The sequence below is a fragment of the Tripterygium wilfordii genome, chromosome 21 (genome assembly GCF_013401445.1).
Source record: "Tripterygium wilfordii isolate XIE 37 chromosome 21, ASM1340144v1, whole genome shotgun sequence".
Lineage (NCBI taxonomy): Eukaryota > Viridiplantae > Streptophyta > Magnoliopsida > Celastrales > Celastraceae > Tripterygium > Tripterygium wilfordii.
Window position 1 is genome coordinate 8,210,382 of NC_052252.1, and position 66,401 is coordinate 8,276,782.

Below are 66,401 nucleotides of genomic sequence, written 5' to 3' on the forward strand. Positions count from 1 at the left end.
TATATATATATATATATATATATATATATATATATATATAGGAATTCTCCTATGTGGACCAAAAGTGTGGACCAAGTTTGTGGACCAAAATCCAATGGTTGTAATCAATCACAACATAAGTGGGGGCCACACATTTATTATGGGGCCCACCACATCTATGGTTGAAAAACAAGTCCACAAACTTGGTCCACACTTTTGGTCCACATAGGAGAATTTCTGTATATATATATATATATATATATATATATATATATGTCTGTGTTTGTGTGTGTGTATATATATGTTATGTGTGTATATGTTCTGCATGTATTAACACTATATTTAAAACAACCAAAAAAAAAAAATAGTCAAGGCCCGGGCCAGACCCTAAGGCCTAAGTTTTATGGACCTAGGTCACGCTTGGGTTGTATTTTCCCAATCAAGCTCGGTTCGAGCCTGGCCCAAAGCCCAATAATCAATACCGGGCTTGGGCCTGAAAAAGTTGGGCTAGCCCACCCGGCCGGCCCGATGTCGAGCCCTAACTGGAATTCATGATTACTCCATTCAGTTCTTTACATACCTGCCCAAAAGAAATTCGTCAAGTATATTGGCACCCACCTACCCTATCCTCGTACAATAACGACAACCAAACATTTCCTTCCAAATGAAAACTCTCAATTATCAATTTCCAAGAACTTTCAAACTGCTCTATACTCTAAAAATCAAAAACAGCATCACCCATAACATAAGATATACAACTGTAATCCTTTAAAGACCCTAACTTCTCAAAAACATTATTCAAAATATGCCACAAACACCACCTATGCCTAATGCCAGGGAAAACAATTTCAATTGCACTCTTCATGACCCTGTCTTGGTCCGTAACAATTCGTTTTGGAGCTACCTCATGCATGCAAGACAACCAAGTTATAAACAACCATATAAATGAATCGGTGTCTTCATTAGAAAGTATCCCGCATCCTAACAAAATCAATTGACCAGGGTGATTCACACCCACAAATGGAGCAAACGACATATCATACTTATTTGTCAAATACGTGGTATCAAAAGTAACAACGTCACCAAACCCACGACAAGTAGCTCGGCTACGTGGATCAGCCCAAAAAACACTTTTCAACCGTCATTCCTTATCCCAATCAATCAAGGAGTAAAAACCCTCATTCTTAGATTGCATCTTATCAAAATAACCCTGTATTGCCTTGGCATCACCTTCGCCCATGCGCAAACGCCTCACTTTCGCAATTAGGTTCCGTGTATCCCTTTTGCAAGAATGTCAAATTTTCATGACCTCCCTCTCCAATGACTTGTGCGCTGTGACTCTTGTTTGGCCTAATTCTGGCAATATCGTTAATCTCTAACTGTCTATGAACATGTGGGTTAATTTCGTGATTGCACATAAAATATCTTGACTGGTTGGGACTTAATACATGATTGTGCTTATCCTTGAATGAAGTAATCTCCCATTTACCTTCACAGGATAATCGAGCTCTTAAACGAGTCTTGCATCCATTCTTCTGGCTCGAACGATGATTTATAAGATTCTTGGCCCGACTAATTAACCAACCTGATCATCTACAAGTAAAAGTACAATGTTAGATAAATGAGATGCCTAAATAATAATTGAGATATTTCATTTATTTAAAACACACATGCTCAACCACAAGTAAAAGTCAAATATTTACACATGTCACATTTGTCCTTGTTTGATGTTCTACGCTTTATAGGAATCAAACATTTCCTCCTCACCTTCAAACAACATTCCACACGCAGGCATAATGACTTTAAAATCTTTTTCCAAACTACACCAATAAGTACCATCAACCTTAGGGCTCTGGAAGTTTATATCAATAACTTCCTTATCTCTGAACTAACTATCTTCCTTATTATCCAAATTATGGTGCCTGAAATAAATGAAATCCATTATTACCAATAAAATATTCAATGGAATAATCAATTCCATTGATATTAATCAATGGAATTGATGATTGAATTACTTAACCACCAGACAACCTGATTCATATGTTCGTGATCAAATATAATAGCAATGACATTCCATAACACAACAAAGTAGCTAACACATTCCATTATACCATTCATTCCGAGCTTTTTCCCTGAATTTATCGTCCTCAAACAAATCGGTTTTACAATAAATGAACAAACAATAACCACAATAAAATTGTAAAAACTATTCATCCATTCGAAAATTGAAAACAACATACGATAGATAAAAGCCATAACTCAACCTCTCCATTGTCCACGTCTAGTGCGAGACTGATTACCACGAAGTTGCCGGTGATCCTTTAAGCGATTAACAATAGAGATCTAGCCCCATTAATTCTCTCTGATCGTTCCTACTTGATGTGCGTAATACGCTTCGAATCGCAAGGTTTTGGAGAATACATAATATGAGAGCTCTCATATAATGGACTTTTCCTTTCTTTTAAATCAAGTCAGTTTCTTACCTTCGGCATTGTTAAGTTCAGGCTAAAACTTGTGCTCATGCAAGCATTGCCCGGTTGAGGAACCTTCATAGGAGAACTGTTGATGTTCTAGATCTAGGCTCTACTTCTACTACTCTTCACTCACAGAGACATTTATGAATATATGTAAGCTATTTCGTTCAAGATCTCGATGATTATTTATCCATTGTTTTGATTAACCTCCCCATTCAAATGAGTTCTTGAGCAATTTGCTTTAATTGGTTCGCCAGGTTTGAAATTTATCAAGAGAAGCATGTATTTGGTACAGTTCTTCACAGATTGGGGTAGCTCTTGGATCAACTAAGTTGCTGGTAAGCTGAAGGTGTTATTTTGAGGATTCTGAAGTGATGCGATTAGATTAAATTGAGTTGCGTAATGAGATTCTTTGGATATGTATTTAAAATATTTTGGTGCTATTGTCTTGTAGATTCCAACAATGTATTTTTAGAATGTTTGATTTTAATAAATGAGAGTTGAACAATGTTTTGGTGTTATATTTAATTTTAATATATTTTGTTTGCTTTTGAATTATTTTTTAGAACTTTATATCTGTAAAAATAATAATTGGATAAATATATGATATATTATAAAGCAAAAGAATAAACAAAACACAAAAAAAATCCAATAATAGTGGCTAGAAATGCATATTTTTATAGTTTAGGCATTATCAGCGGTCAAGATACTTTTACTCGTGCTTTTGGAACCGCGGGTAAAGCTATCAAAACAACTGCGGTTGCAAAAGAGTGGGTAAAGGTCTTGCGACGCTCACTTAAGCCGCGATTTTTCAACCGTGGGTAAAAGTTATAGCCGCGGTTTTTTGTACTTATATCTGCACTTTTAACCGCAGGTATAAGTGTTTTTTGTTGTAGTGGAGAGAAAAAGAGCTGAACTGAAAATTTGAAATAAGAAGTTGAAATAGGTCTTGCGCTTATTACAAAAACTGAAATAAAATTTTGAAATTTAAAAACTTTCCAGCTTGGCATGTGACATGGCAGTGTGACATAGATTTGGGCTCTTTGGGTCACCAAAAGTTTGGGCTCTATCAATTTCCAAAAATTAGTGTTGAGAATATGCAAAGTTATCTTAAAAGTTTAATTTCGCTCTTATTGGTAGCCCATTTATATATGTAGTGTTGAAAAAAAATATTCAAAATCATTTTACAAGTTTAAAATTAGTATTGAGAATATGCAATGTCATTTTAAAATTAATGTTGAGAATATGCAAAGTCATTTTAAAAGTTTAATTCTCTCTTGTTTTGAGATTTTGGATTACAAAACATCAAAGGTTTATTTCTTAAGTGACCTCATGATTCATAAATCACATTACAACTTAGGTAGCAAAATGGAACCATCATTGTATGATAATTTGCCCCTGTCAAGAGAGTATAACTACCATTGTAAATTATTCTCATTAGCGATTGTATCAGAGTTGCATATTACGATTTCAATAGTAACATATATGCAAATGTAGCATTTGTACACGAGAATATATTGTCAACAATATTATCATGTATTAAGTCTAATATATCAGTATTGGGGTAGATATCGTAGTTTCTTCTTCAATTTAAAAAATAGGGTCATTAGGAATCGAGTTTTTTTTTTTTAATTGGGGAAGGGGGATTCGAACCCTGATCATCAAGGTGATAGACACACCATCCTTACCACTCAACTAGTGGTTCAAGTGTATTAGGAATTGAGTTTAATAAGTGAGTAGTAAATATTTTAACATATAATAAGCACTAGAATTTCCAATATTTTTTTTGTTACTTTACAGTCATAAATGTAAAAAATAACAGAAGACTAATACTCTTATATCTCTTCATCAAAAGTGGAGATTTGAATCTTAGAATGTGCTAATGGTTGGGGACCCGCCCAAGCTTTCTCGATCAATAGAGTTGTCAAATTTACCCTCTCCCTGATCCATGTTGTCTTTCCAATCCCTTCAACCAAATATGCTAATAATCATCAAAATTATGATAAGTAATGATATTCAATTTTATAATTTGAATGAAAAATATTTTTAACATATGACAAGCACTTTAAGGATTGGTAATACTTTATTAAATTGTTCGTTATAATATTCATTTTTTATTCATACACTTGTTAAACTTTAGTTGAATAAATACATGAGAATATGTTATCAACAATAATATCATGTGTTTAGCGTATTATAATAGCATTGGTACTGATATATTATTCGATTCAATTAAGAATCATGGGTCATTAAGAATATAATATGACTAGTGAGTAGCTATGGTTATGGCAAAGTCTAATAAATCATTTTCATGGTTTGGTAGTCGCTGGGCTTCTTAAATCTCTTTATCCAAAGTATAGCTATATAGAGAGAAAATATGCTATAATGATCATACGTATGATATGGTATGATATTCAATTTCGTAATTTGAATAATAAATATTTTAAGATATGTATACTTATACTTTGTGTTAATTAATACACAAGAGTGTGTTGTCAACAATACTATTAAGTATTCAGCTTAATATAACAAGAACGGGTGTAAGCATCTTAACTGCTTTAATTTAAAATTAGTCTTCGTTTTTTCTTTCTTTTCGCCTTCTCCATCAGGTTTTTTTTTTTTTTTTTTTTTTTTTTTTTTTTCCTCTTCCTCCCCCCCTTTCCTCCTTTTTTTCCTGGTGTCTCCCCCTGTTGGTTTCTTCTTTCGGTGTCTTCCTATGTGCTCTTGTTGTTAGCACAGTTGGCCCTCTCTCTTTCGTTTAGGATCACAATAAGGTGGTACCAGTACATGCTATCATCAGATGGCAAGGTGGTTACAAGCACAATCGCATGGACGCATCATACATCAGATACATGGCAGAGTCCCAGAACTAGACCACTGGGGCTGAAAATGTAAATTGAAGATATCTTGAGTTCATGCTTTCTGCTCTAAACCTCATCTTTACTACTCTCAATTGAAGTTTCTTAAGACAAAGTGTTCCTGCTCCGCGTGTTTTCCAGCTTTCACAGCCAATACATATTTGAAATTCTACTCCTCCCTTAAAACGTTTATGGACATCAAGTGGATGCTTATCTATTTTGTAATTTTTTGTTTTGGCTCTTGCATATTCTCAGGCCATCTGTTTTCGATGCCCTGTTTTGTTTCTTGTACTGTTTTTGTTGTTTCAATATATTGTTGCTTTATCAAAAAAAAATGAATCAAGCTCGACAATTGAATAGTTAGGTTTGATGTAATGTCTGGTATACCATTCTCATGTTGCGTCAGTTGCTGGTTTCTTAGATCTTTTCTTCCAAATGAAAACCTTCCACACCAATACCCGCTCCATGAATAAACTTTTTGGTTAAGGTTATGGACAAAGTTACCCTACTAAATGAGTGAAGGCTCTATAATTTTTTTTGATAGTCTTTATTTTTTTATTTCATTCATTAATAAAATATGATTAGTAATGGCCAATTAATCCATTTATTATGAATCCAATCTTTATTTAGTTTCATAAATTTATTAAGGGGAATGGTTAATCCTTTATGTTCCTATCCCATATTCTCATTCCTATTAGAATTGTCAACTTTTTACTACCACACCCCTTTTATAAACATTGTTTTAAGATATTATTTTGTACATAATGGTCCAAATATTTTTTAAGAGTCTTAAAAATACAAACTAAATTTTATTTGATAAGTTATAATGTAATTAAAATATAATAATTTTAAATTCTAATAATATAATATATTATATAAATATTATAATATAATATACTATTTAACAGTAAAACATATATAATAATATGTTATTCAAATACATAGGCTATTTCAACCAATAAATACACTATTACTCATACAACATAATAAATACACTTTTACTTATACGTATCATTATAATAATCATTTCCGTTATCATTCTTATTCCCGACAACCAAACGTAACAGGAATTTAACCCACAACAGATGACGTATAAATCAAGTTAGAATCATACCCTGAACTTTGGGTCAGGTCAGGTCAATATAATGAATGTGTTTTTTTTTATAGGAGAATTTTCTTACTATTGTACCTACTTAAAAAGGCACCACATTTACGCAAATTCGAGTATAAAATTGCCTGTTTAAAGCATCTGTTACGTAATTGTTGTGCCGTCGGTGTGGATAAAATCTCAGTAAATCATGCTCCCTCTACAAGCTAAGGTAGCGTAGAAAAAAGAAGCTAAGCCTTACTGTTAACAAAAAGAAAGACCGGGGCAAACAGAGAAGTTCTTTCTAGTTACTACATAGCCAAGTTTACATTTGACAGGTGGTTGTAACATTTGTTTACTTTAGTTAAATCAGAACCCTGTACACCGGGCGCCTTGAATCATAAAAAAATTAGAATGCATATATTTCCTCATTTTTATCTGTCCATGCCTGCTACTTCAGGTAAGAATTCACCATCAAGGCAGGAGAGGCTGATGGAGAGAGGCTCATACTTGTGAGTTGCAACTGCCGATGGATGGCCTACAATGAAAACAATTAGCATTTCATAGCCTAATATCTTATGCATAAAAAGACACTATCAAAACACTATAAGAAGATAAACACGGGACATCTTGACCACATCCTACATAACACAGTTCAGCATGCATGTAACCAAGAAGAGGAGCCAAAAGTTAACAGTAAAAAAAAAAAAAAAACAGATTACTTTTCTCTTTACTTTTGTAGGCAAACCTCAAGTATAGTCTCCTCTTCCCCATGTAGAAAGTCTTAATTTATATTTCTTTTATCATACCAATTAGTCATTCAGCTTCAATCGCATCAAGAACAAGTACTCTCAGGCATGCAGGTGGAGCTTTAACTAACATACTCACAGGACTATAGAAGGCCAATAAACTAACCTCTAACTGACACCCCTACAAAACAATGTATATTTTCCAAGCCAAAATAATCACCTACCTCCTATTGTTGTAAGCCTTTTCCACCGTAAAAAATGAAGTGACGGTAAGAATCTGGGTGTTCATGTTGTTGGCCGTGTCATTGTAGATAGACCACGTCCCATAGGAGTAATTCCTTGGAGACCTCCATCCAGTTCTTCTTCTTCCAAGGAAGCTGGGAGCATAATAAGGGATATTGTCTAAGTACGCCAGAATAAATAAATGGATTTCAAACTACCAGGACAAAAGTAAACAAAAAAGCATATGTGAAGGCACAAATTTCAAAAAGATAAATAATAATAATTATAACTACTTATTAAATTTTGTCAAAATCATTGAGGTCTTGTATTTTATTAAGAACTCCAATTAGGGTCATTATTGACATTCAGGAACCATGGAAATTAAATTGACCCAAACAGTTCCAACTGCAGTTGTAGCAACTAAACTGACCCAAAGGTATAAGGAACGAGAAACGCCAGTGAAATTGAAGTGAATGCAACTCGGCAGCCTATATAAACATATGCCCTCACCAGTAGTTTCGTCACCAGCCTGAGCCCCAGCAATCCCAATGCAAGAATATAAGGAATTCTCATCTACTTTCAATTGTTCATATGCAAGGTATACATCCTCAACAGTGGCAGCTTCATAGAGCAAGACGAGATCTTTAATACATGAAATGTCCTGAAAACCATAGGCGCCAAAAGAAAAGGAAATATTAGTTCACTGAAAAGTCAAAAATTCAATTTCAATACATTTACATTAAGTAAGAACCATCTAGTTCCTGTCATAAAATTAGTGGTAAACTCAAGGATAGAAGTAAAACATCAATCTATCCATTTTACCTTCCTTGGCACAGAAGAAGCTTGCAAGTGAGCTAATAATCCAAGCCAATAGGCATTTGACTTAATCTCAGCTTCATGTCTCATCAAAAGAGTCCGCTTTGCCTGTGATTATAAAAGTTACGTCATATGCATTTCAAGAGACAGGATGTCCATTCTTCTCAATGTTAAATCTTATTCTACTAATGCAACATACAGGCAAAGCTTTTCAGAAAATCATACAGAAAGTAGAAAGTACCACTGGGTAGCTTAAATTTCTATATAAAAAATGAACATAAACAGATTCTTTATGAGTCACCAGGTATAATGGCAAACAGTTGGACCGCTTAAACTTCTTACATAAATTTGCATATATTAAGAGACAAATGTCTCACATGGTCTAGTTTGGGAGAATTATATGTGTATGTAAGTGGTACCTTATCCTCTCTAATGGGTCTTTTTAGGGAGTGTACAGGCCACTATAAGCAAAATTAAACATGATATCGGAGCGGGCCCCTATCGATGTATTCTTGAACGGCCTTATCTTAACTCGTTTCTTGGGTCCTGGTTTGCCCGTTTGTTGCACTTGTTGGGCCTTCGGATTGTCCAGCCACAAGTGAGGGGGAATGTTAAGAGACAAATTAGGTGAATTGTATGTGCACATATGTGGTACCCTCTCTTCTCTCTAATAGGTCCTTTTAGGGAAAGTGTATGAGCCACTATAAGCAAAATTTAACAGTACACTTAAATTTTTATGTCAAAAAATGAATATAAAACAGATTCTTTACGAGTCACCAAGTATAATGGCAAAGTATTGGACCGCTTAAACTTCTGAGAGATACATTTGTATCTCCTTGCATGATGCTGGGAGAAGCCAATCTAAGATTCCCCATTAATCATGTCAGCTGCACCAATGCACTATGGTTCTAGTGAAATTGTGGTAAATACAGCAATAAAAAAGGCTGCGTGACAGTAGTGTGCTAACCCTGTCCAGCTCCCTTTGTGCAATCTTGTTTCCAGGCAAACCTCTAAGAACACTCTTGCATGCATCAACAGCTTTATGCACCTGGATAATCAATAGACCAGAATTAGAGAGGAGGTCCAAAATGACGGGACAACATTAAATCAAATATGTGGATGTTAGCCCATACCTTGCTTGGAGTTGATGTCACAGATATCACATACCATCCAAGCTTAAGCCTATCAAATAGGTTTAATTCAAATGATACATCATACGTCAACCCAAGAGAATCTCTGACCATAGTGAAAAGCCTGTATGAAGGAATCGATGTCATGTTTTCAGTTCCATTAGTTTGAAAGCATTTAGAACAGACCTCAAGGAAAAGGAGAGGAATAAAAATTGTTGGCAAAAAGTACAGACTACAGACAACTAATAGAGACTACATAAGAGATCTCAAAGGGTCATCCACCAGCGTTGATGTTAGAACCCACGTGTTCAGAATAAAAGTATATCCTTCAAGCTACAGGGATACACATTTGAAAATAGGAAGTGATCAAATTGGTACAGGAATTCTCAATAATTTAATTAGATGGAACACATTCCTAAAAAAACATTAAAAAAAAGGTGAACAACTCCCGTGCACAAGTATCCTACAGAGGGCGAGGTCGGGGACATGCGTACATCCTGCATACCTTACCCCAACATAATTTGTGCAGAGGCTGTTTCAAGGAATTGACCTCTAGGTTGCACCCTTGTAAGAAAAACATAATAGAGATCCACAACAATAATAAATAATGAAATCTAACTCCATTCTTAAAAATACTGTTACGATAATTGTCTAACAGCACGTAATTGTATTAACAAAAATATGCTAGTGGATCAAAGTGAACGTCCCTGTATGTTCTGTTCAAAGCAATTGCAAAATAGCCACAGGAAGATCACTTTCACGAATCAATTGTACTCCCCCTGTTTGCTAACGTGTATGAAGAATTACCTCGAATTTATTATCTCGGCCAGAAGCCCCATTGTAATTCCAAAGAAAAGTGGATGATAGCGAAGTTCACGTTGTAATTTCTTGTCAACAATCTCACCCTCCATTAACTGTCCTTCAGATTTGTACAGTGTATCTGTAAAGCCCATTTCAAGCCACAATGTTAATACAAAAAAATTATCATTCCTCAAATTCTCAATGGAAGCCATGAGCAACAGCCAAATCAACATTCTCATAGAGTGCTTGAATCCTTATTCTAATTCATCTACTTGTGAAATTGTTATGTTCTTCCAGGAGCAGCATGAACCTTTTAAACTACCATGCAATAACAGACCAATGAACATATCTGTCATGAGAGCGAACAGATATTATACAGACAAAAAAAGAAAGTTTAAATCTACTATAAATGAATGAATTTCATCCATGGCTTAGAGTCATCCAAGGCTAAATATCCTGGTAACAGCCATGAGCCATGAGCAACAGCCAAAGCAACATTCTCATAAAGCGCTTGAATCCTTATTCTAATTCATCTACTTGTGAAATTGTTATGTTCTTCCAGGAGCAGCATGAACCTTTTAAACTACCATAAAATAACAGACCAATGATCCTCTGTCATTAGAGCAGACAGATATTATACAGAAAAAAAAAAAAAAAAAAGCTCGAATCTACTTCTAAATGAATGAATTTCATCCATGGCTTAGAGTTATCCAAGGTCAAATATCCTGGTAACTACAATCTTCTTTGTGTAATGATTTTTGAAGCTTGACATAAAATACAAGTATATGCAGGAAGAATGTGATGCAAACATGGAATTTTCAACAGGAGGTCCTTGAACGGCAGGATTCAAATTGAGCCATAGTATAAGGTTGAGACTTGAGAGCCATAGGATAAGGCTGACCACAGCAAATGAGCCTCTAAGAAAACCAACTATATTGCACAACAGTAAAATTTATCAATGTCTAGCCAAAGGTAGGGTGAAAGGTTAGAGGTGTACTTACGGACCAGTTGCTTATATCAATATGTAAATAGCTTGGGCCTTTTTTTTCTTCCCCTTCATGGAATTATAGGTGGGCAATTCCATACAGAGTGGACAAAGTAATAACAACCTCATGACATTTAGCTTAGATGTCCAAAGTATAATGTACATGGAAATACAGGTAAAATAATTGAAAATAAGATAGATAGCGAGCTTGATTTGCACCCAAAACACTGACCAAAGAAGCTTAACACCATAAGCACACCCCACAGATTGTAGCAGAAATCAGTTTTTAATTTGGTGGAAGTTGTGATATCATTAGAAAATGAAAGGGATTACACCTGAAGCACCAAAGTAATATACAGAAGCCGTACTATATGGAGTAACGATTTTATGCATAAATACAAACGAAGAATACGAGCATAAAATAGTACTTCAAAAGAAAAAGGTAAAACATCAAAATCTATTGAACAGTGTCCAATCCATAAATTGCATCCAAATAACAAGTAGATTTCCCTTTTAACTAGAAGATATTGGCAACAACCAAAATCTTTAGTCCACAGATCATAAAAGGAATAAAATGAACATCAAATCTAGCAAACAGAGTCCAAGGAATTGCAAAAAAAAAGAATTGCAGAAATCACGGATATAACAAATGGATAATGTAAGTACCCAAGAAAGTCACCAAAAGCCTAATCTCTGTCATTAAGTTCTCATGGCTCTGACATGTTTAAGATGTCTAATGGTACGAGAATTTAAAAAGGTAACAAACAAACATGATATCAACGTGTCAATACGAAGAAATTAACTCACCATCTACAGTTGATGTATTATGAATTGACTCAAAAAGGTCCTTTCCATCAACGTCAAAACCCCAACGGTTGGGTGCAGGTCCTGCAATATAGGCACACGCCCTTTCATCGGTGTCCTTCAAAAATACCTGCTTAAAATAAAATTAATAATCATAACATGATGAAGCATAAAGCTAAATGAAGTGTTCCTAAAAAAGCCAGGTAACAGTCAGATGCATTTTAAACATTCAGATACTCTAGTCAACAAATGCATATTATAGAATATATCGGTTCTTACTTGTTGAGAATGCACATCAGATGGAGATGGTCGAAACGTTATAGGACTAAACTCATGCTCTCTTTGAGGTTCTCTCGTTGCTCTCACTGTGCCCAAGTAATCTAGAATACAAGATTCAACTTCCTCTTCCGAGAAGTCTCCAACAATGCTTACCTGAAAAGTTTCAAGGCATGTAGTGTTTTAGACAAAAAAAGAAGAAGAATATAAAGTTTAATCAGCAGATATGACGGCAAATTTGACAGAGTGTCCGTGCTACATAAGTTGAATTGCATACCTCCATGTTATCACCTACAAATTGATTCATCACTGCATCTTTCACTGTTTTCAGCGTTAAATTTTGTAATGATTTTGGAGTTGGTTCAACGAAACGCTCATCTCCATTCAACATTCCTAACATGAGCTTGTGAGCAGTTGACCGTTCTAAGCTTTTGGGAATAGACCGGTAATAAGACAAATATAACTGTCTTGCCCTATCAAATGCATCCTCAAGCCAAACACTGTGCTGCAAGTCGCAAAATTAATACGAAAACAAAGGGTTGAAGGATGATCAGTACCTTACAGAACAAGGGCACCAAATCTATTGAACACAGTAATTCAAGATGACCAAACTGTGTGGGAGAAAAATAAAGAGAAAGGCCAATTATGTACACATAGAACATAGATTGTGGAAGATTACACTCTTACCTCAAGCACCATATGAAGCAACTGGAAAGCTGCCCGCATCCCATTGTCTCTCAGGGTAAAACGAAACTCCATGCAAATGAATTCCTCAGTGGACTCCAAGGAGCAATTAATTAAATGATTCACACAAAAGAGTTCTACCTGGAGGAAAATAAACATTGAACATATGTGAGATAATTAGCTTACGAAAGGATTCCGTATTGAAGGAAGACGTAAAAAATGGAACTGATGAACCGCATTGTAATTCACAACTCGAAGTAGTAAGCAAGAAGGAAGATGCTAATAAAATGTCTTTGCATTGCAATTAAATCAACTTTAATTTGAAAGTGAGATGGGTAATAAGAATATGCCAAATTGACAAACAGGGAAAGCAGTGCAGAAGCGTGTTGTCTCCCTTTCTGAATTTCAGAAGAAAAATCATGTAAGTGTCAAAGAATAAAGCTGTCGTCTATGGATAACTTTGTGATGAATTAGTCTCTTGGTTCTAATAGCAAAACTTCAATGTACATTGTACCCAGTTCTAGTAGAAGTTCCCACGAATCTGAGATCTGAGATGCAAAGGAGTTAAAGGCATGCAAGGCACGCATAACACAAAGTATTTCAGTATGTTATTAATAAATATTAAAAGCTATATGAATTTAGGAATTTAAATGGGAACAGTGCCTTTGTTCAATAAACTGGAAACAAAAGTATGATGCTTGGTCCTATTGTCATCATTAGAACCTGCTAGTGCAATAACATCATGTTGATTGGGGGATCACTAACACATGACAAAATAAACCTGGTGTGACTGACGCCTTAGTGAAAGACTGATATACCAGTTACTACCTAGTTAAGCACCACACGCTCAAATGATCAGACAAATGCCCTCGATTCCACCAAACTTTTAAAAAAAGTCATTATAGAAAAACTAAAAGTGAAATCCGTGTTGCCAACTTTATAATTTACATAATTCTAAAAGTTTATAGTCTTAAAGAAGAGATGAAGTTTAAGCTTTTAAACTTAAACATGAATCAGAAATAGAAAAAGAGACACTCAGGGGAATTAAGGGCCAGTAATCAGAAATATAGAAACCTGAAAAGAGGAGAAAGTATTATTTAAAAGTATTTTGATTTTTGACCTGTTCCCTTGAAAAGTTGCCAACACGGCCTCCCTCACTAAGAGTTCGAACACCAACAACAACAGCTCCTCTTGAATCAGCACTTTCGTCCGCTCGTCCCCCACCAACAATTAGCCGCATAACTCCTCCCTGGGCTTCACTTTTCGAAATCTATACACGAAAAGAATATTAATGCTGCGAAATATAAATCATTCTTAATGCATATATTCTCATGGATCAAAAACATCTAGTTGTAATGCATGATCACCACCGAAAACTTTGCATTCATCAAACCAAAAAGTCATCATACTCGGACATTCATCAATTAGCGAGAGAACAAAGAAATTCACGAGCTTGGTCAGAAGGGTTCCTCTTTAATGCAGACCACCCTCTTTCACTACTTTCTGGTGAGAAAAGGAGATGAGTTACAAAATGAGGACCTCTTTGGGCAAGGACAACAGCAGGTTATCATACAACATGTAGCATTCTAATTGAATCGATAATTCCACTCTTATATGCATTCACAAGCACATACATAAATACAATGTTACGAAATAAAGGCACAATCAAAAGCATAAAACATGGTGTAATCTTCGAAAAAATTGCCCGCAAGAAACTGAAGACAAATATACATGTCTAGACATACCCTGTAATTGATAGGGATTCCATTTGAAAGGCAACATTGAGTGATCCCTGTATCCATGTCAAGCACTTTCATGACATTTGCTACAGGACTTAAAGGAACAAAGGATGGCCTCTGCTGCAATTTTAATTCCTCTAACTGTGATGAAGAAATCAACTCTTTTGGCACTTCAAGCTGCATAAATAATTCACGAAAAAAAAAATCCGCAAAAAATTTACTTCAATAGATGATTTTTACATAAAAAGCCAAAGATTTGGTGTTCAAAGACATAAGCTGGGAAAGTTTCAAAAGAAACCTCTGGCTCAGCCTCAATGGGCTCCTCCAATCCTGATTTTACTGCAGTAGTAATCTCACTTGCGGATATCTTGAACTCAGTTTCACCAACTCCATCAACATGCATTTTCTTTGGGACGCATGCAACAATCGCTGCAGGAAGGGGTGCAGTAGGTTTTCCAAAGTCAGAAATAAATTCTAACACCTTTGCACCCGTGGAGTTTACCTACATAACAAAAAGTTGGCATATAGAGGAGTGAGAAAAACATCAACAACGAAAAAAGACAAATACGATAGAATGAATGAAAAAAAAAAAAAAAACAAAAAACAAAACTTGGAAAAATTTAATTATAATTCACTAATGGAATAATTCAAAGAAGCACTTCTCATGCACGAGCTTAGTCTTGATAATATTATCATCCAGCGATATGTCCAACCAGTTACATGTAGTAATTCTTTAAAAAAAAGCAAACAGTAGGGTATATGATTGTTTGTCACGGCATTTTGAGAAGGTAGTTTTCCAAGTCATGAATATTGATGAAACCATGAGCTTTCTCGTGGAAACTTTGATGAGCTCTTGATCTCCATACAAGACAGAATGCATACCTCAAGTGGTATAATGATGTCAAAGCATTCCCACCATAATTACAGGGTGCACATTATGATGGAATTCAACTTGATTTAAGACCCTTAATAAAGAGCCATTGAGAACCTCCAATTTTTGAAATGAATGAAGTACGCTTTTAGAAAGAATGCCAATGCCACGAAAGTATGAAATGTTTACTGGACTACAGGTTCTATGACCATGAGGTTGCACGTTCCTAGCATATGATACTTATATTGAAAGTTGTGCGTGAAAATTACTTCTTCAAGAGTAACCGTTCCAGCAATAGCAACCAAACTCTCATGGCCATGTATCTGATCCATTACAGAATGACCCAGTGCATCACTTTCCATGATAAATTCAAGATTGTCAACTGATGATACATTATCAATCATTGCTGCCAGATGCTCGCTATCCTTTAATAAAGCATCCATGTAGCGAGTTAATTCACCCTTGGTGACACCAAATTCTTTAAGTCGTCGGACCTGCACCAAGCAAAATATTTAAGACAAGGGAACTCAGGATTATATGTATCTAGTTTTTTAACACTGGGAAAACAAACAACAACGTCATATATACATTCAACAGCATTGTGATACTAAATCCAAATGGCAATATAACAATGCAGCTTAAGGAAATAAAAACTTCGAAGAGAACAGAATATCTATTGATTGAACTGTGGAAAACACGGAAAGTATAGGGTACAAACCTCATGAACAGCAACTCTGATTGCATTTTGCCAGTTCTTGGGCTCTGCTGTTACTGTAAGAGTTGTGACAGTGCACCCTTCCCTTCCAGAATCACTATGATCCAATTCAATTGAGGTGAATGGTGGATTTGAACTCTGAAAATAGCCGTGAATTAGCAAAGCTTCTGAATGGTTTGATAACATCAATGTAAAACTCAAAACAAATTGGGAACAAAGTTACAAACTCAAACACAAACGATTGCTTCAACTCACTAGTTCCTTGTACAAGAGAAATAAGCAAATACATAAATCATGAGAACGAACAATTTCCAATATCCTACAAAAGAATGCAGAGTCAAGTTGCTTGTTTGATTCATAATTCTAATAGTCACGCACCCTAAACCCTAAACTCACAGTAAGATTTCAAAAGTATATAGTTTGTTCATGGAGAGAGTTGAACAATTCTGAACCATCAAAGAGAACCGTTGTACCTTTTTTATTATTCTTAGATGTCTAACTTGCTAATTTAGGCTCTGTACAACGTTTCGTACCAAAATGATGAAAAAAATACCAAGTTTTGTTTAAATTAGACGAAAAAGTAAAAAGTTCGTCCCTGGAGAGAGTTTTTTTGTATACCAATACAAAAGGTTACATCACACATTTATTTCTTCCCAGAGGTCAACATATAAGCACTTACAGTAAGTCAACCCATTTTTTAGCTTTTATAAACCATTACATACTTGTCACTCGAGAGAACCTTGTACCGAAAAATTCAATCAAAAACATTGCAAAATGAAATAAAAAGGCAAGGCACTGCAATGAAATCAAAACCTACATTTAAAGAAAAATCAGCTACATAACTTCTTGATAAAAAAACCATAAACTTGAAATAAAAAAAAAAATTTCATGGAAATCAAATAGCTCACAATTATATCTAGTTATCTACCAACAATTATTGAAATAATAAATGAAACATCAGAACTGCACCTTATATCTAGTATTAATCCTGAAATGTAGGGCAGATAAAAATATTCTCTTCATCAGTACATTACGCAGATCACCATATGTTCGAACCTTGTTAACTGGAATCTGCACAAATTTGATACAGCATGAAAAATAATCCAATTAAACACACTGTCCAAACTTTGCACCAGTTAAGACAAAATATAAGAGGACTAGAGGAAAACAAAACTTAAAGGCTGCTATGATATATGTTCCAGAGAGTATAACAAAAATAACAAAATACATGATTAGTGAGGACCATTGACTCAGGATCATCAAGAACTTCAGGATTCTGGAATTAAAATAACATAAACAAATGGCATTCATATGTCAAGATAACTATAAGTACACGGAAATATTTGAGAAATTTCCTCTGCAGTACCAAAATGGGAGCAAGATCAAGAGCTCTAAGAGAGAGAGAGAGAGACTGTAGCAGTCTTTAGAGTCATCAGATGATATTAAGTTCAATGCAACTCCATTTTAAGAACCTAAAATGTTTTAAATGGATATACACAATAACTCACATTCTCAAATTTCTTCGCCCTTTTAGGTTGAAAAATAAGCTCATTTGTTTTTTTTGGGCGAACTTGTAATTCATTACTAAGAATGCAGGTGGCCATGCCAATCTAGATCCAAAATCTAACTCAATACACACATACACGACGAATGCAGCTCTAAAAAGTGCGGCCCATAGACCTAGATCTAAACCATTCAGATCAACTCTGGTCAGTCTGGTGGCTGGCACAAGAAAAACAAAATGCAAAACAAATGAAACCCTGTCAGATCTTACACTAGAGATTATTCCAAGAGTTGAATCCAAACAAAAGGATTGTGGCCATATCCACAAATACCATGCCTCAAACAACTTAAACATGGCTGGATCGGAAGACCATCGTTGGACCACCCCTCCAACCACAAGTGGCCGATCCAGGATTTGAACTCATTGGGGGCACAACTAAGTAGTGGGGGTTCAGGGGCAGTGCCCCCGGGAATTTTTTTTTTCTATTTGTAGACACAAAGATAATCACTAGTAATAGTTTCAAACATAAAAACATTACATCTACATTTATTACAATTTTATTTACAAATTTTGATATTTTGAAAACGACCTATTATAACACAATTAGTAATAGTTGCAAGCAATTCTTTTTCTATGAAACATACAAGACAATCATTTTAAAATTAGTCACTCATCCTATTGCACAAATCCGTCTTGACAATTTTTCTACACTTGCCGTTACTATAGAAAAAAGCAATGCTAATCAAGCAGAAGATAGATACATCTTTATTTGCACTGGCAATCTAGAAAGATCACCAAGCCCCTTCAACTAATTAAATCTTTAATCTCTTCATATATCTGCAATGTATGTCTCTAGTTGATACTCAAGAGTCAAAGATCAATCGTGTTGTCTACTGTGTGCGAGTTCCATTAGGTGGGGGTAGTAGAGACCAAGATTGGGAGCCTAAGCCACTAGGCTAGAATGGTTGAATGAATTAGAATGGAGAAGATTTTCATTGTTTCATATAGATTGGACTTGGGCATTGGGGGCCTCAAATTATAACCAATGGGGACGCATTTTCTTTTTTATATATAAGCCTAACTAAAGCCACAGTGATTTCCAAGTGGCTCTGCCACTGCCAACCACCCAAGATTGACCTCTATAGGAGGAAAAAAGACCACCTTGTGAAGAGACTGCAGGAAGAGCTCCATTGCAAGATTTATTGTGCAAGTTTGCAGCAAACTTGAATGAAAAAACTAAAAAAAGGGTACTAAAAACTAGTTCAGAAAGTATATCAGAGATGGAGGAGGAGGAGGGACAAATCTCCCCTCGTCTGCCCCAAGAAGGTGAAGAATTTCTTTAGTGAGATATGCTCTACAGCTAGAAAGAGAGTGACTTTTAAATGGGACTTTCTCATAACAAAATTTGCTAGGTGTCCTAAAAATCTACTATGGCCAGAAGGAGAAACTAGAAACCATGGATCACTGTATCACATTTAGAGAGAGAAAATGGAAAATATTTGCAATATCCGGAATAAACACAAGAAGATGCCTGAAGGACACTAACTATCCACCTTACAGAACATGTTGATTGCGAAGTTCTGAAGCAACTCATGTTGAAAAATCTGAGGTGGTTTGACATCTGTACTGATTCCAGGGAGAGACCAATCGTGCTTCACAGGAGGACGAACTGCATGTCTTTCCCTTTTAATGAATTTTGACTGATCGACAGAATTCGATGATCTTTCTTGAGGTAAACCTCCAGATAGTCCCACAGAGAATTTAGGAACAAGAAAATTAGCCATTGCACCAAATGCACTAGGACTAGGTGTAACAGCTGTCGCGTTTTCAAGACCATTTTGTCCAAAGACAGCCTGCATATGAACAAAAAATTGTTGTTGCATGGTCACAGGAATCAAAAGTTAATTAAATCATTAAATTCATTTATGGCATACTTCAATCTGGTGAACTGTCTTTGAAATGTTATCTATGTCTCCCACTATGTACAAAGTTGCATTTGCAGGGAAGTACCAACGCTCATGGAATTTCCTAATCTTATCCGCATCCCACTTCTTGATCTGCTCTTCCAATCCAATTGGGAACCTTTTGCTCAGCTTGTTCTCTGAATGTAAATGCTGTAACAACTGCGGCCAAAAGTAAAGAAATGGTATTCAAAACCACCAAGATAAACTGACTGAAAATAAAGTTAAAAGAAAAAAAAAATAGAAGAGCCCAAAGAAACTGACCGACTAGATTAAGCAACCAGATAAAAAAAATCCTCTTCATTACAATCAAAAGAAAATCCTCATTCATACCTGGCAATCAACACGATATTCAATTGTGTTCATCATCTGTAACTCTGAAAGTATGGCACGGCGTTCCTTTTCAACTCGAGAAGCAAGGAACTTAGGGTGAAAAGCTATCTGTGGGCAGCTAAGAGGCATATGAGTACAGACAAAAAAAAAAACTATTGCAGAATAAAAAAAAATGAATGGGGAAGAAGGAATGAAGAATTAAAAAGAAGCAAGTTCATACTGGTATCTAAAAACAATGACAGAAATTAAATTGGCTCGCTGATGCATTTAATATTATCATATAGAGAGTCTGGAAGCAAGACCAACCAGTTATTGTAATTTGTAAGAATACTAAATCAAAACTATTTAGCTTATAGTTATTGCAAACTCCTGTAAACCTATTGTAACAGAAACTTTCGAGTAAATCATCACATAACATTCATCATATTTGCTACGGTTATCATGACCATCATCACCAACTTCCCCATAGCTGCTATTGCTATTGCTCCTGGTACTGCTACTGCTATTGCTACTGGTATTGGAAAAATATAGTAACCACCCCTGAGGTGTCGGAAAAGACACTTACACCCTATAGTTTTAATAAAGGTACTTGCCTCTCCTGAGGTTCAATATAATGTAGAGAAAACCGCCGTCAATTAACTGACAGTCAGCTTAACAATTCACAATGTAAGAAATGAAATACCCCGTTAATTTACGCTACACTCAAAACTCCCTATATTCAAGATCTTCTTCGCTAATATTCTCATTCTCATCAGCCAGGACACTAGAATTCTTATAGTCCGGTGCACAAATTTCTTTCAACCGAAGCATGGCTCTGTAGTCTGACATACTGCAAGCTTAACAACAACCAAGGAATGGGCTATGAAGGGTCTAACTGTTTTGGTCATTAATCCTTTGGAAACCCCAGATTTCTGTTTGCATAAACTGATTTCAGGTCTAGGATTGCTCTGATATAGAAAATCTTTGCGACAACCTGTCAACCTCGTCTTGTGTAGAGATGGCCAGTTTGGAAAATTCAGGCGCATGCTCATGGAAGGTAGTTGCATCAAATGAGCCGATTTGTAAACTTCATCGTAGCTTTTTCCTTGTTTCTTCTAAATTTGTTATATTGTTTTCCTTTTCTTTGACACAAAGATTGATGGAAAACAAACTTCACGTCTGCAGATAAATCTTCTCTTACTAAGCAAAATAGTTTTTCTTCTGATGTTGATTGGCAATTCAAGGTATTGATGATGTTTTGGGTCGTATCCCACAGACTATGCAATGTAGGTTTCTGGGGTACAGAATATCCCAAAATAACATAATTTGAAAAGGTAAAAATGTCTTGGTGCTACTCCATACTACCCGATTGTTGGGGTGGAAGCAATGTACTAGCTGGATTCTGAAATATCGGAAGGATAATGGACAGGGGGGAGGTTTTCTATAAAAAAATAAAAATAAAAACTACTAGCCATTCTCATTGTTACCCTACCAGCAAGGTAAGTCATCTCTCCCTAATTAATAAAGGTGATATTTGATATTCAATGCTTGTATCTGAAAGCATATAGCAAAGAATCGTCAATACCTCATTCAAGGCATCCAACACAAGCGGAAGCAAGTCATCAGAGTCCTGCAAAACACATTCCACTGGTGTGTTAACAAATGTTGAATTTGAGGTCAAATGACAAAAAAACTTCTAAACACACGTAAAAGATAAAGAAAAACCATTAGAGATTCAACAATGACCATCAGAAACTTGACCTTAGGAATAATTTCAAACTTTATTTCAAGTAATTGAGTTCAGGCATAGAAGTTATATTTTACAAGGAATATAAAACATGCATTCTACTTGAATGTCCTTAATCTAGCCAACTTGAGTGCTGATATTTCCTGTGTACTCCAAATGCGCAAAACCTTTCAAGGATGTCAAATTCCAAATTAAGGCAAGGGACCCAAGGGGCATCGCCCACTACAAGAAACCTTATAAAAAAACAAGCTTTTAAAACATTTTAGCGCATTGCAAATTAAATTCAAATTTACATGGATCCAAAAGTAAAGAGAGGTTAACCACGTATCTTAACAACTCTTTTCTTTATCAGCAAACAAAAGAATTCTTTTGAAAAGGCTCTAAGGGGGTGCCAGCCAAATGCAATCCTAGGAACTTATCTACATGAGATTAACTGAATCACACCAAACGGAAGGTTTTCATCAACATTACAATATCTTAACAACTCTTATTGATGTTTCTTCTCACAGACAACTCACTTTCCTTTCTCTCCAAATGCCAACAAGTCATCAATGGGACTAGACTGTGATGCCCTTCAGGTCTATTGTCTTTGGCTTTTTGCTATTGAAGGTCCGACTTAAGCTCCATTTCCACGGATCCAACAACCACCCATGACATTTCATGAAACTGACAAACATTTCCAAAGCTTCCTCATTGATTTGCCGTGAAGTAGGATCTAACTTACCAAATCTTCGTCTTGCGTAACAAGCCTTTTTTTGTCATCAAAAGTTCTCTTTTGGAAGAATGGAGAAATAAGTCAATATCCTTTGCCATATTGCTTTTCCCGCACTAAAAAAGCTAAACTATTTTTTTTCCTTTAACCAATTGAGCATATCAAATGATTCTTACAAGGTTTGTGATGCACATTGAAAAAACTTTTGAGACATAAAATACAACTCTGTTTATGTATGTAAAAGATAAGAAATTATAGTAAAAAGTTCAAAAGGTTTATCATCTATTTCTTTTAAAGGCATAAATTGATAGAATCCTAGTACAAGGAAACATTTTTCCTAATACATTGTTTAGGGGAAAAACTTGATTGTTTCCGTACGACCGTACGTAAATTATATTAGTGAGATCTCACTAATTGGTGCTCTAATTTCAAAGCATAGTTCTATTAAAAAAAAAATTCAAAGCATAGTTGTATTTGCTACTCCATACCATATAGTAATCATTTCTTTGGTATCCAAGTTTTACGATATTGGATTAGTTCTCAATCAACAAATATCAATACGTTGATAATGATGAATATTTAACTTTTTAGGCTTTTCATTTTTTTCTAAGATCAATTCCATGAAAAATGCTGCTGTAAAGTTTCAGACCAAATCAAAAGAAATAGCATCACAGAGAATGAAAAGAGGTAAAAGAAATTATGTTTTAAAAATACGAAGGTGGCAAAACAAAAATTCAATTTAACATTCAATAACCATTAACAATCTCCACCAAAAGAAAAAAATAAAATCAAGGAACAATTTATAAGAAGAATAACTAACCTTTGTACTAGTTGGTGAATGAATGTGGAACACTGTGTGGTGGAAATCAGTGTAAGCATTAGACCGGGCACCTGTGCCAAGAAGTTTCTCACGCTTTTTACTTCCAAGGAATGCAACATGTTCAATCATATGAGCAATTCCTTGCTCGTCATCTTCTTCGTCAATTGATCCAGCATGAACTTCCATGTGTGCTTCAAACCTGAAAATCCAAAGAGTTGGTTTATGAACTACACACAAAGAGATAGATTTACAAAAAGCGCACACACACACATACATACATACATATAAGCACTCCTACGGTTTTATTCTAGCGACATTACACATTCCACAGGAACATATCTTGCATTTTTGTGACCGAATCATGGAATTTCTATTGGTAACACACAAACATACACACACAAAAGATGTGGAAAGGACTACCCGACCTTGCATTAGTAAGCAACTTGCTAACAAAACAGGAGAGTAATATATACAACTTCTGTAGGGGCAAGGTAACCACTATTCCCACAACAGCTTTGGAGTTTATATTTTCCTATGTATTAGAAACTACTATTCCGACAACAGCTTTGGAGTTTATCTTTTCCTACGTATCAGCATTGCTGGCCCTTTCAACTTGATAGCCAATGGCATCCACAACGGGTATCTATCAAAATATCCTCCTAAACACCAACGGAAGGTGCATTTTGGCCAAAAACCAAAGGATAGACGCATACAAAAATTAAAAATCGAAATGCCGTCAACCATGGCCTGGCGTAAGCAAGCTACCATTCCCATGAGAATTCTTTATTTTGTCTTTGCTGGGGCAAGGAGGGCGAATTAGAATTGATATGGCGTAGACAACCAGTGGCAAAGCATTCGCTTCTATTACCCAGTAGCACCACCTATCCCAATGTGAATGTAACACATTAAGAGTGCCCATGAACACCACCAAATTAAAATGCAAAACCCACGCAGTTGAAGAAACAATACCTGTTTGGTGGAACTTTATTTGGCAAAATAAGGTAACGCAACCCATTTTTCAATTGTCCTCGATACAACTTCGGATGAGACGGAAGTTCTGAATTTAAGAACCCAACTAATTCTTGTTGATTTAATTGGGGACACAATACATCCAAATCTTGCCTCTCAAGAATACCATCTGGGGAGGCTGTACTTGCTGCATGTGGTTCATTCGGCCCAACAGTGGCATGTGGAATGCGGGCCTGCTTCACATGGAAAAATATACATATTACAATAACTGTCTGGGGAGGAAGGAGAAACAAGATATAATGAACTGAAGTCACTCTAAACACCCTTCAACAAGATGGCAACATTATAAATTACATAAATGCTACAAAATTACACTAAATCTTCAAATGATATCAGAAACATGTAATTTAACATGACAAGAAGATTTCCTTTGAAAGTTTTCCAAATCATATTACCGCCATTCCAAATGCAATGACACCACAGAGTAACCATGCATAGTTTTATCTGGGGCACTCATGGGACATACAATTGAAGGCAAAACTTAAATTATACAGATAAAGTCATGAAAACTATGGAGTTACACCAGATATACTCCATCAGTCATGAGTGTGTTATATCTGACGGCAGCTTGAAATTACTGCATACAGTAGTGATATGTTCCCAATGGATTGAAGTTCAAGGTCTTCAATGAGTTCACGAAATTCAGTAGGCGTTTACTAGGCATCAAGTTAGTGTATTATCATTAGTTGACAGTTCTCAATGTGAAAGCCAAATAGAGTCCCTCGTAGTGCTGGAGGGGAATATCAGTACATAGCCAATGTAATTCAACAAAAGGCTATACTTTGTCATGATACGAACCAAAAGATCCCAGCATGATGTCCTGGATAGGAACAGAGGTTAGTGCGCACTCCTGATTTAAGTACGGTGATGTGAAGGTGGGGAGTTTCTGGGTGAAGGGATGATAATGTTGAATATTACCTTGAGTGGAAAAAAATATGTATGATAAATGTGAACCACAATTTGTGAAGCTAAACTTACAAGGTCTGCTGTTCAATGGAAGACGATAAAAATAGAGAAACAAGATCATCAATGCAAACAAAAAAAAATTAGTACATGGGATCATATGGCAATATATCATCTGAATTTCAGCCTGGATTTAACAGATTAGACAATAACCACAAAGTATAATAACAGCAATAATTATAAAAACTATACCAATAATACGTAAAGTTTCATAACCTTTTTTCTCACTATATAATAAATTAACATAATCAATTATACTACTTGTTATTATGTTATATTGAAAGGTTCCAATAATCTAATCCAGTAAAGCATAGCAGAGTGATCATTTTTTATAGCACTATATATTGAATATATGAACCCATTTTGAGCTCTCTCGCATGGAACTGAGGTCGAGAAAGGAAAATGTACACCGGCAAAATTCTTCCCAGTGCACTCGTTCTTCCAATGCCAAACACTTGCAGGAATCATTCTTATTGGCATTTCTAATGCAAACAAGAAAAATTCCATTCACATTCACGTTCTAATTCTTCCCCACTCCCCTCAGCTACCAAGTGTAGTGAGATAATAAATTCTATGCTACCAGAAAACGCACCTCGATATAAAATTTGATGTAAAGGTTGGTTATTTTACGACTTTATAAATATTTCTGGTTATATTCATGTTTTACTGTCATATGCAAGAAAAAATTTGAAAATTTTCTAATTCACAGGAGTGACCTTAATTTTGGTCTGTCAAATATTCAACTGGATAGTGGGTATTACTTGCCCACCAGGACTTACAAGTGGCCCTTTACTCAATTTTTGTCAGCCCCATTTTCTGAGTAAGTTTCTGAGTCAAGAGTTGTAATCCCGTTATAACAAGTGTGTTCTTGAGTCCATATAGATCACGTCTCGTCATTTCATAATAATTCTCAAAGTTATAACCAACCATAAAAACACCTCATTTTCTGAGTTAGTTTCTTAGTCAGAGTTGTAATCCTGCTATAACAAGAGTGTTCTAGAGTCCATATAAACCATGTCGCCTCACATCATACTTTTGAAAGTTATTATAGCCACCATAAAAACAACCAAATTACCATTCATGGGGTAACTGCAAAACAACCTGAGCAGATTAGGCAAGTTACTATCAGTTTATTTTCACCACATACCTGTTTGCGTACTTCTACTTTGAAGTCAGCCAAGTTCAAAAGAATAATTTATAACCGAATCAATAGTTAGTTAAAATGCCTAGCAGATGTATTAAAGGTACTTTTGGCACCTGAAGCAAGTTGACAAATTGGTTTAAAACATAGGAAATGCATGATGAGAATTGCAGAGTGAGGATTGGAGGCATTTGAAGTTTTTTTGTAGTTTCTTACACTTGAAGTGGAACATAGAGATAAAATTAAGCGTTAAACCAATTAAACAAGTGGAATAATTTAAGTTTTAAATGTAACCCTAGAGAAATTTCATCGCTATTCTTTAACTATATAACTATTACTTTTAAAGTTACTCTTTCAGAGATCTGAGGCTTCACAATAAAAATGTAAATTCCATTTCCACTAAAATTCAACCAAGGTCAGATTCATGATTCATGTTAATGAAACAAATGCAAACAAAGGAAACCAAAAGTCCTATATCAAAAATACAGGACAGGTGGCTATCAAAAGAAACCAGTCATGACAGCTTACTTACAGAAACAGCATCAAGCGAATGCCTTGATAAATGAAAAGAAGATTTGTCTGAAAAGGCTCTTGGTATAGACCTTTTAATGCTGGTTTGACTGCTACACCGGTTCAAAGAGCAAGAAATACAATTTCGTTGCTCTGGAAAAGGACCCTCAAGCACTCTTCCACCAAGCAAGGAACTATGCCGTTTAAGAGTAAGGCTCTTCTTTCTACAGGATCCTAATCCAACATTTCCAACTTCATATGGCCACCTTTAACATATAGAAATTCAAAAGAGCAAATAAATTAAAAAAAAAATATTCCACCAGCAACATCACCATCATCAAAGCCTTATTCCTACACTTTTTATTTTTTGGTAAGCCATGTGAATCATTGAGAAATACCATGCATAAATGATTACTAAAAAAATATAATAGACTATTATGAGAAACAAAAGAAGGGCTAAAATAACAAAAGAAAGGTCGGCAATGTATAGCTAAGCGTCCTCAAAATTTCATAAACACAATGCAGAAATTCTACGGAGTATAGAATAAATTTAAAAAAATGAAATTCACATCACTTATGAGACATAGAATATTCTAACTTTCAAAAGATCAGACAACCACAAATTCCATAAACACAACCTTCCAACGGCTTCTATTTCTGCTAAACCCGCTTAGCCCATCCCTAACTTGCCAACAACTATTCTACAAATCTCGACATCATCATAACAACACCATGAAAGAAGTAAATCCTAATTTCCAGCAACACAGTAAAAGGACGGACAGATATTCTTGCAAATTTAACACCAGCTACCCACATAACTTGCAGTAAAATTATCCACTAATCCATAAGATAACATCCTTACATAAGCAACAGAATTCTAATTGGGTACAGGTATTTTGCAAATATTTTTTCATTGAAATGGGAGTAAAATATCATCACATTAAATGCTAAGTGAGGCCACACGCTTATACTAACTAGTCAATATGATCTCGAAAGGTACATCTATTCAGGAACAAATATTCTTCATAAGTTAAATTTACATGAGAGAGCAAATTCACAATGGACACTGAATATAACAGTAGTCATCACAAAAGGGGCAAAAAATGGCATCACCAGCAACCACTATACCAATACTAAATGAAATTTCAATGTAAGTTCACCAGCTTTGAAATGGCTACAAATACAAAAACCTGCAATTATCAACTTTATTAGAAATGGCGAATAGAGTGAAAGAAAACATAGATAAACTAATCAGAGAGAAGAAGTTACCTTATTGAAGAGCTAATGGACCGGGGCATGACATGAAATGATGTCAAAGGTGTGCCACAGTTCCACAGACGACGTGAAGGTATTGGCTTCACCTGGCTTCTTGTTGAATAAGCGTCATCTCTTAGGCCCAAGGACCTGGGCAGATGAGGAACAATCATCGAATTCACAAGAGAGCTTGAGCCAGCCATAGCATTTGAGGCCATTAAAAACTGCACCAATTATGATCCAAGGCAAATATAAATCAGTTAAGTTTGCTAATTAGGCTAATTTATTCAAAGAAAATAATGCATGAAAGTTTTCCGAAGAGAAGTAATTCCAAAAGGATGGCAAAGGACATCCGACTCTAACCAAATAAACTAAACATATAGAGCATATAAAACTCTCCAAGCTCAATCAGAATTCATGGAAACTGATTCAATTTCGAACAGCAACAAACGAAAACCACGATGCTCGGAAAAAGTCAAATCCAACTCAATCAAATCCAACCTCTTCTTCTTACTTACTTGATACTTAATGTTCGCATAAACAACATTCGAGGTGAATAAAATTAGGGTTCCAAGAACTATGTGACTGAACAAATTCGATCGTTTACGTACCTTAATTCCGGTGACCAGGGTGTCCGCCGGAGAAGATGACGAGGATAAGAGATGAAGGACAACGGCGTAGGCTTGGTTTGCGTGTAAGAAATGAATAAAGCTGAATTAAACAGATTTTTTTGGTTGTCGATCACTCGTTTATCACCAAGACAATTTGGCGCCGACTCGCAAAATATCGTCAACCTGGACTGACGGTAGTCATGTTATCAGGCCGGGTGCAAGCCCACTACGGCCCAGTTCTTTTCACAAACGCTTTCTTGGCCCACTCAGTTATCTAGGCCCAAGTTTCATACAGTACTAAATATTTTCCTACTAGTTAAAATGTCGCCGTTTGGTGCCGATCGAGATTTGATAGAGAGATCCCGGACTTCCAGTATCGAACATATCGTCAAGACTCGGGCAGCTGAGCGGCTTCGATCGATCCATAACGAGAGAAGAAAAGGAGAGATGGGTTTGATGGATGTTATTCTGCGGAAGAATTATGTTATACCGTCGTTAGTTCTTGTGATACTTGTTGTATCTTCAACCGTGTCGTCAAGAGAGAAACTGAGCTCCAGAGAATGTGAGGATCTGGGGTTCACCGGTCTTGCTCTCTGCTCCGACTGCAACACTCTTTCCGAGTATGTTAAGGACCAAGGTATATTCACTATCTGGGTTTTCGCATAAAAATATGTATTGCTGCTTTGTTTTGACTTAAGATTTACATTTGTTATTGCTACTTCAATTTTCATGGATTTATTTTTCCTTCTATTGGGTTTGAAATTTATTATGTCACAGTTCCTTCATTGAGCAATAATTGGGATTTGACTGCTGGATATCGCAATTATTGGTTTGGCAGCAAGAAATTGATAATTTTTTTCCTTTTCCATTTCCCAGTTGTAGGTTTATCATTTAGGACTGTCAAGTGGGTTTGTGGATATGGATGGAAATCACAAAAGAATTAAGAATCTGTATGTAGTTAATTGACACCAATTACTCTTTGACCATATTTCTTTAAGCAAGTGTCTGAAATGACTCGGTTTGTTTTGACAGAAAACTCTTTTGGGGGAAAGTGTTTCTGCTGGGGCAAAGAAATTCTAGGGAATATTTGAGTAGTAAGCTAAAAGTATTTATTGATATAACAGAAGTTTGAGTCTAAAAAAACTGCTTTTGTTGTGTTGTTGCTTTATTTGAACTAGATGAGGAAGCAATGAAATATCCCATTGTCAAGTTTTCTTAACAGATGTTGTTATGCTGAAGCATGAGCATGAAGAGCACTTGATCATGCATGTACTGCTGATAGAAACCCGGTCCTTCTACTTGACTTTTGCTGCGAGGTTTATTCAGCCATCAAAATTAGTCCTTCACCAGGCTGTAGGCATGAGTAAAATATATAGAGAGAAGAACATATGATTATGGAAAAATTGATTGAAGTATGTCAGTCAACAGCTGTTGCATTGCATGACAGAAGCAGGAAACTCACTGTTAAGACATAATTGATTATGGCAAGAAACTTGTGATGGCTTTGCATTATGTAGAGGTGCATCTATCACTTGTATATCAGAGTAGAAGTCCAACAATGACACTAGTTTCTCGAAGATCTATAATTCAACTAGAGGCAGTATAATGGGATATTGTTTTGGTTACATATTCCTTTTTAGTTTATTTAACTTATCTTCTAGGTTGGAGCTTGCTTGCGGATTTGGTAGAATATTTCCATCATGGCTAAATATATTGAAAGTGCCATTTAAGAAAATATATTCTAAAATTAAAGTTTTGGCTGCAGAATTGGTATCTGACTGTTTGAAGTGTTGCACGGAGGATTCTGATGATTCCATGAGCAAGGTAGACACTCAAAACTATTCTTCAAACTTGAAAGTTGAAACTGCCTTAAGAAATTCATCTATTTGCCCGTTACTCTCACCTATATCTCCATTCTTGTTTGAAAAGTAAAATGAGCTATTATATAGGCTTTGGTAACTGTAAAGCACTGGTTAATAGTTAATACATGTACCTAGTACTTAAAATGCAGCCTCGCGTTTACTCTTTCTTCATTTTTCTTATTTTCAAGTAGAAATTGGCGAAGTTCATATTACCCACTCAGTTTTTGGTTTAAATACAACAGGTTAGACTTACTAAAGCAAAAACTAAGGAGAAAATGTTGTCGTCCTAATTAACATTACATAGCAACTTCTTGGAAATTGTTTTGGTTAGGTCTGCTCAAACCAATCGACTGGAAATAACTTTCATTGGTGATTGGACCATATATGACTACATAGCTTCAGAAATTTGGGGTTCTTCCATTTTTTTTTTTCATTTGCCTAAGGCAATTCTGGAAAAGGTCCTTAGATTGCTGGTGGGTTGGCAGGGGGCTTCTTGGGGATTGTGATTGAGAGAGAAGGTAGGTTGGAAAATCACCACTGTTATCATGCTTGTTTTAAAACATTTCAAATTTATGTTATCCAGTAGCAAGTGATTTCAAATTTGCTGTTTAATTCTGTATTACTTGCATATATCTCAACCATTAATTATACTGTTTCATTTTGCTGTCACGTATGTAAACAGAGTGAGAGTCACCAAATCACTCCTTTAATCTTTGCTTATGATGACAAAAAGAAGCAACGATGCTTCTGAATATCTTGCAATGCAGGTTACTTACACCGGTGCGGTACTGGAGGTTTGCATGAGGAAATTGGTTTTTTATCCTGAAATTGTTGCTTTTATTGAAGAGGAGAAGGATAAGTTTCCCACCGTCAAAGTTCAGTATCTTTTCAATTCACCTCCAAAGTTGATTATGTTGGATAATGATGGCCAACATAAGGAAACTATTAGGTGAGCTGCTTCTCTGGTACTTTGACTTCTGGTCTTGCACAGTTATGGTTTAGTGGCATACTGGCATCATGTGACTCATGATATTTACTTTGAGAACTTCAAGCTAGCAAATCTATTCTCATAGCTTTGCTGATTGATACCTTTTCATTGCTGCACCCCATAAAGTAGTGAAACATGCATTATGCCTGACTTGTCTCTTTGAAAGTATTATGTTGTTTTAGAGAGTGACATTAATGCGGTCTTTTCATGTGGTATGCCTTTGATTCAACCGATATCCAATAAGTCTAGCTGCCTTAGAATCATAATCAGTTGTTTAACAAATAGCCATCAATGTGTGAGGAAGGTGACATTGTGGTATGTACACTCTATGATCCAAAGGTAGAAATAAAATGTATGCACTTTGTCTTGGGGATTTTGGAGCTCCCGTTTCTGAGGTACAATATATTTTCTATTTACTGATTTTCCTTTGTTACTTTTCCACTTTGCAGAATTGACAATTGGAAACGCGAGCACATACTGCAGTTCATGCGGGAAAAGGTTAAACCTGCTTCAGCTATCTAACGTGGTGGTTGATTTGATCTTCTGAGATGCTGCAACCTTTTGTTTCTGAAGTATATCTCTGCTCGCGTTTCTTCTCCGATAAAAATGGGAAAAAGGTACTGGAAAAAACTCGAAACAGACATATTTCAGGACAATGACAGAGTATGCAGGGATAAGCTCGTCTGGCAATATGTGGCACAGAATATTGTGTTGAGAATCTTCAAACGCAACTCCAAGTGACTGAGTGCATCCATATTGTAATTTCCTTTCTGGTCGAATTGTGGATTTATTGCTTTGTGTTACATACTTACATCTCTAGACTTTTACTGGAACCTTTATTGCTGGATGAGCTAAAAATTCCGTCCGACTCCTAGAATGAAAATACATTTCACCTAGTTATTGCGGCACATTATCTTCCAGCGAGTAAGGTGGTTCTACCTCAAATGGAATGTTGCTTTTTTTTTTTAACGTGACTGCCATCTTAAGGGTTGTATGAAGCCCCCATAATTTTTTATCTACACTTACTGGATAAGCCTCTGCAGTAAATCTGTTTGTCATCTTTTCACCTTAAGCTTGAAAGCAAATTGACAATACAAATTGGGTGATGACTTCATAGTCTGTCACCTTAAATTATATTGCATGACTTTTGAAGATTTGACTATGCAAACCCTAATGTCTCTAGAGATAACTGGTCATTCCTACATCACAATCCTGTGTCAAATGATAAAGAGCATGAGAGAAGTGCAGAGTGACCTCCGTGAAGACAGATACTAACACAGATTTTGGCAGGTGACCCCCCAGTCTAACTTGTTTGTACTTTGTACACAAACAGGGCAGCAGCAGAATTGCACACTATAAATTCCAGAAACACGCACCTGGCTTTGGCGTTGCCGATAGAACTCGTGACATTATAGTAATCGATGTTATGAACACATGTAGAGTCAGAAATAAGAGTCATAAATTGAAGATCTCGAGCATTTACCATCACCGCAAGGAGCAGTAGCACTAGGCATTTTTAATTTATTTTTTTTTGCAGTTGACAATACAGGTTTAGCACAAGTTCAAACAAGAAAACAAACCACAATTTCCCTCTCCATGTATTAACTAAATAATTTGTTAGGATTGTCCGCAAATATACATGTTGCATAATCAGCATAGAAGTACATATTACATATATTATCGTACCAGACTGCATTTGATCCCGTCACCAGCATAAAATGAACGGGATTGCATCTAGCACATGTTATGACAAATACCCTCATCACGACAGATATGGTTCAATAGCTGCATCTGCCACACTAAATTCATTGTGTATTCATTTTTGCAACACAAGAAACCGAGTATGAATCATGTCACCGTGATCATGAGAAAGAGTTCCCAGACTTTGGAGACGTAGTCTTGATAGGAGCCCAGATATCTGCACCATTGCTGCGTGCAACTCCCATGGTATAAGCAACTGGGACAAGACACAAACCTCTATTTCTCAAACTGCATTGCTCAACTTCCTGCAGGACACAATCAAAAAGGCTTAAAAGTTATCCCCTAGCTCTCACTCAAATCATGCCGAGTCTCAACAGTGCCAGAAAAATGAAACCAGAAACCTCACCATGCACGTGTATACAATAGAAAAGTTGTTTAGCAAAAGCTCATGATTACCTGCATTTTAGCTGTTGGTGTACTTTGGAGAAAAGGAGCACTCAACACCTGGAACCGCACCAGAATAGGTATACCGTGAGCAAACATAACCAGATAAGGACACCAAAGAAACAGCTAAGAGCTGGTTGTGTGCAGCAGAAATATTTAAGGCCAGAACAGAAATCAAATTGTAGACATTAGTCTTGAAAACCAACAGGAGCTCAAACTTCAATCGCCCATGGCATAATATATTGAAAGGTTGTTTTTTGAAGCAAAAAAGTAAGAATTCAACAAAAAATATTGAAGTTAGACAAGACGAGGATAACAGGGCAGAAAGCACGGTTTGGCTAAAGTGCACAAATTACTGATAAAGAACCATGGTGAACTTCTCTGATTGATTGGGTATCGCATTATGATTGAAAGTGCTTTGCAATATCTACCAAGTAAACTATGAATGGAAGGTAGTTCTAATAGCCAAATTCATTCTAATAGTTATAAACTAAGGATATATGTTAATTAGTTGTGTTTGCTAGAAATTAGGGTTTTGTTATAATTAGTTGACTTTGTGCAGCTGTTGTCTAGTTATCATCACCACGTTATATCTCCTAATCCTAATCACCTATAAAAGAGATTCAGGGCAGAAGGTTTTTTTTTCATGACCTTACGCTTTACACAAATCTCAGTTTCCCATTTTGCTGTTCAAGTATGATCAAATCCAAACAAATAAGTTATCAGAAAATTTTGCAAACCTAGCAAGAAAAACACAAACCTTCACTTGTTCATGAAGGAAACGTATGTAATCCATTGCCTCCAGCAGGACAGATGCCGTATCCGTCTGCACAAAATTTCAAGCGTTGAAACCAGGACCGGGGAAAATCCAGTATGGGGCTTCGTAATCAAATTAAAGGCAATATTCGTGGCATGAGCCAATATTTCTTTTAAGCAGGGGAATGCACGAGAATACATGTGAATTCTCCAAGTTACAATTATTCAAATGCATTTACCTTTCCGTATGGTGAAACAAGCTGCTGTAGAGCCACTATTCGTTCACTAAGCTTCTCTTTCCTCTCCTGTAACCAAAAGGTAAATTAGAAACTACCACAAGGCACAAAAACCAGAGCGTGTAGGTCTCCAATACTTCACTGTGGGAGAGTTGTGCTTACCTTTTTTCTTTAATGAAAAATACACAAATCATATAGTACAGTGAGAAAAATCAGCACAATAACAAAAAACAGCAATCAGTACCACCTTCAAGTTTCGAATATCCAAATATGGTAAAGATGATGACCTACCAAAGCCGTTAACTTCTTTCCAAACTCAATTCGACTGTGAAAATTAACGAAGTCATGTAAATCTCATGTGCAGTGATAATTTACAGATTAAATAAGGTGTTTCATTACAGCCTAGGCATTAGTATCTTCAACCAAGGAAGCAGCCATGTAGGACTTGGCTTACTCAGACCTCACAAGCCACAGTGATAGGAGCCTTACGAATGAAACACGATAGCAATATCAACCAAAATGGTGGGAAATTCATTATATTATTAAGGAATGGCTTTACTAGCACCAATTGCCCCTCTTTTCCTACATTGATTTTTTCATCTTCCCCATTTCAGGTACTAAGGCAATTGCTTAAGATAGAACTGCTAAGTCAGATCACTACTACTTTAGTGACTTTCTTTGAGATGCTTTTTGCCTAACTATGTCTTGCCTTGTGTAAAGCAAAGTGATAGCCCCTGAACCAAAATGGTGGCAAAACACAAACTGCCAAGAAAGAAAGAGACCGCAGCATACCAAAACTTAGACAACAAACTGCAGTTAGTTCTGACTAAAGCTTAGCATGTTTAAGAACTCAAGAAGCAAGTGATAAAAGTAGCATATATTTCCAAGTGCGGGCATCAAAAGGAATGAGGAGACAGTACAACCAGTGAGGGAAACATAACAATGTTAAATACAAACCTTGGGCGAGATCGACACATCGCCTTTGTGTCGTTTGGATGAGAGCGAAGTAAAGCTGCCTTGATCAACAGAACAAGGACCCCCTTTATTTTCCATCATCTTCTCCTCCTTATTCTTCCTGGTAAAGCAATGCAACTAAAAATTAAAGGAGCATAACAGCATATATAAATAACAAAGGTAGGCCACATTTTACACCGAAAGGGAAGAAGAAAAAAATCATTACCCACCAAGAGCGTTGTACAAGTTACACAGTTCTAAGGCATTCTGCAACTAAAAGTTCCTTTGATAGGCCTTTTAGAGTTGCCACAACTGCCATGCACAAGGCACCCGCAATGGGTGGGGTCGGAGACAGACAGGATGTAGGGCAAACCTTACCCCTACATAATATGTGGAGATGCTATTTTCAGAAATTGAACTTGTGACCTCTAGGTTGCACCCCTACAACTCTACCATAGCATAACATGTTCGCCGGTAAAAGTAAACAAATCACATGAACAAGGCTCCCGTAGTGGGATGGGTTGGCAACAAATATGATGTATGCAGACCTTACTCACACATAATACATGGAGAGAGTGTTTTCAAGAATTGAATTTGTGACATCTAGGTTGCACTCCTACAACTCCACCACTGGGTCACAATTCCACTCTAAGCTATGACAATATGAACCTCAAAATTTTCTAATGGTTTTCAATATGATTCAAACCATTACTTAAAAGGTCAAATGAGAATATGCTCTTTCGAAGGATAAGAAACCAGGAAACACAAGTAACATAAAATGTGGAAAATTAGCAGAAAAATGTTCATATGAAGTGTAATACACTATGTTTCTATACTTTCTGGTCTTCAACTTGTAGACATTTTGAAAAAATTTCCCTACAAGGTTAAGCAAAAGACAAACAGAAATTCAGCAATATAGTATATATGTGCGTCATCAGTAGAGTTCTTCAATAAAATAATTCTGCAAAACATGTGAGATGCCAAGTTTATTAGGAAAGAAAGACGTACTAAATGAAGGTCCCCCCAAAAAATAAGAACATATGAGTAATGAGTTGGTGGAAAGTTATAAATTTTCTACACTATGATGGTTATCTTCTCTCATAAAGGGTAGGTCACTGGTCTAGGGTTCTACTCCCACAAAACATTATTGTGAAGCATCCGAGCAGCTACAATTCACAAGGCCGACCCTGCTGCGATAACAAAAGAAATTATAATGACTGACGAAGCATCGAGGATCTAACACAAACATTTTGTTCGCAGTTAGTCTAATTCTGTTTTATATGTTCCTTAAAACAATCTATTATTATATGAATCGCACACCACATATATAAGAATATAGTAGGCTAGTAGCAATATCGATGTGCACATGATAAACAAAACAAAGACATCCACTGTTTGGTCAGAAGTTAACCCTCCATTCAATGCTTGACTGGTATACTTAAACATATATACATATACAATACTATAACCAGAAGATTCACAATTATAAAATTAAAATAAGGCATCACCCTAATCACATAAAGGTTGCCCTACAAACAAACAACAGTTCCGTCAATCAATGAGAAGCATAGTCACCAACTCATCATTAAAAAATTAGTAAAATAAAAAGAATAAACAATGCACATGATTGACGAACACAATCTCTAGGCGAATCCTCACCCTCCATCAAAACATTTTTAAACAGGACAAGTTATTGTCAATTGATTAATAAACGGAAGCATGCATCAAAGTATCCATCATCAGTACCTATCAAAACCCCGGTATTTTGGGTCATAATGATCTTATGTGAGTCTGATAAAGAACATAATCTAAGAACGAAACAAATAAATATGATTACTCTTGTGGGTCCATATCAGAAATTAGAGAACCATACATGAACACAAGACTAAGCAACTACCCCATACCCATCCACCATTATTTTATATCAAAAGAACATCAATCAATTAAAAAAATCAACCTACACAAAACAATTATTATGCAGAAAAAAACGTCCATCATTTCATGCTGATCAAATAACGAAACCCACAATTGCAATGGACAAAAGAAAAAAAAGATATATGCTTTTGAAGCAAAACCTTGAGTACAGAGAACAGAACAGCAAGAGCGATTCGATTTTCAGTTAAACAACCGTGCAATTAAAGATACAAAAACACTGAATTAGAATATGTACATAGTGAGGAAGAGAAATTGCAGTAGTTCAAGAACTCACCAAGGAATCAAAGTCTGCATTGCCAAACAAGCTCACAACAAAAAAATCAACTTCCTCTAAACGCCCAAAACCCTCAAAGACCCACCTCGAAAATCCACCAAATTCAGTAAAATCTTGGGCAAAAAGCCGAAGAAAATGGCTTTACTTGCAATTTTTTGTCAACAAAAAACAAGAAACTCAAAAGTCCTCTCTCTCTCTTTAAAGATAGAAACTTTGAGCTATTTTTGTCAGTATTTCCGACTTAAAGATGAAAACTTTATTCAAACAACTAAGCTCTTTCCGGTGCTTCCGGGAATCAATCACCAAACGAAGGCTTTAGAACACGAAATTCGTGAAATTTCACCAAAACCAATGCAGTAGAGATTAAGATTTTGAGTGATGTATATAGATGTTGGAACGGGAAGGCAGAGAGAGAGAGAGTGAGGGTTTTTTTTGGGGACGAGGAGAGGAGCTGAGCAGGGGGGTTTTGGAGCTGAATATATAAAGTTTTGAAAATATGTTAATACTCATAATTTATTAATTTAGATAAAAACCCTTCTAAAAAAAATTTAGATAAAAACAGTTTTTTATATTATATTTTAATTAAGGTTTGTTTTTTAATTTGACAGCTAATATCCAACCAAGCAAAAAAGAGAGTGGTTGATTTAACTCTCAGAGATCAAGTCACTCTTTGCAACTGTTGATATGAAAATGACTTGTGAACCCATAAACTAGCAAAGAAAGAAGAAACTCTCCACTGGTCCGCCATGCTCTTGGCTCTTTTCTTTTAAACTTTTTAATTACCGTAATAGTCATACTATTATCTTCCAAGAAAAAACTGTCCAAAATGCCTTATTTTTACTTTTATATTTTGTATTGCCCAATTGATTTTATATTTACCAAAAATGAGTGTCACCATCCTTTCATTTCTCCAATGGGGGAGTACCGCCTGTTCAATTTTTCAACGGTCAGATTATAAGATATAAACGGTTGTTATTTTACTTGATAAAAAAAGATAAATGTTCTCTCTAAAAAATGAGCGTCAACATATTTTTTTCCCGAAAATGACATGTAATTCATATGTTTGGTAGTTCATGGGAGCCCAACAAGTTAATCCATTGATTTAATCAATGAAATAGTTTTATTCACACTCTTTTATCCCATAATTCATTGTCTAAAATTTATTGTTTTAATATAGATTCTATTATTTTTTAAAGCACAGTTTAGAATTCATTGTTTTAGTTCTGAATTCATTTGTTTTTAAATTTTCATTGAAAAAAACAATGGAATTAAGATTTACCCGATAAAACTCTTCAACAATGGATCTTGTTAGAAAGAGTTTTATGAGTTGATTCTGAATATGTAATTTTTTTAAAAATTTAACATGTATTTCGAGAGTTAAAACATTTTAAAATTTCGTTTAAGAGGCTTGGGCTCCCATGAGCTATCTAGCACTATTGTTTTTTTTATGAATATGCGAGAAATGAAAGAAATTTTAGTTAATTTACATCCCAAATATTTTGGTACTTGAATTGTTTGTGCGGATGCGTGTTTTGCATTCAAAATTATTCTTCATTGTAGGATACCTCTACGGGTATTCGTACCCTCCCCTCGCTATTTTACTTTAAAAATTATCATGTCTCTCGTATTCGAACCCATAAAACATCTTTAATTTAGGAGACAGAGTACCAAAGTAACCAAGTAGATTAGATGATACTTGGATATTCACTCTTCCAAAATAAAAAAAGATACTTGGTTGAGTGGGGAAGACGAGATCATTTATTGAAATAAAATCATGTGGGAAGGGTACGAATGCTCGTAGAAGTATCCCACAGTAGTGCGGATCCATGGTTTGAACTCATTGGGGGGTATAATCAAGCAATGGAGGTTTGGGGGCAGCACCTCCAGAATATATTTTTGGATTATTTATATGACACAAAAATAATCACTAATAATAATTTCAAGGAATAAAATTTTACATATTTATTTATCACCATTGTTATTTATGAGTTTTCATATTTGAAAAGGTCATATTTCAACATGATTAGTAGTAGTTGAACTCTTTTTCTATGGAATATGTAAAATAATCATTTAAAAATCGGTCACCTATTCGATTGCGCAATTTAGATTTGCACTAACAATTTAGAAAGATCACAAAATCCCCTCAAATGATTCAAATTTGTCAAATGTTCCTACATCTGCGATGTATATCTCTAATTGATACTCAATAGCCATGCATATTTATAAAATGATAAATATTATTGTACTACATTGTCATTGGACCGAGTAGTTCAAATTCAAAGGCCTAATTTTATTTGGAGTTCATTAGCAACTCTAAAGGTTTTTAATATAACGATGAAGTAAGATAATTAATATTCAATACTTTTGTATGCGTAGGTATTTTATTTTTACTATATAAAAAGGATTTATTGATTGCATCTATTCATAATTCACTATTGTTGGTGATCTTCTACGGTGTACAGGAGATCTTCCGATTTCGATTCTCAGAAGCAGGAGTGTTTAATCCTAGGATGTGATGATGTGTGCTGTGAGCGTGTCAGGACTTGTTGCTAGTTCAAAAAAAATTAATATGGGATTTGCACACTCAACAAGCTGTGTACAGTTTGAGAACACAAAATCGTTGGTTTTCAAGAGTTACCTTCCTGAAAATGACTTAAATTTACCTAGTGTCAAGTGAGAAAAAAAAGAGATAGAAAACTAATGTCCGAATGAGAGTACTTCTATTAAACAAAACGAAAACAACACATTACTGAAATGTATTAGGATTTTCATTGGGAATACATCCTAGAATGTATGGAATAATGTGCTTTACAAGCTAAGACAAACATCATATTCATGGAGGCTACAGTCACGGAGGTCAGAAAAAGGGAAAAACTTGAGCTAAATTAGTTGACCAGAGTCATGCTAATGTATAGGATAAAGTTTAGAGACGCGGAGTTTGTGTTTGACGCATGGTACTTGCAAATCTTGCTTATTCTTCTTTTATAGTCTTTTATGTTTTCTTTATGGTGGTCATTATCTCCTGTTTCCATGGCATGATCTTGGCACATCATGTCGTGGTAGATCATGAAAAACTGCATGCTTGATCTTTGCTTGAGTTATTGGACCAAATTCTCCTGTAACTGCCGCATCTTCAAGTTGTGTGGATCATGGGAATGAACTCCGATCATGATATCTCTTCATAGGGGTTGATGGAGCACTAGAACATGTAGCATGCTCCACTCTCCTAGAATGTACGTCTCATGCTTGCTATAAAGGGAAAAAAGCCGATGGCTAGCATTCTTAACCTGTTTTGTTTTATGAACATGGAAAGGTGGCTTAATTCTCAAAGTGCAGGAGAAAGTCAGGTTTGGATTCTATTTGTCGTAAAATTACTGGGAATGTGTCTGAGACAATTTAGTAATGCGTAGGCTGTAAACTTTGAAATCTCCTGAGCCTCTTCTAAGGTTATCCAACTAAAATCTAGGCCATTAGTTAATAAACTATTTTAAAATAGAATAAAATAGCTCTAACAATAAATTCCTAGATTCTACCATTTCGGACAAAACTCCTTCAGACCATTATGATTTTCAGCAACTCATTTATGAAATTCGGCAACTCATTTCGGAAATTCAGCTCAAATAAACTCAAATTACCTTACAAAATTAACAAACAATTAGTGTAAAATTTTCTTATCCTTGCCTTTTTTTCATGTTACTAGCTGGTTTGGAATTTATTCAAGTTTAGTATTAATATGACTAATATATATATATGTATATATATTATAAACGGACAATGCTAATGAGTACCGTATGACACTCGTATGGCAAGCCGCCAACTCATCATTGTAGCTTGAGCCTTGAGCCAAACTTAAACTTATGGGGCTAAGAGCATCCACAGCAGATTACCTAAACATGAGTCTGTCTGTAAAATAGGGAACAATTATAGAGAATTTGTCAAAAAACACCTCTGCATCAGATTCCCTAAACTTCCCCTATTATAAAGACTTGCTACAGTGGTTCCCTACATCTAGGGAACCACTGTAGCGTTATGTAAATATAAAATAATGACAAATAATAGATCTCTCTCTTCGTTCTGACATCCACTCTCACCTCTGTCCCACATCCTCTCTCGTTCATGTTCACGTGATCTTCAACACGACGCATATCTTCTCCGATGTCGCCTGCACATCCGACGTCATGTATGGGGCCGACGACGAAGCTCCACAGCCATGATTAGGAACCACCGATCAAAAACCAAAGACAATAACTCTACTCCTTGGAAACCCATAATCAGAACCACCCAATTTTTTCTCTCATTCTCTCTCTCATCGGCTTTCCCTTGTTCATCATTTTCTCCCTCATCAACGAGTCTCTCTATCAAACTCTCCCTTCTTCCTGCCCTACCAAGTACCCAAGATCTGTTACAGACCTGCAATCGACCTCGTCAAGAGCCTGCAGGACCTGATCCTGACTATTGATTTCTCCATCTTGGACTAGACATGGGGAAAAACCCAGGTGAGAATAGAAATAAAGACTGTATGCTGAGATTGGAGATTGAGTATTATTTGCCCAAAATAATTCATCTGCTGTCAAAGGTGGCATCATTGTTGTTGGAAATGGTTGTCATATTGACCAGGTTGTTGTTGATGATGGAAAGAAGGTAGGCGGCTGTGGTGTGGTGGTGCAGGGAAGGTGGAGACTGAGTTGAATTTATTATTATTTTAGATATTTTAAAATAAAATAAAATTATATCAATAAAATAATAAAATAAAGAGAAATAAATATTATTTTAATGAAGTAGAGAATATGATAAGTAATCTGATGTAGTGTTGATTGGATAGAGAATCTGTAAAATAAGGGAAAGTGACATTTTATCTGTATTTTAGGGAATCTGTTAACATACTCTGCTGCAGGTGCTCTAAGAGCACTTGCAAGATGTAGTAAGGATTTGTAATGGGGGGCATTGTGAGGGTTCGAAGGCAATGCCTCTGAATTTTTTTTTAATTATTTATATATTAATTAGTAACATAACTTGGTCTGTAATACTAGAGCTGTTATAATTGAATTATATACATTGTTTTATATTACTAGAAATTGACATATAATAAGTAAAATAAAAAATATTAGAGTAAGTAGCTATAATTTAACTGTAATTAGCCTTGTTTTCCCTGACTGAATGTATGCCTAATAACTTTTGAAACAGGAATAAAATACTAGGAATAGCTTAAATTGAATGAAATAAACAAAACGATTAAATTTATTTTTTAGATAAATAAATTGAATAGGAAACCACCTTTGTTAAGTATTGAATAAAGAACAACACAATTCTTAATACTTTAGAGGAATAGTTAATCTAAAGCTAAAAGGCTAAAATAGGCAAAATAAAATAAATGAAGAAACAAAAATAGCCAATAGGAACAACACCAATTATTGATGCCAAAATGATACGTGTCCATTTTGTATTAAATAGTCCCCACACTTCTCCTCATGCCACCATTTTGTATTAAATAGTCCCCACACTTCTCCTCATGCCACCTAGACAAAATATTAAACAAATAATAAATGCAATTAAAAAAAGCACAAAGTAAGTATGGGCATGTGGCCGATGAGGGTAGAACCGGGGCGGCTGGGTCTTGAACTCAACTAAAACGTTAATGGCCACCAGAGCAGTCACCAGTATGCCGTTAACTATGTAAACTTATATGTATATGTAGTAATTTGTTTGTCAAAATCCAGGGGCTGCACTTGCCCCATGGGTCCTCTGTGGCTCCGTCAGTGCTTGCAATGATGTCTCTAAAGTGTGCATATTAGATAAAATAGATAACCAAATATGGAGATGTAAATCGCGGTAAGCTCCTGACATTTATATATTTTTAGAATTATCCATCAAACCAAATTATTTAATTTTTAATAATAAGATAAACTTGAACTAAAACACAACTTTGAAGGACACATATGAGGAATTACATTAACACGTAACAATAAAACATTTAAAACAACAATATTTTTAAGCATTGTTATGAATGTTCCACAAGATCAGCTTAAAGTTGAGTATGTCTTTCTCTATCTTGGATGTGGATGTATTGATCAATAAAGTCTCGAAATATAGCAGTTGATAATATTTGCTTTTAGTTTTTTAATTTATTATTAATTATTTTTTACTAATATGTTTTTATTTTTAATTAATAATAATTATTTTGTCTAAAATTAATATACAAACTAGAATATATTTGATAAACATTTTAATTTTCACTTGAAATCATATTAATAATTTAATATACATAAAGAATACTAAAATAAGAAGAAACCAAATTAACTAATATTTTAATGCTGTAGAGATTTATAATAGAGATATTGATGCAGTGGTACTTAATAGAGAATCTATATAAACAGTCAAAAAGCGATGTTTTGTAGATAAAATAAAGAATCTGTTAAGAGATATCAATGTAAATGTTTAATATGGCTAAAACTAAAAGTTGAGTCCTTTCTTTTTTAAAGATTATTATATTTTTATTGAAAATTCAATTTTAGGAATGTTTTACTCTTTGGTTGTATTTTGGGGGGAATCCGTCTGAGAAGCAGTTTCTACATTCAGGTGGGCGGTTTCTGACGGTGGGCTCCAGCTGTCCCCTCAAAGATTCTTCTCTAATGTCTCTGTATATATCAAAACCACGCTCCAATACAAACATGTGATACATTCCTTACTGCATCGGCCGTTAAATATTTTCAATCGACAGATGTCGTGATCTACACCGTGAGAGTGAAGGATATGAGGATCTCGTGCGGGTGAAGTAAAGAGGATTGTTATGATGTTTGTTTTTTTGTGGGTCCCCGCCGCTGCCCCGTGCGCAAAAAGTCCACAGAAGAGGAAAGCAGATCAGAGTGGGACCCACACGGTTTTTGCACTTTGTCCGTTAATTCATGTTTCGTAGTACCAATATGTATATAAGGGGCCCACCTTACATGTCACTATAACAAACCCCATACATAACGCGTATATGTGTAGTATGTATGCAAATGTTTATTTGTTCAACTACAACCGGCTAAACCCGAGACTCTGGTTGGAGACTTTGAATAATACTTGTTGGAGTGATAAAGATTATGTGTATTACCTTGATGATCAGAGTTCAAATCCTCTCTCCTGTTTAAAAAAAAAACTACTACAAGCTAAATTATTGTTTTAAAAAAAACTACTATAAGTTTATAACGCGTTTACCAGTCTTACGAAAATTTCAAGACTTAATAATATATATTTTCTCACGATTCACCAAAATAGTCACTTCAAAGTTGGTTATATAGACGTGTATACATACAAACAAGTGTATATATATATATATATTTTTTTTTTTTGAAATACGCTTCTCATTACGTTTGATTCGAAAATCAGGTATATATTTTTTTAAATATGATTGAGAAATACATTTCTCATTAGAATCGAACCTTGAACATACATATGCTTAACCCAACTGATTGTCACCATGCCACCTCTCGTTGATATAAATAAAATATATTTACATGTATTTGTATTTATCCTAGTCATAACAAAGACTCGGTAGTTGGTCAGCAACATTTGAACAACCAGGAGGGGGTCTTAGCGTAAGAGTGAAGATTGAACGGAAATCATGGCATGAAACAAGGCTTAATTATTCCTTTGTTTTTCAATCAAGAATATTGGCATTGAAAAGGACGCGAAATCTTGATTTTTTGCATTGTAGATTCTTTGATAAAGAACCAACAAACGATTAAATAATATGGTAGAAAAGAAACAAAAAATAAATCTTTTAAATATATTGACGTGATTTTCAAGATGACGGATACATTAGTGAAAATGTAGTAAATAGGGATTGAAAACGGGTCGATGAAGTGGAGGACTGTATTCAGAATAAGGTTTAAATGAAAATCTATAGATCAGCTATACGATCCAGAATGATGTATGATTATATGAGTGTCGGGCTAGTAAGAGACAATATATTCAAAAAAATGCATGCAACACAAATGTGAATATTTTGTTGGATGTGTGACCACAAGAGAGAATAAATTAATGATAAGAAACTAAATTATTAGATCTAAGGGAAAATTAGTGCCAATTAAAGATAAGTTGCGGAAAAACCATTTAAGATAGTTTAAACATGTACAACTTAGAGATGACAGTGAGGTGGTGAGGAGATTCAATAAGAGTTGAAAAAAATATTAATTCTAGATAGAAATAAATGGTGGAAACGAAAACAGATAGTGGATTCCCTCATGATTCAGGTAGCGAACCCCCAAATTTTTGGAATTAAGACTTGGATGATGATTATGCTTATAGCATAATCGTCATCTATCCAAAATCTTACCCATAAAAATTGACGGTTGTCATAGCGGCTCTAACAATGTCTGCCCTTGCCCATCATATCATGATACTCGATCACGGACACTTAGTCGAGAGAGACGAAATCAGAGGCGTCAATTAGCGTGGTAGAAATCTCGAGAGCTTGAGATGTGTAGAACTTACGAGAATAGTAGAGATAGTGGAAGAGCCTCGTAGATGGGGGATAGGTTTTCTTTGTGGATTTCTTATGCTCGACCTGTATTTCAATGCCGTTATCATCTACAACAACAGAAAAACCAAAAATCGGGTTATGGTGATCTTGATCTTTCTTGAAGTTTAGCAACACTGATTCTATTTTAGGGATTTCAGTTTTGGTGCCAAAGTTAAATATTTATCTGTATTATCTGATATTTTAAATATTTATCTTCATTTTACATATTATTTGTATTTTATTTTGAATATTTATTTGTGTCGGTTGAAATTAAAATGCATAATACCTCTCCATGTAATTTTTCAAAGAATATTACACAGCATATATGATACTAACAAAAGTTGAACCAAACACTACAAACCATTCATACAACATATCTATTATCATTATTGTCCAACATATCTATTACCACCATATACACCACTGCCAAAATTGTCTGCCAAAATCACACATTATCTCTACATATTATGTATGCATACATCTTGCTTGTGAATATTCGATCACATTCATTGCAGGAGCCTTATGCAGGTGAGTTATTTACTTTCAACCTATAAAGCGATGAAATGCAAAGAAACTAATAAAGGATCTCAACACATTCTATTAGTGCTTATTGAGGAACAAGTAGACACAATTGCAGAACTAACAGGCTGAAATCAATCCGGTAATCTCCCTGGTGTCGGTGGTGTTGTTGATGATGGTGATTAGTATACTAATGGATCAAAACACATAGCATTAACCCCTGGATTTCATCGTCCAAGGCTCCGTTTATTTGGTGAAAAATCAACATTTAATGGAAAATATATTTAACGAAAAGCTTATCATATCATAGCAAAACAATTAATTTTTGGTGTTTGAACAAAAATGTAACTAATATTTTCCATTGTTTGTTTGACGAAAAACATAAATTTGAGATACAATATTTTTTTTTCCTAATGATAATATAATGTGTGTATACTATATTTATGAATGTGTCAATATATATATAGCCACAATAATTATAATATTTTTTACATATACATGTAATATTGCCAATTAATAAGAACCGAATCCTAAATTCTATTTTCAGACACAAGACAACTACTAGATTTTGCAACATAACAAAGAGAACCCAACGACGTATTTTTTGGCGGCGACTTCCATGTGCGTTAGACAGAATTGTGCCCGAGGTTCGATTCCAACTAACAATGTATTTCTTGGTAGCCACCTGCATGTGGACTTTAGCCTACATTTGAGGGCTTTTTAGTGGGCTATGGTATGCTAGTGGGTCTTCGCGCACTGGGCTTTAGCCCAGGTCTTACCCTATTGGTAGGAGGGAAACTTACGTGCGAACGGGCCTATCAGTCTGAGATTTACGCTCAGTCAGCTATCCAAAGGACATGTTGGGCTGAGTGATCCCTCGGTGATAAAAAAAAAGCCCAACATAATACAAAATAATTATATCACAAATGACGATAAAAGAGAGTTCAAACATTACCAAATTAAAATTGAGGTTGAAGATCATACAAATAAATAAAAATTTCCAATTAAAATACTTAACATTTGAAATACAAATTTTAAAAAATAATAAAGGTTTGGTTTGAATAATCTCTTTAATGGAAGATGCTTCTGCAACATATACAGGTGCGGTATCAGATGCTAGCCTACGCCCACACCAAAGGCCAACTAAAAAGACACCACAATATGAGACCATATGGATCACTTGAACAAACACAACATTACTATGAAACATATTTTCTGGATAACATAGGTAGGTTTTTTTCACAGCTCTAAATTTTACACACGATCTCGCGACCAGTATGGCCAGGCGATGAACATGGAAAGTCTAGAAAGTAGCTGAAACAAATGGGAATATCTTAGCCAAATGGAGGTAATAGTCATCCGTAGGACATACCCAATAACCAACAGATGCCATATTCCTCAACCCAAAAACGTATACCCCTGCAGTTAGACCAGTGCAATTAAAATCCATAGGAGCAATCCATGAAACGCACAGCAACACGTTGCAGAGACAAATGCCAAAATTGAAACTTACCTTAGAACTATATAGCATAACTTGCAAAAATTGGTACTGAAAGCACATGGTAATTCCAAAGTCTTGTAAATCCGAAAAATAAAGTAAACAAATAACATTTAGCCCAAACAAGTAGCCAGCTAAAGAACATGCCCATCAATGGAACCAGCAACTGCTTAGTATCCAGAATTGCCACCAAAACCTCCATCCCCACGAAATGAACGGGGGCCACTTGATCTGTTATCTTGGGCATAGCTTACACGAATGTTCCGACCATTCAGCTCCTGAGATAATAGAAAACAATAGTCAAAATAATCTACCATAAAAGAAATGCTTAAAATCTTCTGGAGAATTCAATATCTCACCTTGCCATCCATGGCTGACAGTGCAGAGCTTGCACAATCATCGCTTGAGAAGTTGACAAACCCAAAACCCCTCGACCTCCCAGAGTCTCTGTCAACAATTACCCTTGCTGCAAACCAAAAAATAAACATTGAATTTCAAGGAACCATGATACACAATAAAATAAAACCTCAGTGACATTACTAATTTTCCCAACAGTACAATATGCAACTCCATATTATAACTCACCTTCAACTACATCACCAAAACTTTCAAATGCCTCCTTAAGAGATCGATCATCAGTTCCATACGAGAGTCCTGATAACAAATATGAGTCAAAACATTGCATAAATTTACAAAATATTCAATAACATCAAAATTGTTTCACTCTACCATCAATACCTCCAATAAAAAGTTTTGATGACATGTGGCGAACAAAATTAAGCATATGTGATACTGAAACTTTCCCACTCTGAGATGCACTCTGCCTTGTGAGACTCCCAAGTTTGTTATAAAATGCCATTTTAACTGTTGACTGTTACACCAACAAAACCAGTCACGCCACAATGACAAAAAAGAAGAAGACAGTATCATATCAATGTGAAAAAAATTATAAGTGTCAATGTAAAAAACATTTTGCAATATGAAGGACTTCTAAAATCTTCAAATAAAAACAATAACATCAAAGAAGACAAAAAATGAGTTCAATGTGATAACAAAAATGATTAGGGAGTAACGAAGGATGCAGGAAGGTTTATCAGTTTCTAATACCCTTTCTTCTATGCCACACTATGACACTACAACTATGAAACTATTCAACAAAAAACCAACCCATTCTAACAATTTGACAATCAATACTGAAAAAAAATCGAGAAAACCAAATAACAGAGCCGAATGGTTCTCAACATGACTCAGAATCCATCATGCAACAAAAGAACATTCAAATCACAAAAAATTAAAATACACACACACAAAATTGCATAATTCTCTTCACAGAACATCTCATATCTTTCAACTGATGCTTATACCATCCAAAATATCTCAAAACGACATGACCACAAGAAATCGTTAATATGAAGTTCGAGCCTTCGAGGATTAAATTGCACGAACAAAACTTGCAATAGATTTATTTAACAGTTAAGGGGGAAGATTTCCACATAAAAATTTCGCAGTGATCAGCTTTTAAAAAAAAAATATAGAGTTTCCTCAACAGCCAAAAAGGTTTACTAAGCTACAGAGAGAAAATCTGGGACAGAACAGCATAACATATCTGAACAAAATCACCAAAAGATCAAAAAACAAGACATCAACACAAGTAGATTCCCGTAGCATTTTAACATCCACAAAAGAGAAGAAAATTGACAATAGCCAAGCAATGAACATCAAGTAGAAATATCAAGAGATTTTAAAACATCCATCGATATCTTCACAGGCGCAAAAGAGAAGACGAAGACTGTATACCTAGGATGAGGAAATTCGCAGGATTAGGGTTTAGCGACTGAAAATTGCGGCTTGGGTTGGCCTTGTGGTTTAAACTTTAAAGAGACGGTATTGTGGAAATATCTTCCGCTTTTAAAGTCGCGGGAATGCGACAGAGCTGCGTGCGTTCACGTGAGGTTTTGTTACGTTGCTTATTTTGAGACCGTTGCTTGAACTTTTGATACATGATTGGTGAAATCGTGTGAGATGTTTCGTAGGAGGGAGTACAGGGAAGTGAGACCTTTACACATATGTGTGTGTGTGCGCGCGCGCATGTGTGTCCATAGACTGAGGTATGAGAAGATGTTGTTGTTTTATTGAAGTCTAGACTCATATTCGCTCTACTGTACAAATTGGAAGTTTAGCTAAACATGTTTCGTTTAGAACAACGGATTCATTGTTTAGAGAGTGTTGGTTTAATTCGATTCACTAATGCGCTTCATTGGTGAAGGTGAATCCTGTGTTTTAAATAACGGTACCAGAATCATACCGGTAAGATGAGTGAGGTGATTGATATAATCAGTTCAATCGATCGAGTGGCACAAAAATAAAATACATATACACTGTAGAGAATAGGGATAACAAAAATCATATTGCTTTGGTGCTAAAAGACTTAGGTTTTCCTACTTGAGTAATCAAGTTCATTTCTTACTAATAATAATTTTAACATATTTTTCAACTCATACAATAAATATCCAACATCAAAAAATTGAAAGAATTTTACAATCATGACTCTTATAAATAAAGTTTTAGACAAAACCATTATTAAGAAAGTTCATTTGATGACTCTTTTTGAAGGCTTCAAATATTATTTTAATTTTAATTTTAATTTATCTATAAACTAAAAGGTTAAGTTTAGTTTAAAAAAAGTCTTAAAAAAAATTATGTACAATGGATTTAACACTAGTTCAATATTGGTAAATTGTCCGATCCATCTGGTTTTGATTGGTACGACACAATTCAGCATTTTACATTATTAAACCAGTTGAACTGGTCGGTCCAATTCGATATTTAAAACACTAGATGATACTCATGCAAACAACTTTATATATGAAATGATATTTACTTAATCAATTAATACATAATGATTTGTAACTTTTGAGAATGTTCACAATGTTGTCAATCTTTTACTTAGTCTAAAATGCTTAATTAACTTGCAGTTTTTTTTTTACTTCCCTTTTTGGTTCATGCATGAGCACGATCATGCAACACTAAAATCTAAAATGAAATATTATATCAAAGGATCATTTTTAGGGGTGAGGCATTAATCATAATACGTCATTATTAATGATAAAAAAAATCAGCGATATTAAAAATGAAAGTCAACTATCTGATGGGGTTCTTTTCACCTTTCCCTAGTGGTACTACTGCGCTATCAATCGATCACCAAATTATTTGGTAACTAAACAAACGAACCCTTTAAAAAATATATTATAAACAGAAGAATAAACTAGAGAGAAGATGGAAAAGTAATCAAGGCAAGTCTTGATCCATATGCCTTGCAGAAGCTAAAGAGGGATGTGCATTTTGAAGCTAATGATTCCATGCCTAACCAACAACGAATCAATAGTTTCCCGTCAAAATATTCATATCAATAATTTCCCGTCAAAATATTCATATCAATAATTTCCATAGTTATCCTTCTGACCAAGTGTATAGATCCCATCAAATAGAATGAATTCAGGTAAGCCAAGGAGATCTATAAATACCATGTCCTATGAATATTAAAGACCAATGAAAAGGCACCCACTTCTGCATCTCTGACTGAGAATCTATTTGTATAAAAAAAGTGCTTGGGCATGGCAATCTCAAGCTACACTGACAGTTTGAACGTATATAACTAAATGGAAACCAAAGTATTTTAGTTCTTGAATCTAATGCTCCTACTGATTCCTGCATTGATACCAGAGGCCTCCCCACCATAAGGACCGTAAGGTTTCTTGACATCCCGCACCTGCCCTTTGCGACGCTTCACTGCCCCCACATGCTTTGTCTGCACATTGAGAGAAAGAGAGGTGAACCCAAGGATTTCTTCTCTTACTACAAGTTATCAAGAATTTAACACAACATACCCTGTATTTCTTCCTTGGATTTTTTGTTAGTTTATTGCGTGGACGAGTTAGGCCTCTGTTCTTCTCAATCTGGTTTAAAATGGCAGCAAAAATACAATTTTGAGATTTCAAACAATGCAGATCTAAACAGTCGGGAATTGTACACATGCTTACCTGATAAGTGATCTGCCGTTTCCCATCCACAGTTTCAGGCAACGACGGGACTGATGATGTCCTGCAGAGACCAAAAAATGATACAAATTTATAAAAAGTATATTCAAATACATAAGAAGAGTCGAATAATAATGCGAGATTTTAAAATTTATTTTCATCCAACCTATTAATCATACAAAGAAACAAAAAAAATGAGGGTGATAATACATTAAACCACTATAAATGACACTGCAATTTACAGTGATGGTAGACAAGGTGCTGTAGTAAAATCTCATTACAGAAACACACCTTGAATATTTCTCAGCCTTGGCAGCAATTTTTGCAGCTCGTTTTAGTTGTGCTTGTTTGTAAAATTCATCTTCGGAGCCCCCTGTTTCACCATCTGAGCCCCCACTATCAACTTCCTCTGCATCAGAATTTACATTTGCATCTATAGGCTGAAGCTCATCACCGGCATCATCCTCAGACTTCACACCAGCTCCAGCCAATACCTTAAGCTCATATTTCCTCCGTCTTTCTCCAACATCATCCCTCTTAGGCAAGTCATCATCACCGGAAATAACCTTCCCACAAAGAAAGGAGAATTCAGGGACACATCTCATCAGAATACAATACCTCTCATAGAGCTGAGTCTCCACAATAAGGAAGAAACAGAAATATCTAAACAATGAAACTACAGCAGAACAATTGTTCGCATTCCATATTGAAATCAAGAAAATAAAAGGTGCTACAGAAAAACATGTAAAATGGTAGGTGATCCTCAAAATTGCTTAATTAAAAGATCTAAGATGGACCCAATATAACCAAAAAACCCGTGACAAATAATAAACCAAGCACATAACTGCTATTGAAACCACAAGCTCCAAAAAACAGCAGCCCACACCCTGTGCGATGGGGCTAACGATCTTAACAGTGTAATGTAGACTAAAAGAATAACCGTATCAATTTTGTTTCTTTTATCATTTCTTATCAAAGAAAAATTCACAGAACAAATCTCAAGTTTCTACAATAGCCAAAGATTTACATGAGATCAAGTTATATACCTTGGGCTTGTTTACTTTCAAAGTGACTAGTTGGGAAAGTCTACTTGCAGGCAATGAGCTTGCATGCCCATTTCTCAACCCATAAGTTTTCCTCTCAACATCAATAGCTTCATCATCAAAGTCATCGTGTGTTTCAAGATATCTGTTCAATTCCAAGTTAAAATACAACAAATAATTCCTCCAGAATTGAAGGGAACCAGAGACAATGAGGGTAGGGACCAAAACAAATACCCATTTATTAGTTTTTGATGTTTCCTGGCCTTTTCAGGTTTTGAGGCAAGGGAACCAAAGACCCCTTTTTGCTTCAATTTCTCCTCAAGGGCAGCTCTTACTTTTAACATTTCCATGCTTTCTACACCAAAATGGTCACCCTGCCATATTGATCGAGTCCAATGTTAAACATTTTGCAAACTACAAAACAGTAGCACTAGCCTGCAGGTACCCTGAGAGCAAAAACATAAAGAGGAAATATAAAGCTACTTGAGAAAAGGTGAAATTGACGGGAATGGAGGGGAGGTTAGTCAGAGAAGTAAAAGCTAGTAGACACCTGATGCTTGCGCTTCCCTCTTTTGGTCTCTTGATCTCTAGATAACTTCACTTTTGCCAATTCAGTTGTGTCCAGAGGCTGCAAAGTTTTTACCATAAAGCTAGAGTTTGTTATTGACAACCAAGATTGAAAAACAAATGTCTGTCAAACATATAGTGGGGACTTTACCTTCGCTCCTTGTTGTGTGTCTGCCAAGATATGAGGGAGGCCATGGTCTTCCGAGACCGAGACAGAAGCATGTGGAGAGCCCTCTTTAGCTGCCTTCACTACTGTTCCAGCCCCATAATTATTCATCAGAATCTTCTCAAATTCAAAGGGAAGATGACCATCAAGTTGTTTTATCTGTTAAACAAGATATGGATTAGAAAAGCAAGATAAGGTAATATTTCCAAACTCCGACATGTAAAGAAGAGGCAAATTACACCTTAAACAAAGCGCATTGTGATTCTCTGACACATGAAATGAGAAAAAGAGACGAGCATAATGGCAGAAACTTTTTGGGAGAAATGTGTTCAACGTTTCTAACCAATTTTAAGAGGACTCCTTTAGCAGAATTAGCCTACTACAACTTGACGGCACAAGAACAGCAAAACCAAGTCTAAATTATCAATCACAACATGTTACTATTACCGAAAGCTTGGTTCCGAAATGAATGATGCAACTAGATGGTCCCAGCATAATGTAGCAGATATTAAAAATGTGTTCTATCTGTAGATGAATATATATTCCATAGAACTAAACGGCAACCAAAATGTTATGCATATTCACCGATACCTTAATAACTCTGGCAACCAGTTCAAGAAAGCATTTACATGCCAATATTAAGACATTTTATCTACATTTCTAGATTAGGACTAACAACCCAATATTGCATTCCAGGTAAAACTAGCCAACGTCAACAGCAATGATGGTACCAAGTTAATTACTCTTAAATAACCGAAGGTTACCAGGTCCCAGGAGAAGGCACCATCACATGCAAAAGCAAGCGACACCGCATACCACAGAGGGACAACTTTCAAGATCATTTAAACTTTACACGTGTCACAAATAAGCCAACTCATGGACACAACAATTCTGAGAAAAGCAAAAGACCTTCTCCAACAAGCCTTTGATCTCTACAAGACGAGCTATCACAGGATGATCACGAACTGGCTGTCCTTCAGACTTGAGGAGAAGATAAAAGGTTATTGCTTGGCAATAGGCCAGCAAAAGAATCTGCTTAACCTCCAAATAACGCATCCCACCTTCTCGCATGATTTCCCCTTCTTTCACCTTGCCCAAAAAAAAGAAGAGTAACATTTACCATGTTGAATGCAAAGGCGCCAATTAAATGCAAATTTTTATGGTTCGTGAGGAAACTGAGGCGAAACTGTGATAAAAATTGGTCAATGAAAACAGCATATGGAGCCAAATTAACAAAGAACAATTACCTTTTCTAAAAGCGGATTAACTTTGCTTTCAAGTTGTTCAATTGCATCATTCAGCTCTGATAGCAAACCAACCAACTCTGGAGCAGAACTGTAAGGTGAAATATAAGCTACGTCGCAAGTACACAGTACGAAATCAAACATCTGAGAAAGAGATGCATTTTTAAGATAAACGCATTTATTTATGAGAAGATAATAAATAACAGAACTCATGAGCATGTTGACAGCAAGATGGTACACTCAACAACAGTGTGTCAAAGACAACTCATTTTTGCATACCGAAGTTCTATGTTGGAAAACACAAATACAGCTTCCTTCCAAGCCAGGCACAAGTATCAAGTGCTCAATATTCAAAATACCATTGGCAACATGAGGCATGAACAGAGGACAATGAACGCAGGAGGCAAATAGTCGAGCTTACGAGATTCATCTCAAATTTATTAAAGTCAACATCAACATAATGAAAACAATCAAACAGGATAACTTGATAACCAGAATTACCTGTATACAACATCCATTTGCTCCTCTTTAGACAAAGCATTCAAATCTTTCTTGACCTGCTCATATACTGTACCCATTTCATCCCCAGCTGCTTTGATCAATGGAAATTGCACTTTACCTTTTCGTTCGTCTGAGAGTTCCTGTATTACATATTTTTTAAGGCTTAAAAAAGAAGTTTTAGTTACTATATCGTACTTTCAGCTTAGAAGATTTTTGGTATCAAAATTTTTTTTACAGAAGAGAAGCACAGTAAACTAACATTAATCTGTATTTATCAGAAAAAAAAAACTGCAACAAAATGATTACAACCCCACCTCTAAAGTTAATTCTCTGTCAGTCTCAACTTCACTAACATCTTCAAGGCCCATATCTGCCATCGATAAAGATTTTGCCTTTTCTTTTTGCAATCTTAGCACCTCTGCCTCCTCTTCCGCTGGAGACTCATCATCACTAGATTGCAGCTTTAAATTTACAATACGGATGACAAGTTAGATTTATTACAAAGAAGCCTTCAAACATATGAATGAGTGCAATTATGAAACTTGGGGTTTAGTGATATACATTTAATTGCATGAACAAATTAAAATGCCCTTGAGATGGTTACTTTAAAAAAATGCAAAATGAATGAATAAAATGAAACAAACAAGAAAATAAATACAAACTTTTCAAAATTAGCACTCACCTCAAAATCACGATTATCACCGTCATAATATCTGCTCTTTTGCCCACCCCATACAACTTTATTTTCTTCTTCATCTTCCTCATCATCATGCAAGTCATCTTCAACTCCGCCAAACTTTGCCCGCATATATTTCCCTTGCCGTACAACTGCAGATACCATGCATGAAGTTGATAATTCAATTAAATGAAAGCATAGGAAATTGCATGATCCTACCACGTGGTAGAACCTCTGGATTATACACAAGCACATACTTGTAGACATTTATAATCATGCAAAGAATAACATCTCCGTATATGTATATACATGTACATACATGCAAATATGAATATATATGTTTTTTTTTTCAATGCAGTCTTGAAATTTTGAAAGGGTCACTCTGAGAATCAAACTTGGTACCTTCCACACGCATACATATAATTGTTATATATAGGTAAATGTGTTGCATATGCACATGAAAATATAGTAAATCACCCTAAAAAACCATATTTGTTTTAAAGTAAGAGATATTCTATAGTTTGCTATTGATTTTCAATGTATGCAATAAAGCAATCATCAAATGGATACTGTAAATTTCGGAACAGAGCACTCTAGAAAGAATTACCGATAAGGAATGCCATTTGTTTTATATGATAATGCACCCCCATAGTATAATACAAGACTACAGTAATAGATTTAACAGTTGCCAAATATCTTTGCATACAAGGGATTTCCTACCCCAAAAAAATGCAACCCCATAGTAAATAAAAGAGTACAGTAATCGATTTTGCAGTTGCCAAATATCTCTGCATACAAGAGATTTATAAATTACAAGTAAAGCCATCACATTGCCCTAAATAATTAAAGTGACACATGAAACAACGTAAAAAATATTAGAGATTACTCTGACAGCTTGGAACTTGGAACTCTGATTATAATAAACTGACAGGATTAGTTTAATTGTTCCTGAAACCAAACACATTTTGTGGAAGCTAGACAAATGAAAATTCTCAAAATAACTCTAAGCCACAGCTTGCATTGCCTTGTTTTTAAGTAGACGAATTCTAAAAGCCCAACAATTGACCGTAATAAATAACGTTAGTTTAGTAACAAAAATAAATATCTTGGATAATCCTTCAGACAGTACTGCTATACAGTGTCGAGGTACTAGTTTTTTTTAGTGTATCTCAGACATTGTAGGCTATGCAAGTATCTTTCTTCTTTTCTCCTTTTTATTCAGCAAAATAAAAATAGTTCAGCCCGGATGTTTAACTTTTTAGCATTCAAAGGAACAAAGCAAATGTAAAACATTGTTAACTATATATTTCTTACTCTTTGCAGCAAATCCGGTATCTTGGTCATCATCGTCCTCATCCTCTCCATTTGCATCATCATTGATATCCTATTAGCAATAAGCAGTTAGATTAAAAAACTATAAATATACAAAATAGGAACTTGATAACATAATAAAAACAACAATTGGTTCAGTAGCACCACAAGTTTCCTTAAAAACAAAAAACAATGGATGTTTTGGAACCCATGTCTGAAATCTTATTTACACCTTAATTGAAACGAACTCCTTTGCATAAACATTTCAAAGTCGATTCGAGTTCTCATCTCAATTTTTTTTTATAGATTCTTCACTCCTGATTACGTCGGTTGTCAAGAAGTGTTTTCTTTTATTTGAATGGAAAAGAGTTTTATTGAACAGGCACCAAGAAGGTGCACTGAAAATTTGAAGATTACAAAGAGGTCAAACAAATGGCCTCAACGAGATCATTAAGAGAATGAGAGCACCAAAGTTTAAAAGTACCACAGATACTGTCAATATCAAAAGTTCTCAACTTTCTCCGTTGCCATAAGCCCCAAAGAATAGCAATGGGACTATTTGCAGATTCTTCCTTTTAGTCTTATTGGTGTATAATTAATTCAGCTTTGACATAACAGTGAGGAACCCAAATCAAGCCAACAAGATAACCAAAAATCCTGCAGATATTACTATCCAAAGGACACCGAAGAAGAGTAATGCGCAAATTCATCTTAAATTGAACTACAAAAATAAACTAAAACCAAATTTGCGTTTGGTAACTGAAACTAAACTCCATATCCATCCATTAGAGAGAATGAAAATTAAAACTGTAAATAAACTGCCATGAAAGAAAAGAACAAAAACAAATGACAACCTCAAAATCAAAGACAGGTTGCTCGTCGTCAGATTCCCCAACTTCAGCATTGATGTCTAGCGGAACGACATCCCTCTGCTTGTGAACTGCAAATACAAATTACATTACAATCCATCACCTTTTAGCAATTATAATTGAACCTTACATGATAAACAAGAAAATAAGTGAACTGTGAACTAAATCCCAACCGTAAAGTGTTAGCTATGCAAATGGAAATTTAAAACGTACACGCATCAATCTCATCGTCCATGTCGTCTATATGATCAACAGGCATCCCCCTAGTGTTCCTGTTACCCTTCGCTTGCTTTCCCATCGCTTCACCACCCGCAAAGCAACTTGTACTACCTACAGAAGGAACAAACATAGCTTAACAACAGATACCCAACACCACAACTCCACAATACATACCAAAATTGACTCCTCTCGAACCCCCTGAATGGCGGACTTGTAACGGCCCCTTCTTGGTTACACAAAACTATCGCATCAAACACAGAACGATTACACACCCCAACGATTCGAATACTGAGTAAACGAAGAAGAGTAAAGACCGCCTTCTGTTTCTTCTGTGCTCCCCCTCTGGCGGCGGCAAACAAAATTGACGATAGATAGTTTACTGGGTTAAGGAAATTTAGGGATGTAAATTTTGGTTTTTGGATAGGCAGAACCGAATTTTTTCATCGGTCTGTTAGGTTTAAACCGAGAAAACTATAGCTCTCATAAAATACAAAACATTTGAAGAGTTTTTCCCGTATGGGCCTTCTAAGTGGTTTTATTTACCCAAATGACATATGACGTTGTTTTAAATCACGCATCAATAATGAAGCTGTTTTAAAGAGCGTCACTAAGTGTAAATGTTTTTTAAGTTATAAAACGTTGTTTAGAATGATGTTATTATAAATTTAGATAAAGATGTTGATGTTAACAACGTCAATATAGACAAAAGATGAATGACGTTGATAAAAACAATGTCATTAAGAGAAACATAAATGATGTCATTGAAGAAAACGTCATTCAATTGAGAATTGAACAGCCCATGGATGTTTCTAAGAACTAGAAAAAAAACCAGTATAAATAACTGGAACTAAACCAAAATCTGAGCAAGAATAATATTTAATCAACAATATGGCATCATATAACATCACGTACCAAGTATAGTTTCTAATCATTAACAAACTACAGCTATAGAATACAATGAACACGGTTTATATGCCAGTCCTCCTTCCAGTACGTGGCAGCCAAGTGCTAGGGGTAGAGGATGGTGCTGGAGCTTCCTATGTGAGCTGTGATTGCTGTGTAGTGAAGTCATTACCAAATAGAGCACGACCACGTCCGCACGCTCGACCTAGTGTACGTCTAGGTACTACTGGTGGTCTACCTACCCCAGCATGAGTAGTAACATCAGCAAGACGATGTCCCTCGCCAAGCTCATCTAGAATATCGCGACATGTTGCGAACTAGTCGTGGGCAACAGCGTTAGTAGCATCATTAACCGCATCCCCCAAATAAGCAGTAGCTCTCCTAGCCCCGCCAATGCCAAAGTCACCTGCGTAACAAATATACAATAATTATTAATTTAGAACTATTGTAAATGTAGATAAATGAGAAAAGACTTACCACTTGTTGTAGTCTAGTTCCTTGTGGCTCGTATTCCAATATCGATCGACTCGGTACTGTAGTAGCAGGTGTAATTGATCGATAGGTGATAGATGAATACCACTGCATGTATGCATTGAGACTCGTATAAGGGATTTTTTCAAAAATAATGTAACTATTTGTATAACATGATAAATCCTATTGTTTATTTTAAGATATTAAATTATTTGTATAATATGTGAAATTTCATTATTTTATTATATTGTTTCCTACTCTTATTACATTGGTTTTTATCAACACACACATTTATTATATTGCAGCTTGTTATCTCAAGTCATGACATGCTACATTGTGTTAAATGAAAACAATATAATAGCAATATCTATTAATCAAAAAAATTATAATAAGTGTTTGTGTTAATCAGAAATAATATAATAAGAATATGTAATTAATGAAAATAATATAATGAAAGTATGTAATTAATGAAAATAATGTAATCAGATGAAAAACAATGTAACAATGGAACCATCAATCATCAATCTATATATATATATATAATGGATGATCCAAAAGGCTTCTCCTTAATTCTTGATGCCACGTGGACTCCTCTACAAAAAAGCTTACACATTCTAATTAAACTTGATAAAAAGGAATGATTGACAACTTGAGTGATGAGAATTAATTTAAAAAAACAAAAATGTAACGGACAAAAGAAAAAATTAAAATATATTGAAAAACTTTAAGACCCATAATGGGGATTTAATGTTTCATGGAAGTGGTTTGATGTTGTTTCAGCTTCACTAAGGTCATGTAGTGTTAATTATGAGAGTCTTTTGATATTACTCAATTAATGAAATTCCTTTGTAGTATTTAGTTTGAAAACATTTTGTATGTTTTTGGCATTAATTATCATCATTTTGTGGGAATTTTTGTGTGTTTTTATCATTATTTTTGTGTGTTTTTATCATTTTGTGTGTTTTTTATGTATTTTGTGTGTTTTTGTAGTATTTAATTGATGTATTGTGCATGTTTAGAGTTTGGTCAGGTTTAGTAGTCTATTTGGATTGCAACATACACAACATGAGAGGTTTTTCTCACGCTATATTGTTCTAATGTGTAAGTAAATTCAGCCCATTTGGTATTGGAACATGTAAGTGGTGACAGGAAAGCATGATAGAATTCAATGAGTTGTTGAAGGTCAAAGTGATTATAGGCATAAATCTACCAGTCATACATAACATTTCAAAAATATAAATTCAAAAATCTTATTCTAAAAATATTAAGAATCTTATTATAAAAATATAATTTCAAAAATATTACTTATGCTACATTGTATTTCTCGATATTGAATGCCACTTTATAGATAATGTTGTACTAACCATACAATATTGTCTCATAAACATGCTTTGGTGACCTATAACACTTTGTAGATACTAACGACACAAATAAAAATTGATAAACTCTTAACATACTTATTTCTTATGAATCAAATTTCTTACACCCTATTATAAATTTTTTTTCTTAGCAAACTAAAAAAAAGGTATTGTACATATTTTATCTTCATCTTCATCTCACAATTATCTCTATTTTCTACAATTAAAACTCTACTCTACTGCTATTCATGTTAACAAAGTATTGAAAAATTCTCACACATCTCTATTTTCCAATCAAAATATGTGCCGCGCGAAGCGCGGGCATACAACTAGTTAATACTATAAACAAAACTCATTGCCTCTCTCTTTTTACTCTCCCATCCAGGGCTGGCCTTAGCCCAATTCACCCAAAATTAGGGCTTTGGGCACCAGGCCAGCCCAAGGCCCAAGGTCCAAGGGGCACCAATATTACTAAAAATTTTCATATATAACTATGTAAGTTTTATGTCTGTAAGTTTAATCGTGAACTATGCTGACACATCGACAAGCAAACTCATTCACGGATTTACTGAGGAAGCTAGCAAACAAACCTTGGTGATTCTCATGAGGTGGTTGACGTTGGACCCATTCCAGTCTTTCATGCTTTGTATGAAGTAGTTTTTTAACTTTACCAAAAACATCCCGATCCCATGACTGAAGACATTCAGCTACACTATTAATCTTCTCAATTGCTGACCCATAACCACCTTCCCAGCCCTGTTGAACTACAACATCCAAACCATCATGCCATGTCCACATTTCTTCAAACCTAAATCACCTTGTCATCTTCCACTGAAAAGCACTTGGACCTAAATACACTAAAATTAACTTATGATTTGAAACTAAAGACACACAATGAGAAACTTGCATTGCAGGAAACAAGCTCCTCCATTGGGCATCCGCCACTACCCTATCCAACCTCTCAAAAATAATTCCAACTTGCCTATTGTTACACCAAGTGTATCGACTACCCAAATAGCCCAAATCTTGTAGATAACAATCATCTAGACATGATTGGAATTCACCCATAGCTTGACATTCCTTTGTCGACGTCCAAACTTCTCAGAGTGATCAACAATTTCATTAAAATCCCTTAAGACTAGCCAAGGCAAAGGAGAACATCCCCGGAGGTGCTGAAGCAATTTCCAAGACGCTGACCTTTGTCTTTGAACTGGATCTCCATAAAATCCTATGAGACGCTAACTACCATCACTACCAACTACATTAACAATACTATCAATATGTGATTTAGAGAAACTCAATAGCTGCACATCTACATCCCCACACCACATGAGAGGAGAACCACTATTAGCACCTATAAAGCCAATACCAATACAACTTGTAAAACTCAATTTCGTAGAACAAATCTCCATCCTCTTCACACATAATCGAGTCTCTGAAAAAAACACGATTTGGGGATTAATCGTTGAACCAAATGGTTCAATGCAAGAACTGCTCAAGGAGTCCTCAATCCCTGGCAGTTCCAAGCTAAGATTTTCATAACGATGGGCGGGATGGGCTAGTCATCTCCGCCAAATTAGCAAACCCTAAAACTTCAATTCCTAACTTCACTCTTTTAGATTGGACACTCTCTCCACCATCTCCTTCACAAGTAAGTACCCTAGACACGCCAACACCCTCACCCAAAGAATTAGCGTCCCGCGCTTTACGTTTCCAACGCCTTACTGTAGGAACCTCCAAAGATACAACTTTGACAACACCATCATCGAGACCAGCCTTACCTACCTCATGTTCCATGATCACATTAGCATTTACAACATATTTTGAAGGTGCAGCACCATCACCCTCCATAGCTTTACCCACCAAATTATCTTCTCTCTCAACCACCACATCAATAGTTTTGGCCACTGGATGTCCCATTACATTCTCATCTTCCAGATCAATATTAACACCTCCCCTTCCACTGCGAGACCTATCTTGCTGAGATCTTTCTTCTCTTAGAACAAAATCTCCCTCGGTGCTATTTCTTGAATAACTAGAGGAAGGCTGAGGAGTCTGTCTACCAACGCGCATCCAGACACTAAAAGGAAATCTACCCTTTCCACTCCTCAAATCCCCACCCCACATTCAACACATTCCTTATCCGAGTGACCCAATTTCCCACATGAGCAACAAAATAATGGGAGACGTTCATACTTAAACTCAATAAAATGTTCTCCTTCACCCAAATTCACCATCACACGCCTAAGGAGGCTGTGTTCAACATGTAGATGAATTTGCACCTTAAGAAAAGAGCGCCAACTATGACCGTTATCATCTGTATCAATCATAAGAACAACTCCCACCCTAGGCCGCAATTTTCTCCCAACGCTGTCAGACATCCCTCCCATAGGTAGATTATGACACTGAACCCACATCGTAACCCATTCAAACTTCAAATTAGACACAGATTCAACACTTGCAAAATTTTGAGTTGATCCAATACATGAAAATATATTTTTTATAAGCAACAATATATATAACCAACAAAAGAAACAATAGGACATTTGGGAAGGATGATGTAAGAGATACACTAGCAAAGTCCACAAAAAAGAAACACAAAAGCCAGATGACAACATATGCCAATAGAGACCAAAAGAATAACAAATGAAAAAAAAGTACAAAGAGAAAATGAGGAGAAAAACCAATACTTTTTTTTATTCTTTTGCAATCATAACTGTAGAAAATAACAGATGAACAATACACGACTATGACTCCTCAAAATCAACCCCTTTGGCTTTTGGTGCTAGACACAGACCAAAAGAAGCAATGATTATACTTTTGATGAGTGTGTTCGATTTCTATATATGTGATTGAAATATACTCAATAAGTAATTGAACATATGAGTTTGTTAGATCAAGTGCATCTAATGCTCCCAACTCACACGTTCTCATAAATTTCAATCAACCTTCCATCACAGCCCATCTCAATTTTGATGGTTGTCACCTTATCTCAGAATCTTAAAATGTGGACTCATTTGGAATATGCATGTGCGATCTCAAAGAACTGAATGGATTTCAATTGTTATTAATACAAAATATATTATATATCAAAATACTTGAACATGTGAAAACCTTTCACACTTATACCCGCTCCTTGAATATATTTTATGAAGAACGTTATGAGCAAAATTATTCTTAATAGATGGGTGAGTTGCTGAGATAATTATGCTTAACATACTTAATAGAGAAGGAATCTGTCATGTTGTGAGAGTTGCTGGGCTTCTTAAATCTCTTCATACAGAAAGCCTTTCATACATATACCCGTTTCATGAACAATTATCATCCCTAAATATTGATTGTTGTTATGAGTTTGACCTTTTTAATGTGATTAATCGAAGTAGTTCCCCTTATCCCTCCTAAATGAGCAAAGACACAATAGTTTTGCCAAAATTTTAAAATTTTAAACTTTTCATACTTATTTTAACTACTTATTTAACTTTAGAGATATCATGATAAATGGTCTTAAGACATGATATTGCGACTTAAAGAGTCATCTTATGTAATAATTTTTTTGGCTCAGTTTTGGAAAAATCAAAAGATGTAAAGACATAACCATATGACTAATTGATTCAGTGAGCTCATGCTCATAAATTTCAAATTTTCATTCATTACTACTGAACCAATATATAATATTTGATAATATTTACATTTATTGTCATTAAGTATGAATTTACATATCTCAAATTATTGTTGCTGTACTTGCTAAACTTTAGTTGAACTAATACACATACATCATACACGATAATATATTGTCAACAATAAACTTATATCATACACTATAATATAGTAGAGCAAGTGTAGGCATCTTATATGTTTTAATTGAGAATCAAAGTCCATTTTTAATTGAGTTCGACAAGTGAGTAGTTAAGTTTATTGTAAAGTCTTCAATTCATTCTCATGTTGCGATAGTTTGTTGGGCTTCTTAAATCTATTTATCCAAAGTGGATCCCTATAGAGATCAAATATGCTATAATGATCATAGGTATGAATAAAATTTACATTTCGAAAGGATTGATCAATTGAGAAACTTTCGTATCTATACCCGTTCTATGAACAAAACTTATAAATGTGTTAGTAGGAGGGTAAGGGATACCCTACCAATTCTTATCCTAAAATTTGAACCAACCTTTCATCACAACCCATCTCAATTTTGATTGTTGTCACCTTATCTTGAAAGCTTAAAAATATGGGATTGTTTGGAAGCTGCATGCGTGATCTCAAAAAACTGAAGGGATTTTAGTTGTTATTAATACTAAATATATTATAAATCAAAAGACCTGAGCATGTGAAAACCTTTCACAATTATACCGCTCCATGAATACATTTTATGAGGAAGGGTATGGGCAGAATTATCCTTAATACTCGATGGGTGAGTTGTAGAGTTCAAGGACGTAGCCATGATTTTGACTAGGGGGGCACTAACAAAAATAAATTGTACCAAGTAGAGAAGTCCAAAAGATAATATTGAAATAACTTACAAAAAAAATAATTGCATTTATAATCGACGATTTTTCATTTTCTGGAAGCGTTGTTTGAGCTTCATTACTAATATCATTGAACACTTTTTTTT

General features: G+C 35.3%; 5 protein-coding genes across 13 annotated transcripts; 1 reads left to right on the forward strand and 4 right to left on the reverse strand.

Moving 5' to 3' along the window:
- Window positions 1–6,533: 6,533 nt before the first annotated feature.
- Window positions 6,534–28,911, reverse strand: LOC119989152 (stromal processing peptidase, chloroplastic-like). Its single transcript, XM_038834501.1, has 26 exons — window positions 28,755–28,911; window positions 28,159–28,367; window positions 26,912–27,155; window positions 24,216–24,451; window positions 23,247–23,445; window positions 21,553–21,597; window positions 19,989–20,096; window positions 19,629–19,817; window positions 19,248–19,547; window positions 17,160–17,261; window positions 16,194–16,328; window positions 15,745–15,969; window positions 14,903–15,106; window positions 14,611–14,781; window positions 13,986–14,135; window positions 12,869–13,006; window positions 12,459–12,686; window positions 12,185–12,337; window positions 11,909–12,035; window positions 10,123–10,255; window positions 9,319–9,439; window positions 9,153–9,233; window positions 8,192–8,293; window positions 7,880–8,030; window positions 7,372–7,524; window positions 6,534–6,936 (listed from the first exon to the last, which is right to left on the reverse strand). The coding sequence occupies exons 2-25, from the start codon at window positions 28,359–28,361 to the stop codon at window positions 7,433–7,435; spliced, it is 3,837 nt and encodes a 1,278-aa protein (XP_038690429.1). The 5' UTR covers window positions 28,362–28,367; window positions 28,755–28,911; the 3' UTR covers window positions 6,534–6,936; window positions 7,372–7,432.
- A 174-nt stretch (window positions 28,912–29,085) lies between these two features.
- Window positions 29,086–32,512, forward strand: LOC119987631 (selenoprotein F). Its single transcript, XM_038832543.1, has 4 exons — window positions 29,086–29,391; window positions 30,520–30,578; window positions 31,384–31,565; window positions 32,054–32,512. Exons 1-4 carry the CDS (start codon window positions 29,202–29,204, stop codon window positions 32,124–32,126), a joined length of 504 nt encoding a protein of 167 aa, XP_038688471.1. The 5' UTR covers window positions 29,086–29,201; the 3' UTR covers window positions 32,127–32,512.
- Window positions 32,513–33,176: 664 nt separating this feature from the next.
- LOC119989314 (transcription factor bHLH153-like) lies at window positions 33,177–38,369 on the reverse strand. 6 transcript variants are annotated; one of them, XM_038834752.1, is made up of 7 exons: window positions 37,905–38,369; window positions 36,704–36,885; window positions 35,699–35,816; window positions 34,745–34,810; window positions 34,510–34,575; window positions 33,762–33,809; window positions 33,177–33,610 (listed from the first exon to the last, which is right to left on the reverse strand). In XM_038834752.1, the coding sequence occupies exons 3-7, from the start codon at window positions 35,795–35,797 to the stop codon at window positions 33,467–33,469; spliced, it is 423 nt and encodes a 140-aa protein (XP_038690680.1). In that variant the 5' UTR covers window positions 35,798–35,816; window positions 36,704–36,885; window positions 37,905–38,369; the 3' UTR covers window positions 33,177–33,466. The 6 variants fall into 6 exon arrangements, with proteins under 6 accessions (XP_038690680.1, XP_038690678.1, XP_038690679.1 ...); XM_038834750.1 differs by lacking the exon at window positions 36,704–36,885; XM_038834751.1 differs by lacking the exon at window positions 37,905–38,369 and having other exon boundaries at window positions 36,704–37,837.
- Window positions 38,370–48,090: 9,721 nt separating this feature from the next.
- Window positions 48,091–50,378, reverse strand: LOC119988501 (glycine-rich RNA-binding protein 2, mitochondrial-like). 2 transcript variants are annotated; one of them, XR_005465620.1, is made up of 6 exons: window positions 50,222–50,239; window positions 49,163–49,295; window positions 49,010–49,078; window positions 48,784–48,890; window positions 48,440–48,702; window positions 48,091–48,345 (listed from the first exon to the last, which is right to left on the reverse strand). XR_005465620.1 is itself a non-coding variant. In XM_038833561.1 (5 exons), exons 2-5 carry the CDS (start codon window positions 49,281–49,283, stop codon window positions 48,595–48,597), a joined length of 405 nt encoding a protein of 134 aa, XP_038689489.1. In that variant the 5' UTR covers window positions 49,284–49,295; window positions 50,222–50,378; the 3' UTR covers window positions 48,461–48,594. The 2 variants fall into 2 exon arrangements, 1 of the variants encoding a protein (XP_038689489.1); XM_038833561.1 differs by lacking the exon at window positions 48,091–48,345 and having other exon boundaries at window positions 48,461–48,702; window positions 50,222–50,378.
- A 1,451-nt stretch (window positions 50,379–51,829) lies between these two features.
- LOC119990194 (something about silencing protein 10) lies at window positions 51,830–59,535 on the reverse strand. Of its 3 annotated transcripts, none has more exons than XM_038836065.1 (17): window positions 59,253–59,535; window positions 59,052–59,168; window positions 58,824–58,909; window positions 57,973–58,042; window positions 56,665–56,810; window positions 56,297–56,443; window positions 55,983–56,122; window positions 55,485–55,572; window positions 55,147–55,326; window positions 54,223–54,396; window positions 54,055–54,132; window positions 53,739–53,878; window positions 53,508–53,649; window positions 52,753–53,027; window positions 52,465–52,525; window positions 52,312–52,380; window positions 51,830–52,232 (listed from the first exon to the last, which is right to left on the reverse strand). In XM_038836065.1, the coding sequence occupies exons 2-17, from the start codon at window positions 59,134–59,136 to the stop codon at window positions 52,101–52,103; spliced, it is 2,013 nt and encodes a 670-aa protein (XP_038691993.1). In that variant the 5' UTR covers window positions 59,137–59,168; window positions 59,253–59,535; the 3' UTR covers window positions 51,830–52,100. The 3 variants fall into 3 exon arrangements, with proteins under 3 accessions (XP_038691993.1, XP_038691991.1, XP_038691990.1); XM_038836063.1 differs by having other exon boundaries at window positions 59,232–59,535; XM_038836062.1 differs by having other exon boundaries at window positions 59,330–59,534.
- Window positions 59,536–66,401: the final 6,866 nt, after the last annotated feature.

What these genes read in the sequence shown, in the direction of transcription:
- LOC119989152 (XM_038834501.1), bottom strand. Translation starts at nt 28,361, where the DNA reads ATGGCCTCAAATGCTATGGCTGGCTCAAGCTCTCTTGTGAATTCGATG. An exon ending in AATAAAGTTCCACCAAACAG is followed by an intron (nt 23,446 to 24,215) that starts GTATTGTTTCTT and finishes TTGGATTTTCAG; the next exon opens with GTTTGAAGCACACATGGAAG. An exon ending in ATTCACCAACTAGTACAAAG is followed by an intron (nt 21,598 to 23,246) that starts GTTAGTTATTCT and finishes TGTGTTTTGCAG; the next exon opens with GACTCTGATGACTTGCTTCC.
- LOC119987631 (XM_038832543.1), top strand. Translation starts at nt 29,202, where the DNA reads ATGGGTTTGATGGATGTTATTCTGCGGAAGAATTATGTTATACCGTCG. An exon ending in CTGATGATTCCATGAGCAAG is followed by an intron (nt 30,579 to 31,383) that starts GTAGACACTCAA and finishes CTTGCAATGCAG; the next exon opens with GTTACTTACACCGGTGCGGT. An exon ending in CAACATAAGGAAACTATTAG is followed by an intron (nt 31,566 to 32,053) that starts GTGAGCTGCTTC and finishes TCCACTTTGCAG; the next exon opens with AATTGACAATTGGAAACGCG.
- LOC119989314 (XM_038834750.1), bottom strand. Translation starts at nt 37,924, where the DNA reads ATGCAGACTTTGATTCCTTG. An exon ending in ATGCAGACTTTGATTCCTTG is followed by an intron (nt 35,817 to 37,904) that starts GTGAGTTCTTGA and finishes TTGCTTTACCAG; the next exon opens with GAAGAATAAGGAGGAGAAGA. An exon ending in CACCAACAGCTAAAATGCAG is followed by an intron (nt 33,611 to 33,761) that starts GTAATCATGAGC and finishes TGTGTCCTGCAG; the next exon opens with GAAGTTGAGCAATGCAGTTT.
- LOC119988501 (XM_038833561.1), bottom strand. Translation starts at nt 49,283, where the DNA reads ATGGCATTTTATAACAAACTTGGGAGTCTCACAAGGCAGAGTGCATCT. An exon ending in TTTTGGTGATGTAGTTGAAG is followed by an intron (nt 48,891 to 49,009) that starts GTGAGTTATAAT and finishes TTTGGTTTGCAG; the next exon opens with CAAGGGTAATTGTTGACAGA. An exon ending in TGTCAGCCATGGATGGCAAG is followed by an intron (nt 48,703 to 48,783) that starts GTGAGATATTGA and finishes CTATTATCTCAG; the next exon opens with GAGCTGAATGGTCGGAACAT.
- LOC119990194 (XM_038836065.1), bottom strand. Translation starts at nt 59,136, where the DNA reads ATGGGAAAGCAAGCGAAGGGTAACAGGAACACTAGGGGGATGCCTGTT. An exon ending in GGACGATGAGATTGATGCGT is followed by an intron (nt 58,910 to 59,051) that starts GTACGTTTTAAA and finishes TTGTATTTGCAG; the next exon opens with TTCACAAGCAGAGGGATGTC. An exon ending in GAGGGAAGCGCAAGCATCAG is followed by an intron (nt 53,879 to 54,054) that starts GTGTCTACTAGC and finishes TCAATATGGCAG; the next exon opens with GGTGACCATTTTGGTGTAGA.